Source organism: Candoia aspera, chromosome 4, assembly GCF_035149785.1.
Source record: "Candoia aspera isolate rCanAsp1 chromosome 4, rCanAsp1.hap2, whole genome shotgun sequence".
NCBI lineage: Eukaryota > Metazoa > Chordata > Lepidosauria > Squamata > Boidae > Candoia > Candoia aspera.
The window spans coordinates 66,799,865-66,871,953 of NC_086156.1; the positions used below are offsets into that span (position 1 = coordinate 66,799,865).

The window sequence follows — 72,089 nt, forward strand, 5'->3', positions numbered from 1 at the left end:
GGGTTTTCCCACGCTTCTTCAGTTTGTTAGGATTTTCTGTCTAATGTAGCAGTAATAAAACACTAGAGACCTATTCCTCGTCTCAGCGTGGTTCCTGACTGTTAGGACATCAGACTATTGCAATGCACTCTACATGGGGCTACCCTTCAAGAGTATCTAGAAGGTTCAACTGGTCCAGAATGCGGTAGCACAGGTAGTTATCGGTGCCTCAAGATCGGCACATGTGACACCACTCCTGTGCGAGCTGCACTGGGTGCCGGTTTGCTTCTGGGTCCAATTCAAGGTGTTGGTTATCACCTTTAAAGCCCTACATGGCATGGGACCAGGGTACCTGAGGGACCGTCTCATCCACATTACATCGTCCCGTCATACCCGGTCATGCAGAGAGGGCATGCTATGGAGCCCATTGGCAAAGGAATTCTATCTAGCTGTTTCCAGGAGGTGAGCCTTCTCTGCAGTGGTGCCCACCCTTTGGAACATTCTGCCCCCAGAGGTGAGGCAGGCACCTTTGCTCCCGGCCTTCTGGAAGAATTTAAAAACCTGGTTCTGCCGCCTTGCTTGTGATGGGAAGGGCAACAGCTCTTCCTGGGGGTGGCTAGTGCTGTAGTGCCCTCCCCATTGAATGAAAATTTTTCACCACAAGGATCTTATATTTATTTATTGATAATGATGCTTTGCATCGTAATTTATGTTTTATGGTTTTAATTTGTTTATTTTGTTTGTAAACCACCCAGAGTCACCCTTTGGGGGGAGACGGGTGGTGACAGAAATTTGAAATATAAATAAATAAATAAAAATATTTTTTTCTGCCATGTTCAACAGGTTGATTTAATTATTTGACTGACTGACTGAAATCCTATGTTTCTACTCTGATGAATATTCACAGCTCAGACCTAGTTATCTGAAACCACTTACTATGAAGTGAACCTGTATATCCAGTAAGAACTGGGAGAGAAACTCTGCTGAAGGTCCTGTTCCAGGAAGAGTTCCACCTACAGGAAGCCTGTAGCAGGACCTTCTCAATGGTGGTACCCCTCTTATGGGCAGCTTGGCCTCATATAAACTAATGAGTTTAAGTTAAGAGGTAGAAACTTTACTGGGAGAGAACAACCTGGGATATTAGATGATTTTTGGTGTCTACCCTTGTTGGTCAGTGTCATTATAATGTGTACTGCTTACTACTGTTACGTTGCTTTTAGTCTTCTGCTGTTTCTGAGTATGCCTCTCTGTAGCATACACAGAGTCATACAACACAGAAATCAGGTAGTGGTCTTGAATGTGCCATTTAGGGAATGTAAATCCCATCTTTGGGAAAGGGAAATAGTAGATTCTGGGATGATTGAGAGCAGATTTTTCAACCATTGGCACAAAAAATGAATGGTCACTACAACATTTATCTGTGTAAGGCAGATAATCATGTCTTGTGAATAGTGATTGTAAGCTAGAAGGATCATGTTGGATCAGGTAATCTTAGTAGGTTTAGAATTATAAAATCCCAGTCAAATGTTTGAGGCACTGAGACTCACCCATGGGCTCCAGAATGGAATAGAATGCCCACACAACCCCCTTTAGCAAATAATTCAGGCCGAGCTGGTTTAAAGTCAACTGATGCCTAAGCACAGCCCAACAATGGTGCCCCTTGACAGAAGCAAAACTCTCACACCATGAGATGGAAACAGATGTGATATCTGGCACACCTTCAAATGAAACTTTTAAAATTTAGTCACTCACCATGCAAAGAAAACTTTTTTTGACAATGCAGGTTAAAGTAGAACATGGCAGATAAGGACAATTCGACTAAAGTTGAGTGTGGCAGCGAAAGCTAGGACAAAAAACTCTGCAGTGTCCCCTTACCTTGGTGCCCTAAACACATGCTTATTTTGCTTAATGATTAACCCAGGGCTGAACTCAGGTCTCCCTTGCCTCAGGAAAGATTTTATGTACCAATAAATTTACTTCATTTTCCTTTTATTTGTGTTTAGTCTTGGAAGCATTTGAACTGGGTGGAAATGATTTCCTGTCCTTGGCATGTTCCTGGAGTACAGCAGTATGGAAATATTAAGAATGAATGAATGAATGGTAATACATGTTGGCTATCAAAATTTAAATTTAAAAAAGGATAGCCAAAAGTTAAAAACATGAGTTAAAGATAGCATTAAAATAATCAACAATTTAAAATCTGACAAAAGAGATGTGTCTTTAAATTTCTAAATTTAAAGAGAGAGAGGGCCAGGAACATGTGCAAAAAGACTATATTCCATATTCTGGTAACAGTGCAGGATGTAACCAAAGGGTGGAGAACTGATGTCAGTCGTCAAGTCCAGTCATCTCTTGCAACACTTCTGTCTTCCTTGGATTTAATTTCAGTTTGTTCTCTCTCATCCATATTTTTCTGTTTACCAAGAACTCTTGGCCACTAGATGAACATATTTTATACAAACTAGATTTCTCTACAAATGCAGCTGTTTCCTCAGCGAGTTGACTAGATAATTATAAAGCAACATAAGCAAACTCATTGATTTCTAGCTGAAGTCAGGTGGAGAATTAAATATATATAATATTTGGAGGAGATGGAGGTGAATAGAGCTGTGTATCCCTTCATATGCTAGCATTGTCTAGATGAATTTCACCACCTAGATGAGGATGTGGCCCAGTTATGGACTAATATACATGCATATGAAGAAAGCTGAACCTATGTCCACTTTCTGAATTGGAGCATGTATTAATGATATCTAATAAACCTGCAAAAGAAAAATGCTATATATTTAGGAATGTTAATGCATGCTGTTTGCAAAAGTAATATTTTTATGTAAGACAACATTCATACAATTTCCAGAAGAAGTAGGGAAACAATATGACTGAATTGATTGACTTCATAGTTTCTGTGTCAAATCAACTCTCAATAAGAAAAAAAACCCCTTGGATTATACATAATATATGTGCAAAATTTACATGAACTAAGCATTATAACTCCCTCAAATTCAAATTCCAAACACTATGTATTTCATAATCTATTCATACCTCATTACTGCAAACAATCTCACCTTATTTCTGGTGCTCATTAAACAAAACATAACTTTCAGGACATGGAAAAATTTGCATTTTCCAATCTTAATCTCATTTTCACTCTTTAAGTGTTAAACCTACCATATCAATGGTTAAATGTTAAACCTACCATCCAAATGTTAAACCAAATGTTAAATCTACCATCTCAATGTAGATATCAGAAGTAAATTACAGCACATTCAGGGAGCTTTCTCCCATATGTGTGCATTAGATTCTGTTCTTAATTTTCTTAACCATGGAAGTTTCAAAAGTAGTTATAGAAATAAAGCAAAAAAAAAAAAAAGGCTACCTCTAACTAAGGCTTATACAGAGTCAGACAATTGGTGTGTTCAGTAGAAGTGGCTTTATAAGATTTCAGACTGAAAGTCAGGAGTGAGTGGAGCTCCAAAGGGGTGCTTTGCTTCTGTGAAGCATGGAAGAAATCAGTACTTGAAGAATAGCCGTGAAGCAAAACAGCTTCTCTCTTTTAAGGAGTCGACCAGCTCATCTTGACTGTGCATGCACAGAAGCCATTTTGAGATGAGACAGCTGGTTGAAGCATACTGCCCTTGATTCACTGCTTTGTGAAATGGAGTGTGTCACCTTTGCTGCACAAAGCAAAGCATCAGAGAGGAATCTGGCATCAAGGCTGTCCCACCAACTAGAGCTTTTCATATATCTGAAATACCTTGGCCTTGATAGTTCAATTTCTAAAAAAGCATGCATATGCATGAATATAAAAACAATGCTCTACTAAGTCTCTCTTGAAGGGCTGAATGAATCTTATTACCATGCTTCCAATTGACACAGGATAGTTACAAACCATTTTGGTGTACATTCATAATATAAAGGGAATCATAGCTTTTCTCCACCAATGTGTAATAGATCTCTTCAGGTAGAGTTGGTGCTTCTTTCGAGCCCACTGTGCCATCTGTATTGACATTAGTAGCGCAAAAACACCAACTAAAAAAAGAACGAGAAATTGCTGATCAACTGGGGCATTGCCAGAAAAGATATTTCCTCCCACCCCCACCCTCACTATCCACACAGGGGTTTTTTTTTAGGATTGGAGAAGGGTTTTACTGCACCACAGCATAGGTGCAGGGACAAGAGTCCTAAAAGGAATCTAAGCATTTTCGGAAGTAGGTTGATAAGCTTTTGTTTATTAGTAGCTTCCATGTTTGTGGTTTAAACTGTGCCTGGGTTGACAGACAATGCTATAGCATCTGCCTTATTTGTCACTCAGGCCAGACAGTAGGAAAAAACAAAACAAAACTGTGGCCTTTTGTATGTTCTTGAACTACAAGTCCTGCTGGCTCAACAAGCATAACCAACAGTCAGGAAAATTGGAAGTGATAGTTCAGAAACATCTCAAGGGTTACCTATTCTCCACCACACTCTGGCATAAATACAGGGTACTGTCTGTCTGTTTATCCATCAGTCCAACCCATTATCGATCAATCTAACCAGTTATTACCCCTAAAGCCAGGCAGAAAGTAAGCATAGCCTGTCTGTTCCCAGATGAGAATGTCAGACTCAAACTCATGTCAGAGTTCCTTCCTGGACAGGTCAAGATCTGGACAATTTGTCCAGACAGTTACTGGGAGTCACACTGACTCAATGGCATCTAATTTCTTGGAATAGAAAAAAATGTAGAAAACAGTCCTATTTCCATGATTTATTGGGGAGTTTTAATAGAGCAGAATGAAATAAACTTACTTTTGAACATTGCCCTCAACTTTAGGTTGTGCAATGCTAAGATTCTCACTTGAGGAACTAGACAAGGACAGAAACAGCTAGACAAAAAGGGGTGGTACATAAGCAGCAGATAGGCTGCAAGTAAGAAGTTATATAATTGTTCAGTTATTTCAAGAGTCTATTACCATGTGTTGATACTTTTCCTTCTTCCTCCCAAATGGGAGGAAGCCTTGTGCTTCTGGACGTGTTCTCTGTATTGGTTTTTTGTTAAAAACTCATAAGCACTTTTATTTCTACCGTTATAATGGAATCTTTAGAGATCAAAAGTGACAGGCTTTGAGTCATGCATCTTCAGGGTGATGATAGTAATATGTTTACAAGATGTGCCAACTCCTCTTAGTCCCATACATTAGAACCAGAGGAACAATATACATCTCCAAAGAAGAGATCTGAAACAACTATATGCCAAACCTTAACAAAGACTCCTATCTTTTTACACATCTTTATATTAATTTTGGATTCTGAAAGTCATCTAAGCACGTTGAACATCATCTATTTAAAAGTAATGCTTCCTCAAGTTCCCTCATTTCAATGGAAGAAACCTTTATTGAAATGTTCCTCACTGGCTGGATCAAAAAATTATTAATGGAGGGAAATCAAATTAAATAGTTCACACACTGCAAAGCAAAGGATTAGCCTTTAATATCGTATTTTACAAGATATGCTCTTGGCTTTCCTAAGGCAAACTTCATCTTTGGAAGGCTACTTCATTTTCTGGTAATTGGCCCTTGTGTTAACAACCATGGCAACCTTTTCATGAATAAGCAATTCTTTTTTGGCAGCCATTTTAAAGCCATTTCCATCATGTGCTCCCAAAATTCCAAGTATGGCCCTGTCCAGAAAGGCTGACTAACTCCAAAAAAAATGTTATTGCATTAAGAGAATAAAAGAAATAACTCCTAAACTGATATTTTTTCTGCATAGTTCTTTGGAAGGTGAGGTGAATCAGCTGATACAAAGTTCCTACCTATACCAATAATATGCGTTCTTACCTGGCAGAGTCTGTGTCATCACTGTAAAGCTCAACCAAGAGCCAATCTATTGTATAAAAAAAAGAAGAAAACCTTCACCACATGGCAATAAAAGTAACTCCAATAGAAGAGAATTAGAATTAGTACCTCCCTTGTTCTATTCTGACTGAATTGCAATTGTCAACTGGGCTCACATCAGTGCTAGCCGTACCATTTCCCTTGGTACCATCTAGTGAGCAGAAGGCAAAAAGACCACAAAGAGAACAGAAGTGGACTCTTATAAGGCTCACTGTTAATGGAGCAGTTCCAGAAAGCTGAAGGAGGAGAGTATGTGAAAAGAAGGTTCAGTCAGTTGAGAAAACTGATTGGCATATTGCTGGGACTGTAAGTTGACTGGGTAGGCAAAACATGAACATTATCACTGCATTAACCACATTTTCATAAAATAAACCCATTTTAAAAGTCAAGACTTTTTCAAACACAGCTTCTCTGGAAGACATGAGTAAACTTCTAGATGAAAGTGGAGTTCGCAGAAAGATCCCTGCAGAGCTAATTTGAAACTATGAAGGTGCTTATATCTAACAGAAAAGCCTTGCAAGAATTTATACTCTGATTTCAGTTGCATTAGCTTTTAAGGGAGGGAGGGAGGGAGGATACCTCATATGTATAATTTGGACAGGAAACGAATGTAAAAATCCATGTGAAAGGATTGAGTGTTGGACTTGGAAAAGATACTTTATTTCCTGTAGGGAAAAAGAAAAAGGCAAATATTAATTATAACAAGTTCAGGAATTAGGAGAGATTTATTTTATTCCATTGTATGAATATCTATTTGTTATTTCATTTTTTTATAGCACAGGAATTAAGAGGCAAGACAGGGAAAAAATTCTGGTGGGTGTAGTTTTCTTGCTGAAGCCAAAAAGTCTAAGTATTGGCTAGGTCAAGAAGTCAATCCTTTGTCTTCCAAACTGATATGCTAATAGTTACTATGTTAACTAATTGTCAGTAGCCTAGATGAAGGTCAATCATCTGTTTTGCTATTCAGATTCAGCTAAGTCCAGCTTGAAAGCTTATCTCCCTGCATGGAGAGAGACAGAACTGTAAAAATGCTTTTACTCTCTGTTTTGTAAATACAGTTTATAGTTGTTGAAGTTGCTGGCGTGATTATTTGATCTCTCTCAATGGCAAAGCTCTTCTGAAATTCTGCTCTTGATCCTCAGGATCACACAACAACACTATTTTCATTCACAGATTTTTTCACTGTAAGTTTATTTTGTGCTCAGGTTTTCATATTAGACATGCAATTCAATTCAACTGTTCTTTAACTATTGTAGTTCCAATAGCTTTGATGAACATTTACAATATTCTCCTCCATATTACAAGTTTATATCAGGATTCCAGGAAAGAAACTGTATTCATTCAAAGTGTTTAAGTTTGCTCTATCAGGATTGAAATTTGTAAATTTGTAAATTTGGACCTCTGTAAAGTAGCAATATTACCATAAGAAATAATAAAATTATTGTAGCATCCTAGATCGAAGTCCTCTGGACATTCTAGAGCAGCTTTCCTTGCATAGTACCATCCAATTTGTGTCTTGCTGGTATGATGGGAATTGGAGTCCAACACATTTAAAGAGCACAACATTTGGGAATTCTGCACCAGAGATTTACTATAAGAATCCTCATGCTTCAATGAGTCAATGGTGTCATCTGGTCTTACATAATAAAGTTTACCATAATGCAAAGATAGTTTTTGGTCATGGTATTTTTCACTGTGACTTTGTTAGAAATATACTGGTTTCATTTTGGAACACAGACTAGAATACAGCATTCAGTCTACATCAGCTAATGCATCTTAGACTGGAATTGCTTTTTCTAAGGTTTTTCAAAGAATAACACAGTAATTCTGCCCATCCTCAACATTCCAGAAATCTGATTATTATGTTCTATCAAGTGGTATCCTAATGACCACACAGATAAATTTTCTCCATGATTCAGAAATGTACATAATATGTATTTACAACAATGTCCACTCAGCATTTTCAGAACACAGTGATTCTGCAATCAGTCCTTGCATGGAAACTTAACTTTCAGAAGTGTAAGACTTAACTTCTGTTGGCTTCCAAGAGTTAAAAAAAAGTGTTTATTGCCATAGAGGTAATAGGTAGACAGATTTATAGATAAGACTCAAGAAGATTAGGAACTACAAAAGAGCATTCTCAATTGGCAGGCCTCCCGCCAACATTAACAGAACCTTAACCAAGATTCTAGAACACCAGAAAGAAACATTGCCCTTACCCAATTCTCTGTTTACATGCAGGTAGTTTGTGGTATTCAAACCCATTTCCCGAACAGCAAGAATAATGCTATGAAAAATATCAAAACTGAGGAACTAAAAAATACACTACAAACCTGACTGATTTTGATGAACCAAAGCCACATTGATAAAATGGTTCCCAGCTTCACATACCTGCAAAACATTTCAAATATTTTTTTTCTTAGACTTTGTACAGTTGGACACTGTAACTTTGTAATCATATATTAGCTGGTGAACCTAATAAATTCAGGTTAACGAAAAGTAGGAGATCCCCATTTACATTCCCACACTGTGCAAGAATATGAATATCAAGAAAAGGAAATATGCTGCTCACAAAATGTAAAAGACCTTGTAACACTAACAATATGAACTGTGTACTCTAGGCTTTCTTCACTAGTAATTTATGGAGTCCTCACTGCTGTTCTCATTAGAGACATACTGCCATTATAGCTATCAATGGCTAGTATGCCTGGCCCCAGGGTTCACTAGCATTTAGCAATAAATATGTAGAGGGTTCACACCTTCATTTAAATCAACAAAAGGTCCTAACACTATCATTTACAACCATTGTAAAGCTATATATTTCTCTCTTTAAAAAGTGGGGTGGGGGAGAAGAGAAGATGGACTGAACAATGAGAAAACAAGCTAATGTTGCAAATGGAAGACAGTGACACCTTGGCCTTTGGTAAAATTCTATTAAGGATGGAGACACAGTGATTTCAAAACAAAAGTCTCATTTGAAAGCACCTTGACCTATGCAGTTAGGTCACATGTTGTGACTTATAAAGATAAATGCAAGTAATTAGCTAAGCATTGTTTGCTGTCTATTGCATGCCCTGCAATTACCCTGAGTTCTCCTAAGCTAGCAAATTAAAACTTCTTAACCTTAAGAAGCTGCAGATGATAAAGAAACTCCTTGCATGCTGTACTATTTTTCTTGGTTTAAAAAGCTAAAAACTAAAAACATTATCTTTAAATCCTTAGCATTAAATATTTTACTATTGCATTTATAGTAATAACATCTGATTGTAATTCAACAATATATTTTTGCAGAATTTTTGGTATGTCCATAAATTATGTGACCAATTATTATGGTTTGGATATCAACATTAGAAGGACAGCTTTTTAAGTTCCAATTCAGAAACAAATTCAAGTAATGCAAAACAAGGAGCCTTCAGAAGGGAGCCTTAAAAAATCCTCCTCAAGTGAATTAGTGGCATTTCCCTCCAAGTCTGCTAGGCCTCAGCAACAGGACATTCATGTTACTATCAAATCTTTCTGCAAGGTTAAGATCTATAGAGAATCACCTTTAGTTATCCCTTGTTCATCTAACTGAGGCTGAAATCTTGAATACCTTTTCCCAAGACATATGCCAATAGTCCATGAAACTGTCATATATTCAACTAGCACTTTGGGAAGAATAAAGACATTTTATATAGACTAGATATTTTCCATACTCATATTTATTCTCCAGCTGCTTGCCCATACATACCAGAAACCCAAAGGTAGCCAAAGCAACTTGCTTGTTTCCAAATGCTGGAAAACACAATGAAATCATACAGGTTTAGATGACTGTAGATCAACTAGAATGTTTCTCTTGAATATGTGATGCATTGGGTTTTGTCTATCTGGAAACCCCGTTCTTTGACATCTAGATGACTTGTACATCAGACTGTTCTCAGAAGCTTTGAACTCAAATTCAGTTACTCCTTTTCTACATACTTAACTCATAATATTTAACTCAACATATTTCCACATATTTAACCCCACGAAAGGGGAACAAAAATACTGATCTACCTTACATACATAATTATTATATTTCTACAGATTTCCCACAGTTTATTGGATTAGTTCATCTCAGATATACCATTCTGGAGTAAACAGATTAATGTATTAGATGTCTGGTGGGAAGGGTCCCCAAAGATGGACTCCAGATTAGATCAGTTCAGTGAGAGCAGCCATGTTTCTCCTATGCCAATGCATCTGGAATTATGTTACAATATTCTATGGCTTCAATATCAAAGGCATTGTGTGGTATCATGACTTCAGATCAGAGGAAAAATTCTGCTGTTGCTTTCCCACATTAGGAATATCAGATGGAGGGAAAGTAGGGGATTAGGGATGCTCAGCTAGCAAATCTTTACCTATATATATATATATATATATATATATATATATATATATATATATATTCACTGTAAAAGTTTTTTTTAAAAAAAATGCCAGTGCAAAAGTAGTTTATGGACTTTTCCAACTCCCCATTTTTAAAATCATTCCCAGCCATAACAATGTGCCAAAAAATGTTATCTATATCTATTATTTCAGCATATCCCTCTGTTCTACTTACATGGAGGAGTATACTGTGGGTGGTTGATGTAGTAAGCAAACCAAGAAGTAAATCCCCAGTAAAAAGCACAGCCCTAAAATGGAAAACACGATAAATATAGATAATACATACATACATACACATGAACTACTGCTTTCATCGTTTTTTTTTTTTGGCAAAAAAAAAGACATGCATAAATACCTCACATGAATCTAAAAAACATACCAGGTTGAAGGTCTTCTACAGAGAGTTTGCCTGTACTGTTTGCTGAATCAAGCTCCTTCTTTTAACTATCATATCAGAAAGAACACCACAGGAACAAAATAAAGATCAGATAGTTCCTGATCCTCCCTCAGAATTTTTCCCCCATAGGGCTGCTGCATCTTTATGAGGGAACTCTAAAAATTACAGAAGAGCTCCATTTTCTGTCCAAGAGTGTATATCCCAAATTAAACTCAGTTGGACTTTCTTATTTGGTAAGATTGCTATTAAGTAAAGAACTCAGAGATGTATTATCTTTCTGAGGCAAGCAAATAATGTAGATATTATCTCATATTCACCTCCAATGGAGACATTACATTTAATAAATTGTTATTGCCTCCTTCCTCTCCTCCTATTCCACCACTGCTGCTGCTTTACCTATTTGTCCAAAATCTCTTAGTTCCACTCTCAGGGATACTTTCTCTATTACATTTCAACCGATCTTGTCAAAAGGGCAAAGGTCCAACTTGGATCTGAACCAAAACACATGATTCTCCTGCGATGAGATAGCTCTGCAAAATACAGTATTTCTCCATATCCCCATACAGCCACTGGAAACTTTCAACAGAAGGTGCCTTTCTTTCCTGGCTTCATGGCTAGATCTGGTTCATTTCCAAAACTTAAAGTTAACCTTGATTTTTTCTTCCCTACCTTTCAAAGAAAATAAATGATCATCTCTACCAAAAATTCCTAAGAATCAAAGCATATAGATGGCTATTTTTCAAATGAGAGCAGCATAGAACTATCCAATATTTAGGATATTGAAGGATTGTATAGAGTAAAATGCATTTGATGTTTGAAATTTGATTACGATTAAATGGGCACTTCTGTTTTTCTCTGATAAAATATTTATACAGCATTAGAAATGTGGTTGAAAAGGCTCTGGCATGTTTGAGGCAAGCTGCAGTAAGTTGGATTTTCTTTTTTTTCTTTTTAATTGGGTTGGTTCAAGCCCAGCTGCAGTTGCCGTTGGCAGAGTCAGTGTATTAAGCATAAGTCAGGAAGATTTTTTTTTTTCTTCCCTGCTTCCAAGTCTCAGATAGAAGTCACTGTGACAAGGGAAACACTTTAAGTGCATAGTGGACCCCAGGAAGAATAGTTGGGGAAAGTAATAAACAATGCATAGGCATAAGATTAAAATATTTTGGGGGAACATTAAGGATATAGTCCCTGGACTTCTCTTGGGTAGGTATTTCACCCATCCAGTTCATTTGGCTTATATTCTTGTATCTTACAGCATCGGGCCCTTCATCACTTCATCACCCGCTCTTCCTAAGTAGGACAAAAGTGCAAACACTGAGATGATGATAATGAAAGAGAATCTTTTGTTTTTATCAAAATCAACTGTCTCCCACAGCTTCTTTGGTGAAGTAGAATTTATATATATCCTGCCAAGAGCTACTGATAGCAAGATGCTTTTAGAAAGATTTTTTCCCCAGTTAATAATAGTTAGCAAATGGCAAGAACTATGATTTTTCATTAGTTACCAACATTTAGCTATTACTAAGCACCACAGGTTACTCACAGAAAAAAATTGCTCTTAGCAGTTGCCCAGTGGTTCTCCCTCCTCAGCCTTCTAACTTTCCCAAAGTTTTAAAGGTCATTCTAAAACTGAAATACAAGTGTTACGTATCTGATGGCATCAGCTTAATCAAATACAATTTTTAGAAGACTAATCAGCCAAATGGATGACATTTTTTATTATTCTTTCACACCTCATGTCAATAGTGTAATGTAGAACACGCATAGTAACTCACAAGGGACATTCTTTCTATGTAAGGGGAGTCAAGTAATTAGCAAGAGTAATCTGTATATTTTTGTTAAGCAGATGGAACTGTATTTCTCCTCCTCTCCTGAGACTAAGGCAATATTGCTTCAGGGAATGCTGAGCTCAGGATTCTTGAAAACAAAGCAAGTCTTTTGAATGCTGAGCTAAGATTAAGAAAATCAGGATATGTATATAAGTTTGTATCTATCTATCTATCTATCCATCCATCCATCTATCTATCCATCCATCTACCCATCCATCCATCTATCCATCTATCTATTATCTATCTATCTGTCTGTCTGTCTGTCTTGTATCTGTTCATCTATTATATGTATACACTGCAGGCAATTAAGTTCTCAGGATAGTTTGCTGGCTGCCATTACATACGACTTGCACCAGCCATTCTCTCTTAGCCTAACTTAAGTTGCAGGGTTTGTTGTGATGATAAAACAAGTGTAAGAATATAATATACCTCATGAATAACTTGGAAACCAGGACAGAAATAGGCTAATAATACCTTATTTATGGTTGTTCATTTCTATAGTATAGAACTTTAGTATAGTTTATGCATGTTAATCACCTTGATCATATTTTTCAGGGGTGTATGTCCTTCTGAAATCTTGTGCACAAAGAGGGTCTCCAGAAGATGCCTGATATAATGTAAACTGTGACAGATGCAGGCCAAACTGCAGAAATGATCGAGAACAGGAAACAAAGATTAAAAAAAAATATCTGATGCTATTCAGGCAGTCATGCTCAAATCTTATCTACTGTAGCAAAGAAACTAAGCAACTTGCTCTCTCCAAGATCAATTTGTTAAGTAGCCTAAAGCAAATCATGCTAACTTTGAAAAGTGGAGATTGTTATAATACTGACATTTTTTCATTAATAAGGTCATGAAGATGAAACATTTTGAATACACTAAAAAAATAAGTAATTTTGAAGTATTGTTATTAAATGAAGAAACTTTAGCCAACATAAAGATACTTCAACTAACTTGTAGTTAAAGTTACTAAAAGTTGCTGAAAGTATTTTATTGCATCTGCTTTTTATTATATTCATATGCATTCATAGATGGAGATAGTAGTTCCAGAGAAGACATGCACTGGAAATGTTTCGCCTTTGGGGGTCTGCAACAGTCAAAGTACATATGCATGATTTGAATTAACATTAAGACCATATAATTTTATCATTTAAAAAATCCAGTACAATTCTGCTAATTGCTACCTAGATTGCTGAAATCTACAATTTCAAAAATACAGGGGAACAGTATAGCAAACATAGCTTTTTAAGAGAGTAGAGTATGGAAAAAGACAACCATATTAATCTTATCTTTCATCTTACTCAAAATGTGTACGTACACACATAACATTTCCCAAATAAATTGCTTCAAAATTAAGATAACTATTTAGATTTTATTTTTATTTATTTATGAGTTTATATACCTCTTTGGTAAAGGCTACTCTAAGAGTGTTCTAAAACAATAGTCACAGCCAAGGCCATAATAATAGTAGTGAGGTCATTCATTCATTTGGGGTTCACTATCATCAGTATGCTGATGATACCCAGCATTGTACCTCAATTCTGGGCTGCACAGGTGAAGCTGTCAGTGTATTGTCCCAGTCTCTAGAGGTGCTCGGGCCTGGATGGAGTCGTTCAATCCTGACAAGACTAAGTGGCTACGGCTGTTTAGCTCCCCGAGGTCAGGGACATTTTCATTATTGACCTTGGGTAGCACTTCCCCATTTGAGACTAGTACACAACTTGGGCAGTCCTTCTGGACCCACAGTATTGCTCAAAGAGCAGGTGGCAGCTGTGTCCAGGAGGGTCTTTGCATCGGTTCATCTTGTGTATCAGTTGTGCCCTTTCCTTGACTGGGAGACACTTCACACAGTTACGTACACCTTGGTCTCCTCAGAAAAAGATTATTGCAATGTGCTCTACATGGGGCTGCCCTTGAAGACCATCCAGAAGCTACAGCTGGTTCAAAATGTAGCAGTGAGAGCAGTAATGGGTGTTTCTCAGTAGGCCCATATATCACCACTACTTCACAAGCTGCACTGGTTGCTAGCTGGCTTTGGAGTGCAATTCAAGATGCTGGTCATTACCTATAAAGCCCCTCATGGCATGAAGCCCTGGCTGGCTGATCTCCAATTGTTTAGCTGGATAGCTGGAGATCACCTATCTCCAATTGTTTCTGCCTGCCTGGTATGTGCTAGCAGAGTGGGTATACTCCACGTCCTCTCTACTAAATGTTGTCAACTTGCAGGACCAAGGAAGTGCGCCTTTTCTGTTGCACCCCCCTGCCATCTGGAACAGCATCCCCCCAGAGATAGAGAGAGCACCCTTTCTCATGGGGTTCCAGAAAACCCTTAAGACCTGGCTCTGGTCCCAGGCCTGGGGTTAATGTGTTTGTGGGGCCTTATGGTGATTTTCTGCTATGGTTATAGTTGTTTTAGTCCAGGCTGTCTTTACTGGACTAGTAAAGTGTTGTTTTATATTTTTTTAAGTGTCTTTGCTATTTTCGATTTTGTAAGCCACCCAGAGTCTGTTGGAGTAGGCAGCTTTAACAAATTTCAATTAATTAAACAATAATAATAACAACAACAACAATAATATACAATAACAAATACAATTTGAAATTTTGCTAAAAATTGGGAGCTCTACAGCACTTAAGTTCCAAAGGCTTTTCGGAATAGCCAAGAGTTTATGAGCTTCTGAAAAAACAGGGAAGTAGGAGCTACCTTTGCTTTGGGGAGCAATTTTTTTCAAAGGGATAGATAGATAGATAGATAGATAGATAGATAGATAGATAGATAGATAGATAGATAGATTTTCTTATGCTGAGCAAAATATTTTCTGAACAAATAGAAACTTTTTCACATTCATGAAGGATCAAGTAACAGTAGGCTGAGTTCAAAAGTAACAGGAGCATATGCATGGAACAGTGTACTCACACACACACATATCTACAACTCTAAATAGTTGTAAAACTATTTTGGGGATTGAGGAAATAAACTGGTGATAAGATGGTGACATCATAGACCTCTGCCAATAGCTGCCAATAGGAGCAAGGGCACTGGGTTTATATTCATAGTTCACTACAGGAGAGGAATTTTAGCTGTTTTTAAGGAGGTCTGAAATTATGTTCCAAAGAGTCTAACAAAATCTGGTATACAGTTGTTTTTCTCTTTGTATGCGCACACATTTTTTAGGCATATAAATAAATCTTAAATGTAACCTTTCTTACTCACTGAACCACAGGATGGCGTAAACTTCTTGCACTTTCTTTTGCATCGTAAATACTTGAGAGACGAAGATAAAACAGCAAATAGATTAGAAGAGGACCTGTATATTCAGTTAGGAAAACCTGAAAAAAACAAGAAGGAACAGAGAAAGATTGGTTAACAAAATGAGAACAGTAAGATAAAGGCTATATTCCTGGGAAGTGTTTTTATAGCTCTTTCAGCAAAAGGCAAAAAGTCATGACTTAGCACACATTTAACTTGGTTTGCTCTAGTCCTTGAGACAGCACAAAGTAGGCCAACCTAAATTTGCTCTTTCACTGTACCCAGACTCTACTTTGTCCCAGTCATAAGGCCAGCAAATGTGACTTTACTAACAGCTTACTGTGGGACAAATTAAAGCACAAGGATTGATGGAGTGATCCACCAACTGCTCTCCTCAATATCAGCTGGTGCTATGGCACAGAGAGAAGGTAAGTTAAGACAGCTGACTAGAATGACATGGTAGCTATCTGTTAGAACCTTTACAATTTGCTTTAGAGAAGTCCTGATCTGCCAGTTAGAGGGATCATCCCTCAGTGGATGCCAAATTTACTGTGAACTCCTGAATACTGTCAGAAAGCCTCAATACAACATACCCTCTCTGGTGGATTATATATCCCTCTCATCTGAGAGTTTTTTAGTAGATGCAGTGCAGGAGTCAGTCATGGTCTCTATTCAGTTGTTATCTTGGATATACTCCTGCCCTTCAATTAATGCCAGAAGATTAAGATAAACAGTCTGAGCTTCCCGATGAGGCATCACAAAAATATTGTTCTGGAGCTGTTCCTAAGTATGTAGCCCCTTCAGACAGACAGGGGACAGAAACCCAAGTAAGCCTACATGTGTTCCAGCCCAGAATTTTGCACATAACTTTCTGGCCTGAGAAGTCAAAGAGACATGCAAACAGACAATAAAGATGTAGATTTGCTCCTCCAAGTCAGGATTCCAGCAAATTCATGACCAATAGGCCATAGAATTACCCTTTTATGCCATTGTTATACATTAATCCCTATTTACCACCACTGTGTTTTCATTCACATTTTTTGACAAAATAAAACCAGGGAACGCAACACATCAATATATCTAGAACTGTCTAGAATTACATCCTCTTACTTATGTAGTTATGTTATGTAGTTATGTTGGATAGCCTATATCCCAGAATGATGACATAGGATGCAACATGGAGTTTTTGCACATTTCAGCTGTTGGCATCCAGATACAGAGCCCATGTCAATACTACGTCCTAGGTCCTCAATTCACCTATAACATATGGAGATGGCTAACTGTTTACCTATGGATGGAGTACGGCCGGGAATTAGGGTTAGATTTACATGCCCTGAAACTGGCAGACAAACATCTTTCTGTCTTGCTCTATGATGATCATGCTGTCATCCTGTAACTAATCCAGACTGGCCTCAGGATAGCTCTTAAAATCCACAGATGGCACATAGATAATCACAACCTGGAACAACTTATAAAGCTGTATATCTCTCAGAGTGGTTTTTCAAGGTTCTAGACAGAAAATTGCTCACACTAACTATTCCTCCTCAGTGGCCTCAAAACAAGAGCTGCAGCAATAATAAGATTCCACTGAAAGCTAGGAGGGAATTTCATTCTAGCAGCTATTAAACAGCTTGTGAAATCAGTCACTTAGTAATTATAATTAGGACATTGGCATAATTAGGTCATTCCAACTATGACCCCTTGAAATAAAGCTCAATCAGGTTTTTAAAGATCTTTTTTTTCAATCTTCCAGATGTGTCCAACGCAATACAAGACTACAAGTCAGCCAAAACTGAGGCCAAATTCTGGCTAATTATTCTGAAAACCAGGCTAAGGCTTATCTAGGTATCAACTAAGTTGCTGCTATAATATCATCTGGCAACTTTACGTATACAAAGTGGAACAGCACCTCAAGCAAATTAGATTTCTGTGGCCTCTCACCCGGATATTTATTATCCCTGGGACTAAATAAAGCTAAAGAGGTCATTAAACAGAGAATCTGGGACATAGCATTACAGAATGACTTGGGTCAACTTAAGTCAAACTTCAAAGATGTATTGACCCCTCAGAGATTTCCCGACACTTAGTCCAGCAGCTCATCTCTGTTTAAGTATCCCAAATATTGTTGGGAATTCTCCAGAGCCCAATTTAGTGCTCTAGCTTCAGCTCTTTTAGAAGCCAAGTTTGAATCAATTTAATATATTCTGCCATACGGTCAGTGTTACTCTGATTCTTGGTTTAATTCAGGCTTTAATAAGAAATTTTCCACATCATTCAGATAAATTTTACTTTTAATTCCTTTTAGCTGACAGCAGTAGTTTTCAACCTTTTTCATCTCATGGCACACATCTCCTATGCAAGACTTCTGGGTCACAAACCCAGAATTCCATGACATTACAGGCTGCTGGGACTTGGGAACAGAAATGGAGGCAGTCCATCCCTGGTGATGTCATAGAGGCAGAGTTCTGGCTGCACAGCTGCGCCCCACCTTCCTGTGGCTCACTGATGTGGCACACCTTCAGAACTTTTGTGGCACCTTCAGAAGTTTTGTGCCTTGGAGCAGCAGTTGAAACTCTTTGCTCTAAACTCACATTTTAGTTGTCAAATTTTGCTTTGTAGCAACAAGCTATGATTGTAATTCTGTAACACTTATTGAAAGGAGGTATTTGAAGTGAAAGTTGGTTTGTGTAAATTTCTATTAATATTACTACTACTGTAATTTTATTTTTGCTTTGAAAACCAGTGTTTTGACTGTATTTTGGTCTAAAACTGTAACAACATTTGACTGGATTTGACAAATGGCTAGAGTGACAGGTGTAAATCTCTGTCAGAACCTTTAAAATTTGTTTCAGAGAGGCTGACTACATTCTCTAGTGATATAGAGAGAACTTGTTATTGCTAGACAGAGATCTTAGTACTTAAAGAAGAGCAACATCAGGATTTCTACAGAAAGTACCTCCAAGGCCCTTGGCCAAAAGGTATTCTGGAGCAATGTTCCTGGTATTGGTGTCCTATCAGTCCAGCTGCACAGGCCAAGATGGCCATGGAAGGAGATCAGCAGCAAGCAGAGAGGAGGGGTTTTGTATGCATAAACCAAAGGCAGGCATAGGAATAGGACAGATCCCAGACCCTGCCGCAGTCCCCGCCAAAGTGATAAGTACTGTGCAAACAGCAAGGCTGGGGTGGGGAGAAGATGGAAAACACTGCTGCTCTATTAGAGCAGAGAAACTTTAAGTTAGCTGGCCTGGTAGGGGATAAGAAGCAGGCTGCAGAGCAGTAAGTGAGGTATCCTCAAAGCTCTTTCAAGCAAAAGCTAATAAGAAATGACTTAAGATAAATGACACCTACTATTAAAAGGGTTACTAATAATATACTGTATGCCAGATGTTTACACTGTGCTGACTAAATGCTATCCATTACTATTATTTTTAACTGTAATTTTACCTCAGTATTATATCTTCAATCAGCAAATAGTTTTGTTGCTTTGAATGTCTGATAGCAAATACTTGCCTTCTTGTTTCTAAAATAATTTTGATTCTTGATGGTGGCATTCTCTTTAAGGAGCTAATGGAGTTGCCCTGAGCATTATCGAACAAGTGTTTGTTACCAAGGAAAGTCTACTTATAATGGTTTGTGCTTTGAGTTTTGTTGTTGTTTTGGGGGTGTGGGGGTGTGTGAAGAATCTTAAGAGTTGTAGTGTGCAAAATTCCTTCCTTCCAACTTTTCCTTCAAATTAATTCCTCTGTGGAAATACACAAGTCAGTAAAAATCCTTTCTGTTTTTCTATCCACATTAGTTGGGAAGTTTGCTGAGTTTTAAAGCTGATTTTTGAAAAGGAAAAATCCATCAAAATATTCTTAAGAATTAAGTTTCCAAACATCTAACATGGGGATGTTCCCTATGTACATATCTTCCCCTAATTTACATAGTTCTAACAGCATAAATTGCCACACATACCCGTTATAATGTACATTGATTTGTATTTGCCTTTCTCCAATTCAGTCTTCTGTAGCATAAATGTTAAAATGTAATGACCACTGTTAGCATGCAACATTCAGACATGTATCTTATGTATGCTTTTTTCTTTCCTTTTTCTTTTTGCAGATTAAGGAAAGGTACTGTTCAGTGAGACTTAGTTGGCTGCTGCCCTCTGTGCCACTGTCAGCTGTGGTAGGCGTCAAATGCCCAAATTTGCTATTAACTAAATCCTTGCTGAAATTTCTCTGGTGATAAACTAGTAAGAGTGTGAAAATTAGCTAAGATCTGGTTCAGATTTGAAATATGATAGAGACAAGATTCAATTCAAAATCTGGATTTGAGATTTTGAGGCAGCAAAATTCAGTTTGAAGCAATTTGAGAGTAAAAACTACATAAAGTTTCTGCAATCATTTATGATGGGGAAGCATCAAAATGACTGCAAAGGCTTTAATCATTTTCTTTTTCTTTTAATTTTAACAGAATGGGATGAAAATAGTAGAGATGCTGGACTGTTTACAGACCTTAATTCTGCATTTTCAGCTGAATATTTTCAAGACTTTTGCCACAGTAAAATTCTGAAATATTGTCCCCTGTACCTCTTTTAAAGCAAAGATAGAAAAGTTGAGAATAGAAAAGCACAACATTTTCCAAATTGTCAAACAAAGAATCTATAGGGAAATAGCATGAAGCCAATGCAGAAAGTGTCTTACTCTTACTTTATGTAGATAAAAGAGCCAGTTTGGTCTAGTGGTCAAGGCAATGGGCTAGAATCCAGGAGACTGTGAGTTCTAGTCCCACCTTAGGCATGAAAGCCAGCTGGGTGACCTTGGGCCAGTCCCTCTCTCTCAGCCCAACCCAAATCAATTGATTATTACCTATACATGAGGATTGCCACAATCAAATATTTAGATTCAAATCTCGGAACCCACCATGGAAACCTGGACAGCAATTAGTCAGAAAAGACTTCGATATTGAGAAAGCATGGCACCAGGAGTTCTAACCCAGATCTGTTTAATTTAGTGTCTGATCCAGCACAACACCCTTATTGCTTTGATCTCCCAAAGAAAAACTGGACTGGACCTAATCGGATTTTAACTAATCATGGCAGGTGCGGATATTGGAAACATACAGTAAATGGTGGCTGGTTAATAATCCTAACTGTGACTGTGGGAACATCCTGCAAACTTTACATCACATCGCAATGGAATGTTCCCTCAGGAGGTTTCCTGGCTCCCTGCAAGAACTACATCATCTCGAGGGTACTCCTGTCCAATGGCTAAACGATGTAGATATCTGGCCATAGGCTTAGTTACTTTAGTAACTGCTCATACATGACTTAATTTATTCATAATTTTATTCGTCATTTGTACTGCGTGTTTTTAAAATAATTTATTGTCCCAATGTCCTATATTTTATACACTTTTATATATTGTTTAGCAATTTTTATGCAACAATGCTGCATTCTGCTATGCCATACGAAATAAATAAATAAACCTCACAGGGTTGTTGTTGCGGGGAAAATAGGAGGAGGAGGGCATATTAGGCATGTTCGCCACCTTGAGTTATTTATAAAAATAATAAAGGCGGGATAGAAAATAAAATAAAAACAAATAAAAACAAAAACTTTGAAAAACTATTTAAAAAGTGCTTACTAAAGATCAAAAAGATCACCATCCTGCTTCTCCTGGCATCAACATGTTCTGTGTTGCTTGTGCAACAATATTAAAAAAAGGTTTGAAGTGTATTTATTTTTTATTGCTTACATAATATTTCATGACAGAAAGTAAAAGTTTGTATTATAATAGTCTAATAGCAATACCAGTATTTATTTATATACTAAGTAAGTATTTATAAGTAATTTATTTATATACTAAGTAAGTCTGTCTAATCATCAAATGCCTCAAATTCTGACTCAGTCCCACTTGCATGCAGTGAAGAAATCTGACCTTCTCTTTTTTTCTCTCTCTCCCTTCAAGTGAACCTGCTTAACAAATCATGGAACCACAGAGTTGGAAGGTACCACAAGGATCTTCAAAACTCTAGCTAAAGAGTGAGAAACACCACATCAGAACAGCACGACCTTGTGGGCTCTCATAGACAAGTGACACATCAAAAAGCTGATCAGACAATTTAGTCCCTACATTCAGCCTGGTGCATCTGTAGAAGGAAAACTGCATCAATGTTTGAGACTGTATAAAGACAGTAAATCTGTCAAATTTCTGAATCACTTTTAAATCTCTACAAAGCAATATGAGGGCAGCTGATTTGGACAACAAGAAAGCAGCTACAGTAATCTTGGCTCTAGGCAATCACAGAATACATCTATTTGGAAGTTAATGAATGAAAACAGTGGTGCAGCTTTGCAGCCTGTGAACAACATGCTGAAATTAACAGAAAAGATTAGGTATGGCTCTAATTTTCTAATGTTTTATTTTTAATTTAGCAAAATTTGGCAGTGTCACTGACTCTAAAGTTTTTAACTATACAACTAATTTACTATAGTGGCAAATTATAATTAACATTTCTGCTGGCATCTGGTAGAGGAGAAGAAGAGTACCTTGTTGCTATTTTTTCAAAGAGAAAAATATCTGCAGTTTATCTTATCTAATACTCTGGACTTTGTTTCCTAACTGTTGAAACTGAAGCATGATCGATATTCACAAAAGAGGCCAAATCTAGCTGATACAAAATGTACTGAATGTTAAATATACTTCTGTATGCCATCTATTTATATATGACAGAAAGATAGAAGGGGGACAGGAATGTGTCTCTTAATTCTTGATTCCATGAATACCAGAGATAATATTCGGTTCAGGCCACAAGCTTCATATGCCTGGATCATTCATTCAGATTCATCATACAGTGATGGTAATGACTCAGCATTTCTGGTTAGCAGTAAGAAACAAATTGGGGCCAACGGCTTTTGTGTTTCCAGAACTGGGGAAAGCTTCCTCCTGAATGAGACACCTAATACACCTTTCAGAACAAATGTGTAGAACTGCTGAAAGTTCAATGCATTTGAGACCATGGCTTAACAACAGATCTGGTCTAATGTTTACACTGTCTAGCTTCTTCCCCATATTCAACTTTTTGAAACATCCTAAGGAAATTCTGGAAAACCTGAAACCATATACCTACTTTTCTGTCATTTTAATTGATCCTAGTAAAAAAAGTAGTTATCTAGAATGGTCCATTCTTCATTTATCATATTCTATAGGCCACCTGAGGCTATTTGATGTTACAGGTAGTCCTTGCTTAAAGGCCACAACAGAATTCCAGTTGCTAAGTGAAGTGGTCATTAAGCAAATCTGACCCAATTTTACAAACTTTTTTGTGGAAGCCGTTAAGTGAATCACCACAGGTGTTAAGCGAACCATATGGTCGTTAAGTGAATCACACAGTTCCCCATTGATTTTGCTTGCCAGAAGCTGGCTGGGAAGGTAGAAAATGGCAATCATATGACCACAGGACACTGTAACGGTCATAAATGTGAACCGGTTGCCAAGTGCCCAAATTGTGCTCATGTGACTGCAGGGACTCTGGAATGGTCATAAGTGTGTGGACTGGTTGTAAGTCATTTTTTCCAGCACCATCGTAGGTCCAGACCATCACTAAATGAATGGTTGTTAAGTGAGGACTACCTGTACTGTTAGTGGCAGTTTGGTTTTAAACTTGATAACCTATAAAAAATAAAAACCACCTCTTGGTGACCTGGCTAGAATGCTTCTGTAAACAAAGATTTATTTTCTTAATTTCTTCTTCATCTTGTCATTATATATAATGTATGATATTGGGGAGCCAATAGAACCTTTCACAGATTAGTAATTTTTGTGGCCATTAAAAAGATTAATTCAAGCCCCTGCAATAAACTGCATTTTCACATGGTACCATCTAATATGGCAGTTCAAAAACATGCAAATGTGAGTAGATTAATAGGTACCGCTTCAGCGGGCAGGTAACGGCGTTCCATGTAGTCATGCCGGCCACATGACCACGGAACTGTCTACGGACAAACACCGGCTCTTCGGCTTTGAAACGGAGATGAGTACTGCCCCCTAGAGTCGGACACGACTGGACTTCCTGTCAAGGGAAACCTTTACCTTTACTATCATACAGGTATGTGCCATCTCCTACAATGCTGTTTTTAACTTAAAAACCAGAGTTCATGCCTAATCTCACCAGTGGATTTTTTGAGAATCATTTGGCAAGTTTGTTCACCTTTCAGTTTGAAAATTACAGCAATTCTCATTTTTAAGCTCATTTGACATGTTAGGGTTTTGGGGTTTTGCCTTTTGTTTTGCTTATTCTGTATGTAATATACAAGTTGACATGGTGACTATAATTCTTTTTGAATTCCTTTCATATTTTGTCATTTATTTTAAAGCTGGTTTCTTTAGTATTTCTATTGCCATTTGAATGTTCAAAGAGGCCCATAAAATATTATTTTCTAATAAACTGCTCAATAACCCACAAGTAAGGTCAGAATATTGCAGATGGAGAGGTTGAAGAGGAAATAGTTTGCCTATTTAGTTCATGGTGAAAGTGATGTTTGAATTGGGATTTCTGATTTGTACATCCAATTTTTTTAGCCATTAGAGGTTAATTGCTGAAGTCTACTTCTTGAAGGATCTTGTGACAAGCCTGTTCCAATATATTAAAAATTCTCTCACAGTCAGGTAAAGTTCTAAATAACTGTTTCTCAACCTTGGAAACTTTAAGATGGGTGGATTTCAACCACCAGAATTCCCCAGCCAGCATGCTGGGGAAGTGAGACTATTTAAGCTTAAATAGTGAGACTACTTAAGGGGACCCTTGTTGTTGTTTATTCGTTTAGTCGCTTCCTACTCTTCTTGACTTCATGGACCAGCCCACACCAGAGCTTCCTGTCGGTCGTCAACACCCCCAGCTCCCCCAGGGACGAGTCCGTCACCTCTAGAATATCATCCATCCATCTTGCCCTTGGTCGGCCCCTCTTCCTTTTGCCTTCCACACTCCCTAGCATCAGCACCTTCTCCAGGGTGTCCTGTCTTCTCATTGTGTGGCCAAAGTATTTCAGTTTTGCCTTTAATATCGTTCCCTCAAGTGAGCAGTCTGGCTTAATTTCCTGGAGGATGGACTGGTTTGATCTTCTTGCAGTCCAAGGCACTCTCAGAATTTTCCTCCAACACCACAGTTCCAAAGCATCTATCTTCCTTCTCTCAGCCTTCCTTATGGTCCAGCTCTCACAGCCATATGTTACTACGGGGAAAAAACATTGCTTTAACTATGCGGACCTTTGTTCTCTGCTCAACTATTTTATTGAGATTTGTCATTGCTCTTCTCCCAAGGATTAAGCATCTTCTGATTTCCTGACTGCAGTCAGCATCTGCAGTAATCTTCGCACCTAGAAATACAAAGTCTTTCACTGCTTCTACATTTTCTCCCTCTATTTGCCAGTTATCAATCAAGCTGGTTGCCATAATCTTGGTTTTTTTGAGGTTTAGCTGCAAGCCAGCTTTTGCACTTTCTTCTTTCACCTTGATCATAAGGCTCCTCAGTTCCTCTTCGCTTTCAGCCATCAAAGTGGTATCATCTGCATATCTGAGATTGTTAATGTTTCTTCCAGCAATTCTAACTCCAGCCTTGGATTCCTCAAGCCCAGCATGTCGCATGATGTGTTCTGCATACAAGTTGAATATGTAGGGTGAGAGTATACAGCCCTGCCATACTCCTTTCCCAATCTTAAACCAGTCTGTTGTTCCGTGGTCTGTTCTTACTGTTGCTACTTGGTCGTTATACAGATTCTTCAGGAGGCAGACAAGATGACTTGGTATCCCCATACCGCTAAGAACTTGCCAAAGTTTGTTATGGTCCACACAGTCAAAGGCTTGAGAATAGTCAATAAAACAGAAATAGATGTTTTTCTGAAACTCCCTGGCTTTTTCCATGATCCAGCGGATATTGGCAATTTGGTCCCTAGTTCCTCTGCCTTTTCTAAACCCAGCTTGTACATCTGGCAATTCTCGCTCCATGAATTACTGAAGTCTACCTTGCAGGATCTTGAGCATTACCTTACTGGCATGTGAAATGAGTGCCACTGTTCGATAGTTTGAACATTCTTTAGTGTTCCCCTTTTTTGGTATGGGGATATAAGTTGATTTTTTCCAATCTGATGGCCATTCCTGTGTTTTCCAAATTTGCTGGCATATAGCATGCATCACCTTGACAGCATCATCTTGCAAGATTTTGAACAGTTCAGCTGGGATGCCGTCATCTCCTGTTGCCTTGTTATTAGCAATGCTTCTTAAGGCCCATTCAACCTCACTCTTCAGGATGTCTGGCTCTAGCTCACTGACCACACCGTCAAAGCTATCCCCGATATTGTTATCCTTCCTATACAGGTCTTCTGTATATTCTTGCCACCTTTTCTTGATCTCTTCTTCTTCTGTTAGGTCCTTGCCATCTTTGTTTTTGATCATACCCATTTTTGCCTGGAATTTACCTCCAATGTTTCTAATTTTCTGGAAGAGGTCTCTTGTCCTTCCTATTTTATTGTCTTCTTCCACTTCCGCGCATTGCTTGTTTAAAAATAATTCCTTATCTCTTCTGGCTAACCTCTGGAATTTTGTATTTAATTGGGCATATCTCCCCCTATCACTGTTGCCTTTTGCTTTCCTTCTTTCTTGAGCTACTTCTAGTGTCTCAGCAGACAGCCATTTTGCCTTCTTGGTTTTCTCTTTCTTTGGGATGTATTTTGTTGCCGCCTCCTGAACAATGCTGCCAACTTCTGTCCAGAGTTCTTCCGGGACCCTATCTACTAAGTCCAGTCCCTTAAATCTATTCTTCACCTCCACTGCATATTCCTTAGGAATATTAGTGAGCTCATATCTAGCTGATCTGTGGGTCTTCCCTAATCTCTTTAGTCTGATCCTAAATTGTGCAAGAAGAAGTTCGTGATCTGAACTACAGTCAGCTCCAGGCCTTGTTTTTACCAACTGTACAGATGTCCACCACCTTTGGCTGCAAAGGATGTAGTCAATCTGATTTCGGTGTTGTCCATCTGGGGAAGTCCATGTATAAAGCCGTCTCTTAGGTTGTTGGAAGAGAGTGTTTGTTATGCAGAGTGAATTGTCTTGGCAAAATTCTATCAGCCTATGTCCTTCTTCGTTTTGTTCTCCCAGGCCATGCTTACCTGTAATTCCAGGTGTCATTTGACTGCCCTTAGCATTCCAGTCTCCTGTGATGAAAATAACATCTCTTTTAGGCGTGTTGTCCAGTACGTGCTGCAGATCCTCATAGAACTGCTCTACTTCAGCTTCTTCAGCATCTGTGGTTGGGGCTTATATTTGGATCACTGTGATGTTAGATGGCTTGCCCTGAATTCGAATTGAGATCATTCTATCGTTTTTTGGATTGTATCCAAGCACTGCTTTAGCCACTTGACTATTAATTATGAAGGCTACTCCATTTCTTCTGTGGTCCTCTTGTCCACAGTAGTAGATCTGGTGGTCATTTGATGTGAAGTGGCCCATTCCAGTCCATTTCAGTTCACTGATGCCCAAAATGTCTATCTTTAATCTTGACATCTCACCAATAACCACATCCAATTTGCCTGGCTCATAGATCTTACATTCCAGGTTCCAATGGTGTGTTGATCCTTAAAACATCGGATTCGCCATTCACCACCAGCACCGTCGGCCGCTAGCCGTCCTTTCGGCTTTGAGCTAGCTGCGTCATCACGTCTGGGGCTAGTTGAGCTCATCCTCTGTTCCTCCCCAGTAGCATTTTGACCATCTTCCGACCTGGGGGTCTCATCTTCCGATGGTATACCGACATATCTCTGGTTGTACTGATCCATTTAGTTTTCATGGCAAGAATACTGGGGTGGGTTGCCATTACCTTCCCCAGGGATCGCATTTAGTCTGACCTCTCTGTCACGACCTTCCCGTCTTGGGTGGCCCTTCACGGTTTAGCTGATGCCATCACTGAGGTGCTCAAGCTCCAGCACCATGACAAGGTAATGATCCTTTGCTGACGAAGGGGACCCTTAAAAAGCCTTAAAAGAGCCTTGTGTGGTGCAGAGTGGTAGGCAACAGTATTGCAACCGAAAACTCTCCCCACGACCCGAGTTCGATCCCAGTGGAAGCTGGATTCTCTCTCGGGTAACCGGCTCAGGTCAACTCAGCCTTCCATCCTTCCGAGGTTGGTAAAATGAGCACCCAGCTTGCTGGGGAGGGTGACGACTGGGGAAGGCAATGGCAAACCACCCCGCTATAGTCTGTCAAGAAAACGTCGCGAAAGTGGCATCCCCCCAAAGGGTCAGACATGACTCGGTGCTTGCACAGGGGACCTTTCACCTTTCACACTTAAGGGGAGGCTGTCCCTCAGTTGGTTCCTAGGGCCATTGTTTTTCTGTATTCCTTGGCTTTAGCTTCTAAGCTAAAGTGCATCTTTTAGTGACAAACCAATCTGGATTTAGTAGGCCAGAATGTACAACCAAACATGCAAGCAAATAAATTGCGTGCCTCAACCAATTTAACAAAAGAAGAACCAAGCAGCTATGAGCTGTTTTAGAACTGGACTATATGGCTATGCATATCTGTACTTCTAGAAAAGTTATACTTACTGTTGTCCAGCTGACTTGCTGTCCCATGTCTGTGAAATACAGTGTAATGATAGAAGATGCTGCAAGACTCTTTACGTTAACAGAGTCTTTTAAATAGGGTCCATCTGTAAAAACAAAGAAGTAAGAACAGGGGACACATAATTTCATCTTGCACAATATTTCTCTGTTAACATATCTGAGCAGGAAGAAAGGTTATTTCTGCTAAAAAAAAAGCCTAAGAAATGAAATACCGTGTTTGCTATTCTATGATACCAGTGAAATTGTCAAATGATATATGTACCAGCAGTCCCTAAACCACTGCTGAATGCAAGCAGGGGGATATAGTAATTCTGCATCAGGGACAGAATATTTACTTGGGTGCCTTATAACAGCTACAATATTTTCTGAGTGTGTTTCTGGAGAGTACAAATGTAACCTGAGCAAAAACTGGTGCAGCAATTCTTTGCAACTTTAACGGAAGGAAGGGTTATTAAATGAAAGGGATGGTGGGGTTGTAGGGGAGCGTTGGCCAAGCAAAGCCTATGGACTTCCTAGTTTAGTTTAGTACATACCATCAGGCAGAGCATCAGAGAGCAAGTGTACTGGGAAGACAAAGGCACCAAGGGAAAGTCAGAGAGATAAAGGCAAGACCCAGAGGAAATTCCTAACTTGTTATCTATACTGTCACTGACCTTTGTTGTCAGTAGGCTGAGAGGTGCTACAGAGTCAGTGCAACTGAAGTCACCCTTGTAACAATTTTTATGTGGGTAGTATTCACTCTGAGGAACTAGCCCAAATTTTCCTCCCTTCTCTCTCTGGACATGGCTTTTCGTGTGTATATATGGCAAAGGGCTTGTTGAACTATGAGTGACCCATACCAAACTCATGCTGTCAGTGTGGGTTTCCCCAACTCTTGCTTATCTTATGCTCTGTAATACTTTCTGTCTGACTGCTTTCTTTTCCTAACTTGAGTGTGGTTAGTTATATGTACCTCTTCTCCCAGGAAACATTTTCACGTAATTCCCAGTTTGTCTATTTTGAATTTCAGCATGGGTTAGGTAGATATTACATAAGAAATTGTGCAGGGCTACTTGGCTAACTTGCCTAAACCTGAAAAATGCTGACCCAGAAGTGTCATGTTCCACATTAGTACATATGGGCTAGGAGGAAATGACCCAGCGTAAACATGGAACATGCTTATATACATAATTTATATCAGTAAGAAGGATAAGCACCCTCTTTGTTGGGCCTGGCTTGCATTTATGGAACATTTTGACAAAGCATGGAGAGTGAAGAAGTGATCTCCATCAGATCGTCTGAATGGAATCAGAATCCTTTATATGTTCCTTCACATCTCTCCCCACTATCAAAAGAATTTGAAGTTCCCATGGAAAGTCCAAGGGGCAATCTCAATCCTTTTTCAACATTCTACTTGACCATCCCTTAATTAAAAGAGGCAGAGATAACTGTTGTATAAAATCTTGTTAATAATTAGTGAAAAGCATAGCAATAGAATTGCAACCTCAAAAAAAAAAATTTCCTGATTCATAATTAATTAGGCAACTGAGGACATGGGACCATTTTTGTGATGGTGGTGGTGGAGAATATAAGTATCAAGGAAGGAACACTTAATGATGTGCTCTCATTTCCTGGAACACTTTCACAACTGTTTCAGTGAACAGAAACATTTCAATGCTTTTTGGAGTTGCAATTTCTGTACTTTGGCATGGCCACTTCTATAGAATAGATATTTATGTACTTAGAGTTTTCAACAGAAAATACATACACTGAAATCTATAGGTAGTAATGTAGGGATGAATTATTTCTGTCAGGGAAAAGAGACTTTAAAACATTTTGATAGGAAAATAAATACTTACTGCGTTCTAGTCGCAGGCCTATCCGAGATGGGTACCATTGTGGACCTGTTTTCAAATAAGTGAAAAACGTATTTTACTCCCAGGCCTTTTTTAAAGGAAAACAGTATGATTCCTATTACTTTGCCATGTCAGTCTGAAGTCTGTTCTGTATATTGCAAGATCCTGTGTGCGGATTAATAAGAACATTCAAAAGCAATGGTTTTGTTTCAATTATATTTTGAATGCACCTATTACAATCATCAGTGTCATTCTTCAGTAAATTAAGTCCCATTGATTTCATTGGGTCAGCTTGAAATACTGCTAAGTTATGGTCCATGACAGCTTCTTACTATCTACAGTGTGACAGGACATTTGAATAATCAACAAATTATTATTGCTTATTATTTTATGAAGAATCCAGAAATTTAGATTCTGCTTTGGAGACCAGCTACTAACTGACCTTTGCTGTTTTGATGTCCTTACAAATTGTTGTTAGTGCTGTACAGAAAATTGAGATGGAAGCAATTCATGAAAGGGATAATAATCTTTCTGTTGTGGATAATTTGAACCATGTCAACACATTTAAAACTATTAATTTGAATTAATATCAGATGTATAAAATGATTTGCTTTTAAATAGTTATCATGGTGAATTACACCCCCCCAAAAAATCACCCTAACATTTAGCCAGTTTCATTAATCAAAGAAATTATATCTCTTTGGTAATCATGAAAAATTAAGATAAAAATGTACATCAGTGTCCAAACATAATGTTAAAATATGCTGCCTCAGAGCTTCTTTGGAATTCTAAAAGTCTAACCAAAATTCAAAGTGTTCCAAGTCTCACATTTTGGGAGCTGCTCCAAAGGACATGGAGTGCCGTAGTACATGCAATAAAGAATGTATTGGTTGCTAAGTTTGCAACACCTCACTACTGCACAGAAAGAACACAGCCCCCAGCTAGCTCTGGAGAATGTGCATCAAAAGCTGAAACATTGCTGGAATGGTCTTTTGCTAGTGGTGTCACCAGGACGAGTTAAAAGAACAGAATGAAGAAAGCAGCATTGCACCTTCACAGTGCAGACCTCATTCCACAAAAGATGGAGCTTTCAGAATGATGACTATGTTTTTTTTTAACATTCTATTGTTTGCCTACCTGCCAGACCTCTTAACTACTTCAGTGTGCTGTTGTTGTTGTTGTTGTTGTTGTTGTTGTTTAGAGACAGGAGAATAGGAACAGGCCAGTGTCTGGGCTGGTAGTTACTAGTGGATCTGGAAAAAAATTACTTCCAACTTTTTGGAAATCCCATAGTTTTGAATTAAACTTGATTCAGAGTTAATAAATGCTAGGGTCTGTTTGCATCACTATTCTCCTGTATATAACATACAAACTCAGTCAGTTCTTGATGAGCGCTAGAGAAAAGTGATGACTATACCTATTAGATAGAGATGATTTTGGGGTGGATGGAAGCTGAATATTGCTAGAATTCTTAAAATAATATTAACTCAAAAATGTTGGACCTTATATTTCATACTATCTCAAAAACATACAAACTGAAGTTTAATGAGAGATGAAAGGACCTCAGCACAATCTCCAGGACAGAAGCTTTAAGATCCATGTTTCATGTCAACCAAAGCAGATACATTCTCTGCAAGTAAAATAGCTTGATAAATGTTAAGTCCTGGTTGGGCAGTCTAGAAATAGCAAAGGTCATAATAAATGTCCTTTAAGATGGATGAGGATCTAGCATCTGAGAAGTCTCAAGAACACTTCTGAATTACTGCAAAACAGATAATGATATCACTTGGCAACCCTATATTTCTTTGTTATACAGATTGGAAAATGTTCCTGGAAATAAGCTAAACCATCTGAAGCACTTTTTCCTTCTGATTGTTTAAGCACAAACCTAGCAGCTTAATGAAGCAAGTTTTGAGTTCATTGATTTTAACATGGAAGCTCTGAATGAAATCAGTCGGATTGAGATATATTTCACTGACTGAATTGTCCTTGTTCACTTGCAGTGGTGAAATTGACTGATATTCATAAGAAATCAATAAATATGAGAGGTTTAATAAGGAAGAAATCCTTAGATCCATATATGAAAGCAAAGGGGAAACAATTGGTGATTCATCGTAAAAAACAATGGATTTATTGGCTAGCTTCACACTTTGCACTAACATATTTTGTCTGGCTTGGCTTTTATAAGCTTTTGTAGTTTATACACCATGGAATAGCACTGAGTGTGAATTCTGCCACTGAGATTCTTTTTATTAATATTAAAATCATTGATATGTATACAATGAATGCTTACAATCCTAATTGGCAGGTTAATTAATTAAAGCTTGGCAGGTGCTAATTTAGATTGGCAGGACTAGGAATTAAAGGAACAAGTCTTTTTATACTAAAGCTGTCCTGAATTTTAATCCACTGTTGTAACAGTGAATGAGAAAACATACTAAGAATGTATTTCCTAGTAACAATGAATGCACTTCTTCCATAAAATTCAAAAAAATGATTTTTACCATTAATTCAAAGCACCTGAAATATGGTAATTTCACATGCTGGATCAGGAGATCAGCCTATCTAGCCTAGTTGCAATTCTTCATGGTGGCAGACATTTTCCAGAGATTCAGGCAGAGGCCCTTTCCAGCCTGAGGTCTTCCACTGGAACTGTCAGTGACTAAACATGGGACTTGGGGGTTGCAAAGCCTGGACTCTAAACTCTGTGCCATCCCCAAAGCTGCATTTTCTGTAAGAGCTCATAAACAAAATGCACAACTGCATTTAACACGAACTGGGAAAATAATTAGTTCATTTGGCTAAGGCAATATGGCTGGCTGGGGAATTCTGGGAGTTGAAGTCCACACATCTTGCCAAGTTTGAGAAACACTGGTCTAAGGGAAAACTGTTAATCAACTAACTTTTCATTGGCTAACATAAATATCATTTACAGTCTGTCCTAATGCTTATGCAAGAAAAAGCTCAGGGCAGATGCCAGGAAGGATGGATAACACTGTGAGGCAGGCAAGGCTGCAAGCGTCAATTCTGGTCAATCAGGGCAGCAAGTCTCCTGGACCAATACATGGAATTATGGTCTTCTACAACATCCTTCTTTTAAAAGAAGGATTATCAGCACACTCCTCAAACATGATGGCAAACATATAGGTCAAGTAATGTATCTGTCCATATATCAGTTCAGGGACTATTAAATAAAATTCATCTTTTTGTGGAAAATAATGAATTTTAATTTTGGTCTTCCTCTTTCTACCTCTGACATGAGCTTCAAGTTAGCTAACAGAGACATGCTGCACTAGTCACATGCATGAAGTGGAGGGAGCAGCTGAGCATTTTAATTCTGCAATCTCACACCATTGGATTCTTCAGTCTCTGGCTATTATTATAATTACCAATGGTGTAGCCTCAGTAGTCTAAGCAGAGATGTACTAACCACGGACATGGAATGTGCACAATTTAAACAGGAAGGAGATAGAAAATGGTGGAAGGAGAAATAGAAGTAGATAAGTATGAAAGAATGCAAGGTGACAGCAAACAAAGAGTTCTCCATGCTGCAACGTTTTTGGAAGGAGCTGTTTCTTATTAACAGATAGAACTATGTCCAGGCTAGGTATCATATGTGGAGAGGTGAGTACATTTAGAATACAAACATCATATTATCCATAATATTGGGATAGCAGTTGCACACAGTTTATTTTCAACACTGCTGACTACCCTATTTTTTCCTGATTAATTAAAAGTGCACAGTTCCACCACCACTGATAGCCAGTAAATAATTAACTCATTATCTTTACACTAGCACTTTCTGAACCATGCTCAGTCTGCCAATATTCTATCTATAAAGCTTCCTCAGAACTCTCCGATGAATTTATTCCAAACAAATAGTAAGATACTTACATATTTTATGAAACTTATGTTTTACATCAAGAAGTGTTGACGATGGTGGCATCTGAAAAGAATGGGGGGAAAGGTAAGTAATTTGCATGCTTTGCATATGCATACACACCTGTGTGCATGTCATATATATATATACACACACATACATACATACACACATACATACATACACACACACACACAGTCAAAATATTGAATGTTTAGGCATCCAGAATCCAGACAGGAGCTGCACAAGATCAGTTCAAAAGCCCATTTAGTTCAATTTGAGTGGTTTCATACTCAGCAGGCAAAACTGGCCAATCTATAACACTTTAAGGGTCTATGTCTTTCAGTTACAAATATTTAAATATTTGTTAGATATTCTGTTGGGGCTAATTGATTAGACTGCACGAGCTTTATTATTTTAGAATCAAGATGTCCATTTTTTCATAATGTTTTCATCTTCTTCCTAATATCATTCTGCTATGTCCATTTAATTATGTTTAGTGTTTTATTAAAATGCCACTTAGGCTCCAATCACAATGAATACAGCCATATGCCTGAGACACAATGAAATCTAAATGATCCCAACACAGAAAAAACTCTGCTTTGATTTTATGTTGGTTCAGGCATTAAACTCAGGAAGTATTTCAGTACTACTTGCTTCCAGAAGGTCTTGAGATAAAGGAGAAATGGACAAATAAATTAAGCATTGGCATTTGTGACATCACATGAGTGTCAACACTGTAGCCCCTTAAAAGGGCAAATGTATGAACACAATATTCATATAGTATTTTCTATAATAAATAAATATTCTGTGTACAATTAAATAGTTGTTACAATACAGGGCCAAAGCAGATCTTACTTTAAGCACAGCTAGTAATCCGGATCTAGATCTTAGCATAGGAGAAGGGGAACTTTAACCCTTGGCCTTCTGCTGTAGAATGTATTAAGATCCTTGCTTGGAAAGTATTTGATCCACTGATCAGTATGTTGGAGTTACTGTCAATTTTTTTACAACTATATATGGCCATATAGCTTCCATGTCTAATGGATATATGCTTTTCACAGATCTATGCGGGAGTAAATGTGAAATAACCCTGCTGAGCTTCCAAATACTATAGATAAACTGGTCTTCCAGAAAAATGAGAGACATATCATCCTTGCTTTCTCATCTATTCAACACAAATCATTTGAATAGCATAAAAAACTGTCAATAGACATTACTCTCACTCATGCCTGTAGGCGTTATAAAAGAAAATGAGCATCTTTTAAAAATATTTTAAGTCACAAGATTTACTTGAGATAATGAATTAATTTTCCCACAGAAGTTATCTAGGCAAACCATCCTGTCAAATGCTGCGAACTGGAGGTAGTAGTTCTAAGTGTTTTACACATTTGCTGCTGTAAGGATTTATAACACTTCTAAACATTCTAAAGTGTAGTGCAAATTTGCTTTTCTGTCTCAAAAATATTACAGCATAATTTATGGGATTTTTTTTATAAACATGGATATGATTTTTCAGAAACTCAACTATATTCTAAAAGTCAAATTTGAAATAATGTTGCTATGAGAACAGAAAATGTTAAACAGAGTTAGAATAAAATATTAGCACTGAATAGCGAAGAAGTAATATTAAGCAAATATTACTTATTTAAAAGTATTGCCAAAACACTGTAGGTACTGTATGTCAAAATCTAGGGGGAAGGTCTTTTGCTCCGTCTCTGCAGAGAGCTCCTGCAGATGACATCTTGTGACATTTAATTTTGGGGGGGTGGGGGACAAACTACCTGTATGAACAAGAGACTTCATTTGGTGAGCTAATAGGGATCCTACAGCAAAGTTTCTGCCACTCTCAAAAGCAAGGCCGTACAGTCATATTTATTTGATTCATAGCCCTGTCTAAAACTCACAGGGGCACATCATTAAAGTGGAGTTTTCCTCAAAGCTATAGGGGATAGAGTCTGCCTTATTTAATGTAGAAGTTAAACAAAAGCTGCAATATAAATATCACCTATTGGCACTCTTTGATTCTTTTTGATGAATCAGAGAACAAATCAGAAACATTTGCAATTTCAGAGGAGAAAAATACACTAAGCCACTGCAATGACTAAAAATAAATATTTTTTTTCAGACAGCAAAATACTATTTAAAAAAAAAAAGACACGTACTCTGCAATGTGCTGCTAAAAGCAGACCTAAACTTACCTTATCCACTACACAGATCTGCTTCTTGCTGTGGGCATCAAGAATCTCCACTTCAACGTAAGTGATTTTTGAATGTCTAAGGACTGGCAGTGGTCTTAGATGGCCAGCAGAAAGTACAAGCTGGGACAAGTTGAAGAAACTTCTCATGCCATTATGAGGTGCAGGCAATGCAGATCCAGGGATGGCAAGGTCTTTCTTGTGCTCAAGAGTGCTGAGCTTACGTCTCCTGTACATGGCTGGGAAGAAATACAAGGGCCTGTCATGTCAACACTGGACACCTACAACGGGTGATCTGTTGTCCCTGCATCAGTTAAATACAAACACCGGCTGATGAAAGGTCAAGTGGCATTCCATTTAGAGAGTCTAAGTTTATATAGCAGGATTGGAAACAATGGCTTTCTAATCCATTACTATATTTAGCTGGCTATTGTGATATTGTGTACTACTGTTTTTATTTTAAACATGGTGTTTGAAACAACACACCCTGCTCAGTTTCTTATCTTGCTCCCTAATTATTACAATCCAGTTCTTTAAAAAAAAAGTCCAAGAGCTATAAAGGAATCAGAACTGATATGCAATGGAATGCCATTATTATCTATAGAAGCTGGGTATACAAATAAGTCCAGTTATAAAAATACAAGTCAAATGTCATTCGCATGGGAATTGTTCCTTAATAAAGAGCATGTCTATACTAAGCTTGTGATGCCAATCAATTAACCAGTCAAATACTGTCAAATGTCTGCCAAATATTGAAGCTAAAAATATGCTTGTGTAGGTAGATGACCTTACATTCAATTGCATCATGTTGTTATCCGATACCAAAAGCAAAAAAGAGTGAACTCCTCCACATTGTAGGAGTCAAAGTACACACACACTTCATAAACACTCTGTTCAAACTTCAGTACAGAGGGTGTTGCATCTCTGGCCTGGGATGACCCAGCATGAAAAATGTAGCAGCGGTCCTTCCATTTGTTGGCATCAAGGCTTGAATGAATTCACTTTTCAGAGTAGAATACATAGATTCACATGTGTCATATAATGACATCAGGGACATACAATATTCTAAATAAATCATGGTTCCATCATTGCAAGTTCATACTGAAGACATCATATCTTTACAACAATTAACAAAAGAAGTCAACCTTGACTGGGATAAACAGTAACATTCTGCATAAATGCATAATACTTAAAATGATACTTTGGGTCCCCACACCTAGAGTAAGTTTCAGGGATAGGCAAAATGTTCTAGGCATGGTCCCTGCCCAGACTAAAGCATGCATATTTCATACATTCTTGATTATATATAGGCTGACCATATTTCCTTGAGACAAAAATGGGACATTGGGATGGCAAAATGGGACAGGGTTAAAAACAGGACATTGGGATGGCAAAACGGGGCAGGGCTGGGTGACAGGCTGGATCAGCAGGCAGGAACTTCTCCAGTTTTCTCAGGCTGGGAATCTTCAGATTCCTTTGTGAGAGGCAAGGCTGGGCTGGAGACTCTAGTGAACAGTTGTTCCCGACAAGCCATTCCTCCTCTGGCTATGCTTTTACATCATTTCAAGGCAGGAACCAATCAGCTCGCCCTTTGATCACTACCTATCAGCTGATCCTGTCATGAGTGAGGATGGCGAGCAGGGGGCTCCCATCCAGGCTGTAAAGCGCATACGTAGTACTGAGGAATTAGGTGGCCATTCAAAGAGACACAGATCGGGCCTGCCTTAGTCTTTGGGGTTTATATGTCTGGGTTTTCCCAAGCTTCTTCAGTTTGTTAGGATTCTCTGTTATGTAGCAGTAATAAAACACTAGAGACCTATTCCTTGTCTCAGCGTGGTTCCTGGCTGTTAGGACAGATCCTGTTTTTTTTCTTTTTAGGTTTCCCACCAGGTTGAACTCTGCGGCTTTTTTCCCGCTGTTTCTGCTGAGCTCCCCCTCCTTCCACTCAAAGTCAGACTGCATTCTGACAGGTTCACAGGAACTTTCAAAGTAAGATTTTTAAGAAAACAGGACAAAATGGACATTTATATTAAAATAACGGGACGGTCCGGAAATGTTAAAAAAATGGAACTGTCCCATTCAAAATGGGACGTATGGTCAGCCTAATTATATATCAATCAGAATTATATATCTTGATATGGAATAAAATCCGAGTCACTTGATGAGATGGGCAGCTATAGAAATTGAATGAATGAATGAATGAATGAATGAATGAATAAATAAATAAATAAATATAATGAATGAATAAATAAAATGCTATTGTTCCAGGCAGAAGTGGAGATGGTAAGTGTGGGAAAAAGCCAAGGCTGAAGGGCTTCCTTGGTGATGGTGTGTGCTCATAACACTAATGGTAATGAAGAAAGCAGTGAAAGATTGAAAGGGAAGGGATAGCCTCTTCCATGCTTATTGTGGTGTGGGGAAGACTGTGCCTCCTCCCTGCATGTGCAACACCACCACTTCCCCATTTTGCAATGTGGATCTCAGCAGTGGCAGCAGGGGATACAGAGAAGGAAAGGTGCTAGAAAGATTGGGAGCATGTGGGCCAGTAGTTTATATCGTTCTAGGAGCTGCAGAAAGGAATTGCTGCCCAGAGCATGCAAAGCAGGCATGGCAACACCATGGTGAAAAAGGGAAAGGGACAAAAGGGGACATGCTCATAAACCTTGTTTTATTCACCTGTAAAATCCTTCTGGGTTCTGTTTCTGCTACACCATGTCCACCTTAAATGTTCTGACAGTTTGTTCAAAACAAGATACATTTTCTGTTTTGTGCACACCCCTAATAAATTTATTGCATATTCAACTTGAATGGGCTTGTATTTAAAACTGATCTTCCATGAGATTCTAAAACATAAATGAATGTTCTGCATGTTGTTATTCTGCAGTCAGCACATTCATGTGTGTACCCTGATAAGCAGTAGTAGTAAAATTCTTCCTACCAATAGAAATATAACAACTACAGTTTTCAAATCAATCATTTCTCAGACTTTGAGATTCTTCAAGGTGTATCCCTAGTCTCTATGTTTTTGATTGGATCATGTAACTTTCATAATAAATATTGTCCTTTTCGTATCAGTGCCTATATACTCTTAATAGATTTGGTTCTATGTACACCTGTATACTTTGTTAACTGTGGACCCAAGTGAATGAGCTGGGGATTTCCTACCAAGCATCTCATTTCTTTCCATTTTATTATATACTCACAAAAAAGTGTGAGGTAGGCGTGAAGGACAGAAAGAACATGTATGTGTGACCAATCTCAGCAATAAGATCCAAAAGTGGGTTTTCCCCGCTTTCAAGCTCAACATTCTTTTTCCATGCCTACCCTGACTCTTCCTGCAGCAATGATAAAATGGGGAAATCCACATCATGTGGTAGTGCAGTAGAGCTCAGCTGATACAGGTTAAAAGAGGATGTTCTAGTAACTGATGTTGAAAATATTCTTTTGGCTTTCATGAAACTGTTAGAAAAAATTAGGACCTAACACAATATCCAATGAAATGGCTGTTCCACTTTCACCATTCAGGAATGCAGAGCACTTGTAGAGTCACTGTGGGTCCATTTTGAACATTGTGTGGAATGTTATTTAATGGAAGCCTAATTCTTTCACTTCTCCTCTCTTTACATATTTCATTCAATAATATAATTTTCTTCCAGTATAAATTGATCTGAAATGATCAGAATTTGTAATCCTTCTTGTCAAGTCATACCAGTAGCTAAGAAATCAACAGAGTCTTCACTAGCCTCCTGATTAACACCACAGATTCTTTTCTTTTTCTTTTTAGGACAAATAGTGTTCTGCTTTTAATCACCAGCACTTCTGACAACTAAAAATCTTTGTCATTCACTGTTCCTGTCAGTGGGAGATCACCTATCACTACGTCTTGTGTACATTCCAAGCTTCTCCTTAGAAGCAAGAGGCTTCTTTCTGTACCTTGATAAGGGAACTCTCAATAAATGCAAACTTCTGATGCTGGTAAATAAATCTGTAAACACTGAATCTAGGCTTAAATGTGCATCACTCCTTAGTTAAAGCACCTTGAGGCATATTTAGGACCACAATAAATGTCAGCTGTGCTGATCTCAGGGTAAGACAAATAGAATTCTGATAATTAAAAAAGTGAGCCCAAAAAACAGTATGACTAGTATATTGGCTGGGAATTCTAGGACCTGAAGTCTGTGCATCTTAAAATTGCTGAGGTTGAGAAACACTGCAATAGAGTTATCATGTGTGGGCTACAAAGATCCAGTCAACAATTAGGGAAGGGAGGAAAGAGTTAAGAGATTTCTGTATATCTTTTCTGCTATCTAGTAGTCATCTGTATTTTTCTAACCCAGGTCTGGTAGCCCTGAGCTGATGTACCTAGAAGGGATTTCGGGTCCCCCCCCCCCAAGCAATAGCCCTTTGTCAAGACAAGTCAGTGATGAAAAGAAGGGAACTTTCAAAAGCAATTTCATATCTAGAATGCGAAGACTGTTCTTGAAAGAAAAAAGATCAAAAATTTCATACTTACGATCAAGCCCATCATATTATTGTTTAAATAATAGTAACATAAAAGGAATTTCTTTTACATTTTTACATTTGAAAATAATAGCTTTTCCTCAATTCATTGTTTTTAGCAATAGTATCAATAAACTTCCTGTCCATGTTTGTTTTTTGCCTTCCTGTCCATGTTTGTTAGCTTCCCAGTGGCAAATGGCCACTGAGCTACATTAGCTTTTGGTTTCATCCAGCAAGGCTAACTTATTTTCTTATGCTTTTCTGAGTGCCTTACTGAAGGAACTCTGTAGAGCATGGACATTATTGTTCTGGTTAGACTCAGTCAGCCAGTAGAATTCAATTAGAATCTTTATTTACAAGCAAACTATTTACAGTAGCAATGTCCTTTATTAAAAATTAGTTCAAACCCAAGCAGGCAATGGTGGAGTGCTGGGCAAAACCATGTGGCTAGGATCAAGTGAAAACTGTGGCCAGGTGACAGGACAGGGCTTGGCAAGAACTGAAGGCAAGGCGACCAGAACAGATGCACTTGGAGTTCGTGGACAGGCAGCAGCACAGGACTTGACTAACGAAGGCAGCAAGGCTACTGGATAGGACTCGACTGGAGACGGCGGCAAGACTGCAAGGCAAAACTCGGCTAGGGATCACAATGAGGCAGCAAGACTCGGCTCGACTGTGCTCTGTGGTGGCATGGCAAGACCCGACTCAGCTGGACTTCTGGGCAAGGTGGCAAGGCTTGACTCAGCTGGGCTTCTGGGCAAGGCGAGACTCGACTCAGCTGGGCTTCTGGGCAAGGCTGCGAGAGTTGACTCGGCTAGAATTCTGGGCAAGACAGCAAGGCAAGGCGTGACGGGACTTTGATGCGAGGCAGCCAGGTGGAATTCGGAAGGCTGGGAAGGCTCTGGTTCTGTAGCGGCTACAGAGCAAGGCTCCAAGGATGATTCTGGCTTGTCTCTAGAAGAAGCTGTTAGCTCAGTGGAACGTTTGTCTCTGGTGATCCGATCCATGCGGCTGGCTCCTGTTTTCCTCCAATCAGCTGCTCAGAACTTTCCCGCTCTGCTGAGTCACCCTGAGTTTCGGTTTCCTCGTTTTGCTCAGCATAAGTTTTGGTTTCCCCCTCCTCAACCTCAGAGTCAGACTCAAACCTTACAATTGTATCAGGAGGCCTTGTAGGTGTAGGGAAAACACTCACCAAGAAGACCATAACAAAAAGACCCTTTTCCAGAAATGTGAAATAATATCTAGACATTTTGAATGATGGTGCAAATAAAGGCATGTTTCTGAGGGAAAAAAATGGATTTATTTTCCAGCATGAAATGACCCAACAGAAGGACACAGAGATATTGGTTATATACTGGACAATATTGGCATCATCAAGGTGAGCACTCCTTATTTGTATGTACATTCTTGTTACTACTTCATTGCTATCCACCCCTAATAATTGTTGATTGTATGTGCAATAGAAATTGTAATTACCAAAAATAATGCCTTTGTTGATTTCAGTGGGAATCAATCAAAACAAAGACAAGTGCAGCTTTGAAAGTTTAGCATCAGAAGTTTTTGAAGTAGAATTTAAATATTGAGAAGAAGTATTAAAAATCACTAATTCTCTATCATTCCCCTCCATTTGGCACATGGGAGGTGGGCAGGCATTTAAGTACTGTAGAGCTTATTGAAGGTGCATTTAGCACTGCTTGTCTGGGAGTGGTGTTGCATACTCCATCTTTCTTAAATAAGAGGCAATATTTCAGTAGAGCACCTTGCAAATCATCTGATGGGAGGGAGAGAACATTTGAGGCCAAATCCTTCAGACAGGGCATCAAATGTCATTGTTAGCTCAGATTTCAGAAGAACAAGGAGATGACTTTTGAGTCCTTCACAGCATAGTGAAGGACTCAAGCATATACACAAATGTGAATATACAGGATATCAATGGACAATGAAGTTCCACAACAGCATATCCACATGCTGAATACTGAAATATACCAAAAGTGAACTAAAGACAGGATGCATCAGTCAGTGGTGAATGTGCCAAAATAGAGCTTTTGAAAAACAAAGGGAGGTACTGGTATGCTCAAGGAAATTCCAAGGATTATATATATATAAAATATAATATATAATATAATATATATAAATATAGAAGAACCACCACTGTGGTTGCCGAATTGATGGGATTGAAAATTGGAATTGGGAGGTAGGAAAGAGAGACAATGTATACAGTAGTATTAACTACCTGGGGGAAAAAAAGGTAGTTTGGTTGGCTGAAACACTGAGCAAAACAATCCTCACTGGACTTTGTTTTTTTTTTCCCCCTTGGAAGTCCCATCCTCAAAGGATGTTGGATCATCTGTGGAAGCAAAAGAAAAACAAACATAACAGATTCAGAAAACAAATCTATATCTACAAACTGAAGCATTCAAATAACTCCAAATTCTCATTCCTGTCTCATGCCATCAAGCAGTTATACAACCGAATATACATTTTGCTAATCTGGTATTGAGGGCAGATAGATTCCAATTAAGAAAAAGGATTTTAACACCCATATAAGTGAAATTAATCTGATAATTGTAATTTTGTTGTTTATACAAAGATGCAATTATACAGCAAGGGTTTCTGAGATTTGTAATTACTGCCCTCTCCATATTGTGGCTCTTGGTTGTTGTTGTTTTTTATGCAAAGCCTACAAATTAAAAAAATAGTGCATGATTAATGTCTTAACTGTAAGACTGGCAGATTGCAATCTTATTGTTGAATTATCAAATTTGGACCATTCTCTTCTCCTTTAATGCAATCTAAATGACTCCAATCTCTTTTAGCTTTTTAAATGACTTTGGAAGTGAGGTGTGGTAGGAGACTGAAACTTCAGGGAACAATTTCCCCTCTAGAAGTAAATATAAATATTGCATAGGAAGTGGCGCATATTTAGAGGGAGAGGATCTTGAACTATAGAAACCATAGAAACACTGAATAACCATTCAGACCATCAGATCCACCCCCCTGAGAGATGCCTGTGTAGCTTCTGCCTGAACTTATGTTGTAAACAGGAGCCAACAAACTCTCTGCATAATTGGTTCCACTGTCAAATTGGTCCTACTCTTAAGCTTTTTCTAACCTTTGGTCAGTCTTTCTCTAACTGAAACCTATTATTCCAGAGTGGAATAACTGATCTTGACTGTCTGTGTAACATTCTCTCAGGTATCTAAAGAATAATATTGTACCTCTCTTCAGTCCTGTCTTCTCAAGGGTAAACATTCTGAAATCCTTCAATCTATTTTCACAGGATTCAGTTTCTAAACTCTGATCATCGTTGTTCCCTTCTCTTTAGCCTGTTCCAATTCATCTGAATCCTTCTGAAGGTATGGTGGCAGAACTTGACACAATACTTCGTAATGTCTTCTAGGGTATTAGCTGTCCCACACATTTTTGTGACATCTCCAGTTTTACTAAGCATTTCGTCCATCTCTCTGTCCAAGATATTAATTTTAAAAATGAAGAGAACAGGACTTAGAACTGTATCTTGTAATACTTTATTTGATATCCCATTCAGATCTAATGAGGAACCATTGATGAGCACATTTTGAGTACTGTTTTCAAGTCAATTTAATTACATGTCATCCAATCCACACGTCTAGCTTTCTGACCAGAATATCATCTGGTATGTTGTTAGATGTTTTGCTGAAATCAAAATACATTATGTCTACAACATTCCTATCATCCATTAGAATATTGCCCAATTTTAAAAAATGCAATAATATTATTTTGGCAAGACGTGTTATTTTAAAAAGCCACACTGACTTTGGGTAACTACCATATTGTTTTCAAGGTGCTTACATACTGAGCTGCTCTAGAATTTCCCAAGTATTGCTGTCAGACTGACTATAGTTTTTAGGATCCTCCCTATTCCCCTTTTTGAAGATAGGGACATTTGCTCTCCTTCAGTCATCTGGCACTTTATCAGTTCTCTAGGATATCTCAAAGATAATATATAGAGTTTGTCATTTGGATATCATTTCCCTTGGGCTGGTTAATGACCACAATAAAGTTATTTACTTCTTACATAAATTTTCAGCCAAATCATTCACTAATTACTTCAGGATCCTAAAATGCAATTCATTTGACTTTGAAGATTTAAACTCTCAGAATAAACAGATACAGTACTCCACGACCATAATTTCCATCATTCTCAAATTCTTCTTACGACTTTCTATATGTATCCTTTTCTGTTTTCAGATCTTCATTAAGGATCTCTCCACATTGGCTTATTTTGTGGCTTCATTTTTTTTCCTTGGAAGTGTTTCCAAATCTATTTTTATTTTCTTCTTTTTTATGAAACTCCCATCCATTTGAGTTCCTTTTCCCATTTACTTCTCCTGCCATGCAATTTACCTAATCATTGCTTTGAGTTTATTAAAATCAGTTTTTTGTTGTTTTCTACATCCAAGAGGCATGTTCAATTACATTCTGCTTAGCACGTGGGGCCACAACTATCCTTATCCCACAATACAGAGGTTTAGCGTTGCAGTTCCTATGCTAACCATGCATTGTAGAAGACATTCAAGAGCTTCTTATCAGAGCAGCTTCAGTATTCTAATTCTTTCCTAAGGGCTATGTGAAATGAAAACCACAGATCTTTATTCCAGTGAAATGGGCTGTATACAATAAACAGTGTAAATTTGGTGTGCTTGCCAGCTGAACAGAAGATTGCAAGTAATGCAACTTTATAAGAGAGCCCCACTTTATTCAAAATGTTTGTGAGATACTGAGCTGGAAAGTAAGGAATGTTTCCTATATCATGTTTTCAGAAGCAGTTATAATGAAGCAAATGTATGGGAGAATTAAAAACAACTGACAACTGACATTGTTGCTTCTGACCAGCTTTCTTTCTTAATCTGTAGCCACTTTTATCAGCTGACTTGAATATTTACAAGTACATTTAGGGTTAGGGTTTATCTCAAAAGTTTTGCATTTTTTTTAAAAAAAATTGCCAGTAGCAATTCTAGGTAACCTAGAAGCACCAGCCTAAGTATATCAAGTAAGCGTGGTGATCATCTCTTGCTGCCATAATGGACAAGAGATCTCTTAAGTGAACGTGCTGGGTATTTGACAAGTTAAGATCAGCCATAGCTGCAGTGAAAACTGAAAACTTGGCAGGAGATAGATGTCATCTAGTGTGACCAACAGAGACAACTTGTTTCTTGACACATTTGGGTGACTGGATGTCACTCATCACCTCTACAGCTCAGACTGAAATTGAAGAAGTTTCTGCTTTGCACATAGCTTGCCAGTGTATTTGAGATGAACAGCCTGCATAAATCTGTTCAGTATAACCCTTGAAATTATACAGAGAAAGAGAGTGTGTGAATGAATTACAAACACATCTTGGATGAAAATAAATGACACTTCTGCAACAAAGCTGTGAGCATATTGGAACTGGTGCTTGCTTTAGCTATGTGGTATGAATGTGAATTAGACATATGTTCTGCAAAGTGTCCAAGAAGTGATCAGGTGCTCAAACAATTGGTTCTTTTAGATTCAGAGACAATAAGCACTCCGGTGGATAAAGAGAGCTTAAGCTTTATTATAAACTTAAGCAAACAAATTTAAACAGAAACACAGTTTAACCAGAAACACAGTTTAGGCAGATTAAACAAAAGCATAAAAAGCATACCATAAAGAAAGAGAAATCATACAAACCAAGCCAATTGAAACCCTCTCCCCTTAAGCTGTCAGGAGCCTCTTGACCAAGACAGCAGAGATACCTCAGGATGGCTTAAGTTCCACAGCATCCAGTGCTAAGGTCTGTGCAGAAGCTCCTGAACTCAAAAATTTAAAAAAAAATAAAAATCTAAGGGTTTTATCAAAGTCTGGCCCTAAAACCTCATGACCCTGTTTCCATGATATCGAGGCTGCATGGCCCGACCTTGACTGGGATTGTTCCCAGGGTCTGGAGCACCTGTTGCCAAGAGCCTGGGAGGCTACACAGATAAGATAGTGCTTAACAAAAACAATCTGGGGATTTTCTCTTATCTTCCCCCCCCTCCAAACAAAGATAAAAAACAAGCCAGCTAAACATTACCATAATTCAAAATAAACTCTAATCTTCGTCTGAGGGAGAAAAACAAAATATGTCACTTAAACTCCTCAAAATAACAATGGTCTTCTGCATTGCCACTACAACATACTAAATAACAATATAACAAATTATTCAATGATCCAATTTGATATAAACATATAGCCTTACTTTCTTAATTTATTTCTTTTCCATTTCAGGAAATTGAAGCCAAGAATTGGGATTGAAGAGGTAATAGCAAAAAGAGACAAAGCACTGAAAGCCCAACATTTGACTCCCAAATGCTTATGATATCAAATCAAAATTATAATAAAAATTTAATATCAATTATGATATCAATCAAAACTGTTTTGATTGCCATTCCATTTTTAATTACCTGTTGATGATATAAGATAAGATAGATAAATAAGAAACTTTTATTGTCATTTCACTATACATCAAACTGTACATTAAAATAAAATATTGTTGCATTGGTTCAAGCAATAAAATAACACCATAATTGCTACAATATGTAATATACATTCTTTACCCATTCTGCATGTGTTGCTATTTTAGTTTATTTTTAACTATATTATATTTTGTCATGCCACATGATTTCTTAGCTGACTTCGGGGTAGATTATTGTGTTATTTAAATTTATATCCCATCTTTTTTTCTAATAAATTGAAATTTATTTCTTTATTTATTACTCATATTTAGCCACCGCCCATCTCCCCCAGAAGAGGGACTCTGGGTGGTTTACAATAAAATGGTCCTATATAGTTCTTCTTCCGACATATTATCTTTGTAACATCCACCAGTGGCTTGGTGAGCATCATGTTGATCCTGAGTGGCTTTCCAGGCCACACTGGGCCATTGTAACGATTGCCTATTCTAAAACACTCTCAGACTCATGAGCAGGAATTCAAAGATAGCTGATTTATTAAAGAATAGTATGCAGGATCACAAAGAAAGCTGAGAATGATAAAAGCACGCCAAACGCAAACTAAAAACCCTTGGTGCAAATGAGATCCCTCCCCCCTTAGAATCTTCCCAAGTTCACAATCCCAGGTGCTCCTAACGGCTTCTGATGGTCTGCAGGAAAAGTCCTTGAACAGAGCACATAACCCAAACACATTCCATTGTAATGAACATAGATACAGAGCTTGGTACAAGGTTTCACAGCAGCTCCGTCCCTAACAGAAACGCGTGTCAGCACCATGGCATGTGAAACGTTACGATGTACAGTGCACACTGAAACAGTGAACATGACAGCCATAAATCCAGATCTGGAGTATTTGCCCTCTGACTTAGAGTTCCCGAAATCACAACCACCTATCCTGGTTGGTTGGTTGGTTGGTTTTTATTGAAAACTGAGCTAAGCATCTACTTTTTCAATTTTCCTATCTTCCTTTGGGGATATCAAGATACTTGTTAGAAAGAAAAAAGAAGAGCAATATAACCACCAGAATGGATGGTCATGTTTCCACACTGGTATGCTCCCAAAATGTTCAGCCAGCATTATAAGCCTGGGCAATCAGAAGTTTGCCAGCTGCATGTATAATTTGTGGTCTAAATCACCATAGAGAAATGCAGTTTGAATGTTATAGTGATGAACTGACATTCCTTTGAGTGCAGCAATTTTTAACAGTAATCTAATTGATTCACCTTTAGTAACTGGTGCAAAAGTCATGTCAAAGTCTAAATCTTTCCTTTGAGTGAACCCTTCTGCAACCAACCTTGCTTTATATTTTTGGATTTTGCCAAGAGCATCCCTTTTCAGTTTGAAAACCCACCTACAACCTAAACAGCGTTCCTTGGGAGGTAGATTTACCAGTTTCCATGTTTTATTTTCTTTCAAGGATGCTAATTCTTGTTGCATGGCAGATGTCAATTCTGTGCAATCTCAGATGGTAAAGCATTCACTTGCTCTAAGGACTCAGGTTCTGTGAATATGTGAAAAGCCTTTACTGATTCAGCCTGAAATTAAATGAAGTGAAATGAAATGATGGAGAAACACCTATATTACTCCTCTGAGACCTGCGAGGTAATACAGGGCTTAAGTTTTGACTCCTATCACTTTCTTGAGAAGCATCTGTCTCATCAGATAGATCTTCAGTTTGCTTTTCTGGTTTACTGTCTTCACTAGGCAAAAGATCAGTATCAGCAAGTCCTTGCTCTCCTCTTGTTGTTATATTAACTGGAGAGCTAGAATTTAATCTCCCCCAGTTTTGCTCAGCAAAAGAAGCGCTGTTGCTAATTATTAATTTCTCTCCCACTATGAACCTGTAGTTCCTTTGGCTTTGTTCATAGCCAACAAAAATGGCTTTCTTTGTTGTGGGGCCTCCTTCTCTGCTGTTTTGGAATATGAACCCATGCAGTGCCACCAAACACTCTAAGATGGTTTACCTTTGGTTTCACACCATAAAACAAATGGAATGGAGTGTCCTGAATCACAGAGTTATACAATCTGTTTTGTACATAACAGGCAGTACATATTGCCTCTCCCCAATACTTCAAAGATAAATGTGAATCTTTAAGCATGCATTCCATTGCATTTTGCAAGGTTCTGCCCTTTCTTTCAGCAACACCATTTTGCTGAGGGGTGTAAGGGTTAGAAAGAATTTGTTCTATCCCCTTTTCTGCTAGGAACCTTTTGAATTTGTGAGAAAGGTATTCTCCTCCTCTATCACATTGGAGTGCAGATACAGGCCTAGGGAATTTTCCATTTGCCCATGTCACAAAACTTTTAAATTTCTCACATGCCTCATCTTTATGTTTTAAGATGTAGATAAATGTGTATCTTGAGAAATCATCAATGATGGTCATTGCATACCTTGCTTGTCCAAGACTTGGAGCAAAAGGACCAATAATGTCAGAGTGTACAATTTCCAAAGGTCTAGTTGTAACTCTGTCACTGTGCTTACTCACAGGAGCTTTTAGTGTTTTGCATTCTTTGCAAACTACACAGTCTAAGTATTTATCACAGGGTTTTATCTTTAGGTCAGCACACAGCTGTGGCATTTGTGCTATATACTTGAAATTAGCATGACCAAATCTCCTGTGCATCAGGTGTACACATTGGTCATGATATGGAGTGTTGCCAACTGCAGCCTTGCAGCTTGGCTTCCTTGCATTTTGCACAATGTACAAGGAGTCTTTTAATATACCAGCAGCACACAATTTTCCATGTTTACGTATCTCACAACCATTTTTCTTAAATGTTATGACATACCCTGTTGCAGCCAATTGTGCCACAGATAAAAGGTTTGATTGTAAATTTGGCACATACAACACACCTTTCACAGTTTCTCCCAAGCAGGATAAATACAAGTCACCTTGTCCCATAATTTTGGTCACAGACCCATCAGCCAAAGATACACTTTGTCTTTCAGTTTTAGACAGTGACACAAAAGAGCTTTTACAATTACATAAATGACAATTGGCCCCAGAATCTAACACCCATACATCAGAATTACCCTTCTCAGCAACCTGTGCAATTTGGCTTGCCTGAAGAGCCTTCTTCTGTGTTGCCCTTGTGTTCTTCTTCTCTGTCTTTCTACTCTTGGGTCTCAAGGCACAGTCTTTCTGCAAATGTCCAGCTGAACCACAGGTGAAGCATCGCTGGCTGGCTAGCGCTGTGGCCTCAGCTTCCTTTCCCTTCTTTTCTGGTATTGCAGCTTTCCAGAAGAGATGGGGGGGGGATCTTTCCTCTCTCTTCTCCCATTCAGTGAGTAAGTGCTGTGTAACATAGAATGGGGTGAGATCTGCTTCAGGCATAGCCTCCAGGGTACAAATCAGTGTGTCCCACATTTCATTCAGTAAGGACAGGAGGATATAGGATTTTATGAGAGGTGTAAATTCCATTCCTCTCTCCAGCAACTCAACAAACAGCTGCTGAATATAATGCAGGTGCTCAGGGAGGCTATCTCCTTCTGCAAGGTAGGCTTTGTACAGCTTTTTTGTCAGGGTAACTTTACTCCCTGCTGTTGCCTTTACATACAAGTCTCTCAAAGCGTCCCAAAGTTGCTTTGCAGATTGCATGCCTCGCACGTGGACTAGCTGATTGTCCTCAACTCCCAGGATAATGGTGGCTCTAGCCCGCTCATTCTGTCTCAGCCATTCAGCACTGGGATTTTGGGGGGTTTGCTCACCAATTGGCAGCCACAGATTCTCTCTGCGAAGATACATCTCCATCTTCAGGGCCCAATTCAAATAGTTGGTCTCTGATAGGCGCTCCAGAGGCATCGCTGAGGGCTGGGAGGTAGCCATGGCTTCTTCCTTCTTTTGCAAGTCACCTCAGCTGGCTTCTTTGTCCTGTAGACCAGCAGTTGCTGGAAAATCTCCAGGTGGCTCCAAAGAAAATCTTCACAGGTCTTTGCTACCTGCCTTTAAATTGTGCATGAGGTGTGGAGCTGATCTCTCTATTCTCTCTGGGTTTTACTGGGCTGTTTACTGGGCCCATAACCTGTTGGCAGATTGCTAGGAAAGCCTTTAGCCCAGGAGAGATCAGAAAAGTCACACACCAAGCATTTCTATAAAAATAATTTTATTTACAGAAAACAAAACATCTTTAAAGGCTTCTGCATCCTTACAGGCTCTCAGTGAGAGCAGCTTGACTCTCTATATGCCTACACAGAAGCAAAACAGAAACTAAAACAAGTCCAGGCAAGTTCTTTCCCCCAGGTGCAAAAATTAACATTCGAAAAGGAGACAGTTGAATTCAACCTCTTCACCTGGCCAAAATGATTAGTTACCAGAGTAACCTTAATCTGTAGTAGAAAACATTAACACTCCCCTTTTTATACTACAGAATAAGATGCAAACCAAATTGCTTTGTTAACTCTTTGTGTCTTGGTACAGCAAGAGGTTTGGTTAAAATATCAGCAATCATGTCCTTTGATTCACAATATTTCAACATTATTTCTCCTTTGCTTATCATATCTTTGATATATTGATATCTAATATCGATACGTTTTGTCCTATTTTTGCAGGCTTCAGATTTTGCCATAGCAATGCAAGCTTGATTATCCTCATAAACAGTTATAGGCTGGTTCACTTCCATGCCTATGTCTTTTAACAAATGTTTAAACCATATAACCTCATTACAGGTTTGTGCTAGAGAATAAAACTCTGCTTCTGCAGTGGAAAGAGCAACAAGTGTTTGTTTTCTAGAATGCCAGCCTAAGCTAGATCCAGCAAATTGAATTAAAATCCCAGAAGTGAATTTCCTGTCATTGACATCTGCTCCCCAGTCAGAATCAGCAAAAGCCTGCAATTTCTCAGTTCCAGAGGCATTTAGCTTCAGGAATAATTCTTTGTTCCTTGCAAATACCTCATTAACCTCTTCAATGCTGCTTTTCCAGTAGATGTAGGCTTCTCTACCTGTCTACTTAAAATGGCCACAGAATTTGAGATATCTGGGCGAGAGTGATTTGCAACGTACAGTAAACTTCCAATTGCAGATCTATATTTCTCTGCCTCAGTTAATTGAGTTTCTCCTATATCTTTCTGAAAATCTGTTATCATCGCAGTAGAGACTGGTTTACATTGCATATTAAAATCCTCTAGGAGCTTTTGAATTTTACTACGTTGGTTTAACAGAAAGCTACCATCCTTCTCCCTGTGTATTTCCAAACCTAGGTAATTTGTTACAATTCCAAGGCTTTTTATTATGAAATGGCTTTTCATGCAGGCTTCAAAATCAAGCCTTTGTTTTTCTGTTGGTGTGAACAGCAGCAAATCATCAACATAAATGCACAGATACATACAGCCTTGTTTGTCTTTCTTCATATATACACATGGATCTGCTTTTCCTTTTTCAAAACCAAAAATCTGCAGTTTTTCACCTAATTTTTGGTTCCAGGATCTAGCAGCTTGTTTTAACCCATAGATTGACTTCTGCAGTTCACAGACTAGATTCTCCCCTTTTTCATAGCCAGGGGTTGCTGCATGTATAATTTGTGGTGTAAATCACCATAGAGAAATGCAGTTTGAATGTCATAGTGGTGAACTGACATTCCTTTGAGTGCAGCAATTTTTAACAGTAATCTAATTGAGTTTAATCTCCCCCAGTTTTGTTCAGCAAAAGAAGCACTTTTGCTAATTATCAATTTCTCTCCCATTATGAACCTGTAGCTCCTTTGGCTTTGTTCATAGCCAACAAAGATGGCTTTCTTTGTTGTGGGGCCTCCTTTCCTTCTCTGTTGTTTTGGAATATGAACCCATGCAGTGCTATCAAACACTCTGAGATGGTTTATCTTTGATTTCACACCATAAAACAAGTGAAATGGAGTGTCCTGAATCACAGAGTTATACAATCTGTTTTGTACAGAACAGGCAGTGGTTATTCCTTCTGCCCAATATTTAAATGATAACCTGGAATCTTTAAGCATGCATTCCATTGATTCTTGCAGTGTTCTGCCCTTTCTTTCAGCAACACCATTTTGCTGAGGGGTCTAAGGGTTAGTAAGAATTTGTTCTATCCCCTTTTTTGCTAAGAACCTTTTGAATTTGTGAGAAAGGTACTCTCCTCCTCTATCACATTGGAGTGCAGATACAGGCTCTAGCCCATTCATCCTGCCTAAGCCATTCAGCACTGGGATTTTGGGGGGTTTCCTCACCAATTGGCATCCAAAGATTTTCTCTGCGAAGATACATTTCCATCTTCAGGGCCCAATTCAGGTAGTTGGTCTCTGATAGGTGCTCAACAGGCATCACTGAGGGCTGGGTGGTAGCCATGGCTTCTTCCTTCTTTTGCAAGTCACCTCAGCTGGCTTCATTGTTCTGTAGACTGGCAGTGGCTGGAAAATCTCCAGGCGGCTCCAAAGAAAATCTTCACAGGTCTTTGTTTCCTGCCTTTAAAATGTGCATGAGGTGTGGGGCTGATCTCTCTGCTCTCTCTGGGGTTTCCCTGGGCTGCTTACTGGGCCTATAACCTGTGGCAGAGTGCGGGAAAGTGTTTGGCCCAAGAGATCAGAAAAATCACACACCAGGCATTTCTATAAAAATAAATTTATTTACAGAAAGCACAAAAACATTTACAGGCTTGTGCATTCACATGCCCTCAGAGAGGACTGGGAAGAGAGGCTGGGTAGAAAAGGAAAATGAAACTAACAAGCCCAGGCAACCTGCCCTCCAGGCAAATCAGGAGCTTTTACCTTATATGGTAATGCATTTTCACACCCAAAACTAAGGATACTTAAGTTTGACCTTCCGACTCTGCCAGAGTGATTTGTTACCATAGTAACCTTAATGGCTTGCTCCTTGCAAAAAAACAATCAAATGCCAACAGGATCCAGCATCCAGCTGCTGTTTTCAGCCATAATGTCTCCCGCTTTCTATGGGAAGTCAGTTTACCATTTCCTCACTAGAAGCCTCCCAAAGGTTAGTAACTCTTGAGAGGTTAGAGAAATACAGCTATTGCCTGGCATCTACTATACATGTCAATAAGGAGGGTGCCTGTCAGGCTTCCCTGGAGAGGTAATTCCAAAGATAAGAAACCACAATGGAAAAGACTCTCCCTCAGAACAGATACAAATCCAGGTTGTCAAGGAGAATACAAAATAAAATCAAGAGAACAACTGATGGCAGAGGGACATAATTGGGAATGGTTTTCCTATTTATAGTTATCAGAAAGATTCAAAGTAGACAAAAGAATTTATGGTATTGAATATTCTAAGACAGACTTTGAAATGGAATTTTGTACAAATGATGAACATGTGATTGCTAAAATGTATAAACTTTTATTGAAATTTGAAACAGAAAAAGAAGTGAAAGAATATATGATAAAGTGGGGTAAAATTTTTGGTTATAATATACAGATGGAACAATGGGAAAATATGTGGTTGAAAGGACTGAAATGTACATTACAGTATGTTATAATCTTAAAGAGAACTTTTATAAAATGATGTACTGAAAGTTCTAGTACTAAAGTACTAAAAAGACCAGATCTTTGTGGGAATGTTGATTGTTTGACATCAAAGGAAAAGACAATTGGTGGAATTTACAAAACTACAGAAGGACAGATTGGATGAAATCCTTAAGGGCGTAGAAAAGGGGAAAGCGGTGGGGGGAAAGGGGAGAAGCTTGCCTTTTACTTTCATTTTTGTAATTAATTTACTTTTACTTTTGGATTATAAATAAAATAACGGCAACCACCAGAAAAGCTGCAAAATATGATGAGGGAAGGAGAGGATTGTTGGAGCAACCAACAGAAAAGAGAATTACTCCAGAAATAGTACAAAAGATGCTTGAAGACATGGGGAAGCAGGTATCTGAATCTGTCAAATCTGTTAAAAGTGAGCTGGTTGCTTTTGAAGTGAGAATGGAAGAAAGGTTTGTAAAAATGAAAGAGGAGATGAAAGAAGAAGTTACAAAAAAAATTGAAGAATCTGTGGGACAACTTACAGGAGGAGTTAAACAAATTAATGACAAAGTAGAAATTTTAGAAAGTAAAACATGGTGAAGATGATGGAACTAGCAGAGATGGCAAAATTAACTTGTTTGCTTAGAGAGAGATCAACTATTACATGTATTAGTGACTGGTTTGATAATTAGAAAGGGTGGCTTATGGAAGAAGGAAATTATGATGTAACCTTAGAGAAAGATGGTAAATATAAATGCATTTATAACCACTGTCAAAAAGATCGGAAGCCACTTCTTTATAATCTTTTCTTCTTTTTTCTTTCTTTTTCTTTTTCTATTTGTATTTCTTTTTCTATTTTCTTTCTTACTGTATTTATTCACTATTTTTATTTTCTTTGTTTCTTTTCTAATATTGGTATTGCTTTTATTTTATTAAAAATTTTTCAATAAAATTATATAAAGAAAAGACTCAGACAATGGTTTCAATGAATGGGTAGATTAAAGCAGAAGAGTGTGGTTCAACAAGTATTTGAAAACTAAGTGGTCTGGTTTTCAAGGTACGGAGAACAGCTAATATTATTGCTATATGTGGTCAGTACATAGAACATTTGTTCAATCATTCAAATGTGAAATTAGGTCATTATAATATTAAACACTACAAGGATGATTAGATACTTTTTCATTAAGTAATTGCCAAGACTGAAACAAAGTAAATAAAACAGAGTCCACTTGGCAAGAAATTAATGAGATGGTTTTAGAGAAACTTCATTTTCAGAATTCACTGTATGTGATAACAATTGCAACAAGCTGACTTAACCACTGAATTCTTTCAGTACTTCATCCCAGATTAGTAGCTCTCTGGGCAGCCCAAGTAGAAACATTCATTGAAGAGGCACAAATTCATGACCTTTCCTCTTAGAATTAGGAGTTGTGCTGTGTTAATCTTTAAGATAATAAATACAGAATGCAGCTAAGTTTCTGAGCAGAGTACTGTCCATATAGTGCACCTGTTCTGAAAGATCTGGCTGTCAGTCTAGTAACAAGCCAAATTCACTGTTAATAATAGCACGCAAAGTCCAAGTCACCTTAAAGAATATCCCCAGTCATCTCCACACTCAAGAATCTGTAATCATGTAGGGGAGGTCCAGTCTCTCTATAGAATGGCTTGCTGCTGTTGATATGGAAAGCATATTGTGATTGCTGTGGCAAATGAGACCATGATGCTGGTGGTTTGAAAATGTATCTCCAAGCTGTCTAGCTGCCCCATCCCCAGAATAAGACAGCAACCAGAATAAGCCTTTTAAAGAGGTTTTTGGTATGAAAGCTATGCTATGAAATACAGCAGGATTTTTGAAACTCTGTTCCATAGAATCCTTAGGTTCCACAAGAACTTGATGGGATTCTATGAGAAACTAAGGGAAAGAAAGAAGGAAGAAGGAGGAAAGGAGGAAAAAAATAACTCAAAAGCAGCCAAATTTTTATTACTATAGCTTTGCCTCCTGATCAGGGGTTGTGGGATATTATTAGTGTTAGTATTATTGACAGGTTCCACAGCCTGAAAAAGTTTGAAAAGCCCTTAAATAGATTATTCTGATAGTGAAAACTTTCAAACTGAAAACAGCACAAGCTTCAGTAATCATTCCATTTTACATTATGCTAACAGTAAGAAATGAAATGAGTAAAGAAATACTAATATTAGATTATTAATTTAGATCTCCAAATCAAGCAGGCCTCAAAAGACCTAGGTCACTGGGGTTTCCATTATTGTAGGCCCTAATTCTCTAAAAGAAACAACAAGACATTTATGAGTTACTATTTTGTGTAACTAGACTCAATAACTAGCAAGGACTTCTCTATTCCTTTATCAGTACATTTCTAAGAGTCAGACTGAAGCCAATTTAGTGGCCTGCTAGAACCACTGAAATGGAACAGAGCTTATAATGTAGCTGAGGAGCTGGCACAGAAAAAGAAAATTATCTTAGATAGTTTCAGTGAGCATGTCAGAGAAACACAGGTTATGGATCTTACACATTCAGCCCTCCCAAGCATAAAGAATCACACACTTAGACAGATTAGGTTAAGATAAGAATTTCTTACTGACTTTATTGTTGCTTCTGTTACATCCATCTTGGTGGAAAAGATGAAGTTCCTTTGTTCTTTTCTTTCTAAATACTTAGTTTTGCCCTAAACTCTCAGCCCTACAGCTGCCAAGAGCTGCATGGAAGAAAGGGGCAGAATCCTTCATCAAGGCCCAAGCACATGGCCCTGATGAAGAGAACAGCATCCATGCTGCCTGCTTGATCAGTGGAAGAAGGAGGAAAGAGTGAGAAGAAGTGGGAGTGGCAACAAACAGCTTCCTCAGAGTTGCATTTTGGGACAACTCAATTTACATGCTAATTCACATGCTAATGAGGCATGCTGGATTTGCCAGGACTTCCAACACTCTATTCCTTTATCAGTGCATTTCTAAGAGTCAGACCATAGTAACCCTTCTTGGAAAATATGTACATGCAGTATTTTGACTTTGAAAAGAGGTAGAAGAGTCAGCAAAATCCTAGTCTGATCAGAAGAAAATGAGAAAGCCAGAGGAAACATTTGATCCAGGGAAGGATACATTTTGCATACTGATTGGAAAGAGCTATACTAAACCTGTAAAATGCATGACCCACCAAAAGTAATACATTCAACACAGGCCAGATATTTTCTTGGCATTGCTGCCTATCTGGGTCTGCAATCACAACTGGCTTGTCTTTTCTTAGGGTTAGCAATGTGCTAGATCCCACTAGCACATTGCTAGGATCACACTAGCAATGTGATCCTATAGAGGTCAACCTACAAATAAGTTTGATTGGTATCAACAGGGCTAACTCTCAAGCCATATTTACCCTCTAAGGGAATAAGATTTGCTATTTTAATTAATCAAGGCTCTGTTTTACTGCAAGCATGCTCATATTATTCTGTGCAAGTTTGGATATCTAATCTAGAGACTATATTACAAGCCAATGCACTATTATCTGCATCCTACCAACTGTGAGGTACATGCTTGTACTGACATTCCCTCAAGATGTACAAAATTAGATGACACTTGCAAAGATAGTTCTCCCATCTGGAGAAATAAACCATGCCAGATTTCAGGCATATGGGTAGAAAAGCAAGAAAGGGATATAATTTCATCCATTCCCTATTGTTTGGTGGACAATGCTCATGAAAATACTTGATACTGTATATGTGTCATTTGGCAGGAAACCAAATATAAAGGAAGAGTTGGTTGCTTTTTCCCCCCCCCTATTCAGAGGTTTTACAAAACTCCTTCCAATTTTTTTCTTTCCAAGCAAATTTTAAAAAGGAGAGAATCTATAACTGTTTCTTTTGAACAGAATTAAATGACATCCTCCTGCTTTACAAAAGAAGAAAAAGAATGCAGCATGCTGTTGTTCTTTTTTTTTTACTTTTTATTTTTCTATCTTCATATAGTGCTCAGAAATGCTGAATCCTGCATAAAGTTTCTTGATGGTTCTGATTCAACTGATTCAATTCAGGTTACTTTGTTGAGCAAGCCATTATTTTAAGTTATAGGGAAGACTTTTCCAGTAAAGGTCTTAGAACTGTGTACTTTCAGCAAGCAGGAACACATCCTGCACATCAGGAGGTATTGATCACGTCCTTTAACTATGGGGCCTGTCCCAACGTGGCTTATTTATATAGGCCGGGATGGGCAAAAGTCAAGCAAGCGAGCACTTCCCACATGTTCAAAGTCTACAAACTGAGAAGAAGCTGTATAAATAAGACGACTGGTTGCCAAGGTCCAGTCTTACTCATCCATTTCCCTTTGCAGGGATTAAATCAATATACAAGCCTTCAAGCAAGAATAATTTAATGAAACATTCATCTCAAAATATAGTGGCTGCATATTTTGCCTGGTTTCCTTGAACATGGGTGCCAAATCAACAGCTGAGATGAACTTCACCAATTGGCTGTGGTCAAAGGAAACCAAGCTAGGTACATGCATGTTATCTCTCCTTCTAACTTCTCCTCTAGCCTCAGTAATGCATACAACTTCACTGCAGACTCTTCAAGCACAGTTTGATAGTTGCCAAAGCCTTTCCCAGGAAGAATAGCTATAACTACCTTCTATGATCAAGTCCTGGCTTGATGGAGTAAATATAACACATCCACCAAATCATAAGATATGGCAACTGTCATGATTCTGGGTGGGGGACATTTAAGATACTGAGGTACAGAGACAGAATATTCTGTTCAAATTTGAACATGATGTAGCTGGCCAGATGCACTAGTGGCCATGTTGCTTAACATCTTGCAGTAACAAATGGGGGATAGTTCTTGGCCATTTTCCCTGCTATTTTTGATTGAGGTTTCATTAACTTGAAGCTTATTATGCAGGAGAAAAACTCTTTTAATACAGGTGCCTTAAATAAAAAAGAAAACTTAATAATGAAGCTCAAATAGTGTTCTTCCTTCTCTTAACCAGTCTGAAATTGCAAAAGCCTTTTAGAAACACTAGATGGCAATGTTGGTATATGGCAACATTTTGATCTTTAAGTGAGAAACAGGCAGTTTAATTAACAGAGCAACAACAGCGAGCTTCGATGCAGCTTCATAATGTGACTGGCCTGTATTGCAGAATGAAACCTTACTCCAATTTTCATTCCATCCACTGTGCCCAGCAAAATTATGACCAAAGCTTCTCCATATATGCCCCCTTGGCTTAAATGGCATATTGATTGGTTTCATATATTGTGCTAAACCATGGTTCCCTTAATCATAATTTCTTCATAAAACCAAAACTGGTTCAGTTCACATAATGCTGTAGGCCATAAGTAATGGTTTATAAACCATCATGATAAGCTTCAAGCTTCATACTAAGTCAAAACTACGCAAGGAACTTTTCAGTTTAGCTCAGTCTGTGAAACCAGCCATTTTAGCAGAAAAAAAATTCACTGACACAGTGATTTGTAAAATTTTCTGGACAGCTCAGATCAAGGACTCCCCATTTCTATTTCTGTTCTGAAGGTGAAAATTTATTTGCTACCCATACTGTTTCTCACTCATAAGTAGCAAATCTAACAAATTATTCCATATTCAATTTCAAATTCTTTCCATCCTCTTTAAGAAGGTATTTGTATGTTTTGTTAAAGTTGTTTTCTAAAAGAACATGAATAGAAAACTGGTGGTTTGAAATACGAATTTGAATCGGCAATTCCTTTTGGACTTTCCATCGCAAGCCAACAGGAATTACAAAGCTAAATCAACTACTAGTGTTATGTACTGCCACAAATATTGATAAGGATTTTAATCAGAAATTATGAACACCCTTACTTTGCCATTTCACTGAACAGAGATTACAACAAAACCAAGAGACAGTGAGTTCTGTTCCTCCCTTAGTCATAAAAGCCTGTTTGTATAATTCTCTGCCCTTAGCCATATTGGTTGGGAATTCTTGGAGTTCCTACTTCAGTTCATCTTTCCCCAGGCTATGAAAAGATGGTGTAAAGACTTCAAGAGTCCTCAGTTTCAAAGGTGTATCATAATGGAGAAAGCATTACACTAATAGCATGATCCAGCCAAAGGAAAACACTTTCAAGCCCTTTTGATGTCCCTGAGAGAAAACAAAATTCTATGTCAACTTATCTAGTTAAACCAAGGTAGCTTGAAAATGCTCATATTTTGCTCCTTGTGTAGTTTTCTGGAAGCACACTTTCATTTGGATCACCAATCCTCATTCTGAAATATATCTATCTATCTATCTATCTATCTATCTAATCGTAAGAGCTATAATAATCCATACCCATTACTGAACATTTTAAACATTCTGTATTAAATAATGACTGTTTACTAATTAGAAGAGGCTACCCTAGAAAGAATAGGTTGAAGAAAGACTCTACTAGAAAAGGAAAAAGGAACTAAGGAATGTATGGACAGTTTACAAATGTGGTATTGGGATGGGGAAATGGTTGTAAGTTTGATGAAAATGGGATAGAATAGAATTGCACAAAATAAAGGAGAACCTTGTTAGAAGACATATGAAAGGACTGTACCAGCTTTGCCACATTCCATGCCTTAACAGTGCTGTACTTCGCCCAAAGTTATCAGGGAATCTAAAGTGTCCATTTATTCTTAGCAGATTCCAACAGTTACATAAATCTCGTACTGCAGCTCAGCTCCATTGTGCAAGTAAGCTCCTTCACAATTATGAATTGTCTATAACATTTTTGTTTCTACAACCTGACTGCTTGCTTTTTGAGACCCTTATCACAGCTCCTTTGATGGAAAATGCAAAAAACCCTTATTAAAAAGCATCCAAAGAAAACAGTATTTCCAGTAAAGATGACCATGCAGGGAATGGAAGTGTTTTCCTGAATGTCAAAAGCAATAAATATTCTGGGATGCAGCACTTGGAATTTATTCTTAGGGTTAAATGAATCTACTGGGTTCAAGAATATTCAAATACCTTTTTATTTCTGTTTTAACTTTATTTGTTAAAAGCAGACTCCTATGTTCAATAAGCATTATTGTTTATTTACTAGTGAAAGAGTAGGAAACTTTACATCTGTTATCTTAAAAGCAGGCATTGATTTCATTCATGTATTTGTTTTATTTGTACCTGCCACGATCAGAAAGACTCTTAATGGATCACAATATAAGCATCCAACAATATAACATCCATGGTACAGTAAATTGCAGAAACCTTCTATAGACTTAAACACTATGATGGCATCACTTCAGTCTCCAAAACTCTTTGTAACAGTTCAGTTTTTGAAAACATATAGAAACCAACCATTTTGTGCCAAGTGAGTTTCTGGGGGCACCTCCATATACCAGGGTGCACCAACAGAGAAGCAATGCCTGCGAGCCTTGCCTTCCCTTACTTCACCAAAATGGGGAACTAATAGCAGTTTATCCTGGGATTTCCAGATTCAGAGAAATTAATCCAGCTGGGAAAGACAGTCCTGCAAGTACCCTGTTGCCAATCCATGTAGGGCAATCTATATACTACTAAAACTCTCAGTGTTTGCCTGTTTATAACCTTAAATTGGGCATCAAAGGGCAACTATTTTTGAATCAACATGCTTCAAATGGGCTAATTTAAAGAATGTGTCCAAAATCTAGGACCCATTACTCTGGTGGGATTGAAATTTGGCAAAGTTGTGGCTGCTTCAGCACCACCATGCCTTCCGACTACACTTCCCAGAAACCCATAGGTTGCATGTGCAAAGGAAGATGGGGGGGGCATATCCCTGCCCTCTTTCCCACCTTCCTCTGGCCCCTGCACCCAATTGGCTGGTGGCAAGGCCCAATGGGTGAGAGGCAATTGCTACTTCGGAACCAAGGCTGAAATTTGACTTTCTTAATGGTGGTGGGTGGTCAGGGAAGGATGAGGGAGCAACTCGGATGCCTGCTGGTGAGGTAGGGCTGGCTGGGGACACTGGCAGTTAACGGATAAGCCCTCTTTCCTCCCTGGATGGAGGGGGCCCTTGGGGACATGCCAGGATAGGGAGCGGGGGTGCAGTTTTCCTCACAGTCCATGGCTCCCTATGTTTCCCCTCCTACCAGCAGTGTGGCAGGCAGTTCTGCAGGTCAGCCAAGGAGGAGGAGAAGCTCCCTATGTTCCCCCTCCTACCAGCAGTGTGGCAGGCAGTTCTGCAGGTCAGCCAAGGAGGAGGAGAAGTGATTTCCAACACTCCTGCCAGCTTTCCACAAGCAAAGTCAATGGGGAAGCTGGCAGTCACTCCCACTCCCACTGTTTTTTTTTTTGCCTGCGTGTAGTCATTCTGTTTCTCTGTTTAGGTAAGAAAATATCTCTGAAAGAATGACCCAACGGGTCATGGGTTGTTAAAGCCAGCACATAGAATTGAACGTGGAAGCTCGTAGGAGACAGTAAGGGCTCACCATACTCATATGACATGCCCCTGCTCATTTATACCAAACATCATCCAAGCCTTTATCTTCTAGACTAACTGTAACTTCTGGGTGATCTTCAGAGGCAGTCCCATGTGCAGCACATTGCAGTAGTCCAGGTAAGGGGTGATGAAGGCATGAGTTACTGTTGCAAGGTTCTCCTGCTTTAGGTAATGCTGCAACTCCCTTAAGTCCTGACCAAGGATCTTGGTGATCCTGTTTGCTTTTTATTCCAGTCCTGGAGGTAGTAATCCACTCCAAGAAGTCTAACACTGCTGCAGTATCCCATACCAGCCATCAAATGAATCACCACACATCCAGGAGACCTCATTCTCCATAGGTCTCCACTCATGCTGCCATACTGGTCCTGTCCCTACTGTCCACAGCCCCAGCACTACAAATAGAATCACCTGCTCAGCTTGCAAAATTCCTTATTTACTGTTCTTCCACACTGACATCTTCTTTTCCTCCTCTCTTTTCAACATCAGCCATCCAGTTCCATTCATGCTGTCAGCCATCTAGTCCTGACAACACTTCATCCTCAATCTTCTACCCTCCACATCCCGAGTTTCAAGTTTTTATACATGCTGAACTGGCTTAATGTTTCCCAGAGAGACTGAAATCTTCCTGCTGCAGTTTTGGCTGTAAATCTTTCTTGGAATCCATTGAACTGCCAGTCTTGTTTTCAGTAGATAACTTCTCTTTCTCTTCTCTCTTCTCTCTTTCTCTTTCCTTTTTTATTCTTTTATTCTTTTTTCTTTCAGTTGCTACCTTTTATTTCAACAGCACTTAACAGCTGGGCCTTTTGCCACCAGATTCAACTCTGAGTTTTAGCTCTTTTTCAGGCAGACTCTCTCAGAAGTAACATCCTTGAATCTCTGTCAGGGAAGTTCCACATGAGATGACTTCTGCTCCTTAATCCCTCCCTTTGTGTAGCTCAATAAAAAACCAAAAGTTCAGACATGGGGATGATAAAAGCATCCTGAGGGACTAGGAGAGGTATCAAGGCACAGCCCACCATGGCAGTTACATTGATGGAATCAATGCAATAGTTTACTAGTTTTGCTTAATACTATATTTGGACCTCTACTGCAAGAAATTATTTGAGCTGTAATTGGGCAGACTGTGGAATTCCCAACACTGCAGAAAAAGAGGAATCACCATCCCTCTAGGGTAAAAATAAACAATTAGTATTTTTTCCCATTACATAGAGCAGTGTTTCTCAACCTTGGCAACTTTAAGGGGAGTGAACTTCAACTCCCAGAATTCCCCAACCAGCATGGCTGGCTGAGGAATTCTGGGAGTTGAAGTCCATGCCTCTTAAAGTTGCCGAAGTTGAGAAACACTGGCATGTAGCAAGCTTGCATGGGGTAGAGATTCCAAAGAACAGAAATGGAAAAAGGAAGGAATTAAAGCCTCTTTTCCTATGCAGCAGACTCTATCTTTACCTGTCTCCTCTCATTTGCTGGCTGGTTATTTAAAAACCAACTTGCAAGGTAAACTGCAACAGAAGTTATATCTAGTTCCATTTTGTTCTGGCTGAATTAATGAACGTGCGTGTGCGTGTGTGGGTACTGCATATAGCAACTCTATAATGCTATTGTTTTGAGTATCTGCAGTTTGATCTTTCTCTCACTGGTTTCATTCTGCTCTCCTGGGAATGCAAACAAGTCAATAAACAAATAACCTATCCTACTAGACATATCTTTACTAGAAGACTGATATTCAGAAGTCCTGCAATTTGCAGCAGTTTCTGCAAGGGCAACTTCTCAGTCCAAGGACCCATGACCCCTTATGGTTAAATGCTGCAGAAGAATGCAGTTAGGACAGCTACATTATTCTGTTAAATGCCATGCAACTGTGTATTTCACCTAATACAGGACGGGGTACTTTAAGTAGTTTATACATAGATTTGTAAATATAGCATATAATAATGCTTCTATGTCAAGGTTGACATGAGATGAGTTTACAACTTTGTAAGCATATCCTTAATTACATGTTTGTATAAAGATGTTTCAAATAGTTCATAGTTGCTTTGTTCCACCTTGCTAATTAAAACCTAGACTAGAAGAGGGACATGCGGGAGTAAATTGCCTAGCAAATAGGTATTGCCTATTTAACATGCAAAGCATTGTTTGGCAAGCACAAATTACCAACATCCTTTACACTGCAAAGCTGCCTTCGGCTTACTGGGTTTTTACCATTCCCCAGAGGGTCACAGGCAGCTGGGGGCGAGGGTGCCTCAGCCAGCACACAGAGGGTCTTTTGCGGTATGGCAGCAAGGAATATACATTGAGTGAAACCTACTACTTCTCTTCTCTAGAAGAGACTCCTACCTATCATATGGTGCTAAGGTATATCTATAGCATAATGTAGAAGCTCCTACTTATAAAATCTTTAAAAAGAAATACCTAAAACAATGATAGTAGGTTTTCAAATATGCTGCTGTTATGCCTGGGAGAGCCTCATTATACACATTACATGAGCCAAAATACATTTATAACTGCTGGAGCCTTTAAGAAAAGAATTACAGCTATCATAGTCCATCATCCCTCATCAGTGTTTTGTTTTTTCCTGGAGGGAAGGAAAGCAAGAAGAGGGAAGATGAACAGTGTTGTTTTGAAAAGCTGTCCCAAGTAAAAATTATTCAGTTTGGATTACTTCAGTAATTAGCCAAGTTATTTTTCCATTATTTTCTCAGCCTTGTGGAGCTGGTCCACAAGGCTCTTTAACTGTTTTTTTTTAAAATTTTGATTTTAAATGTGTTTTTATTGTAAACTCCCAAGATACTTAGTTTTCAGTGGTACATCAAGTTTAAAATAAAATATAGTTCTGTTTGCCTGTTTTCCTCCTTGACTTTCATCACTGTAAGTAATATTCTGCCCCCATCCCATTCTGGCTGTACTGAATGGGGTATGCATGTGTATGTTAGTATTTTGAGACAGTGGTACCGAGAAGAGCACCAATTAGTAGCCACTTGGGGGCAAGCATGGCCATCAGCCTCTAATGGTGTCCACACATGCTTGCCCCCAAGTAGCACCAAAATGAAACAAGCTCTGAAAGAATTTAGCATTAAGTCTATTCCAAAGAATAAAGAATTCCTGCTTCCTTTTTTAAAAATAATTTTATTGAACATAATTAAACAGCTTAAATCTAATACAAACTAAAAAAAAAGAAAAGAGTAAAAAAATAGAAAGTGTAGAAAAGAAGAAAAATAAAAATAGAAAAGAAAGAAAAAAATAAGAATATAGTAAAGAAAAGGAAAAGTAATATATAAAGAAATTACTTTCCCCTTCATCACAACAAGTATAAACAATTTTAGTAACTTATTACCTTATCTTAAAATACAACAAATGATCTCTTCTTCCCATATCCCATCTCTTATCTATAAACAAATCCTTAGATCCTTGTCCTTCAGTCCTGGTCAGCAAAGTCCATTAATGGTTACCAGAGATAACAACATATCTATTTTAACCTTGATCAAATAAACCAACTTTATATTCCTCTATTTTTACTTTTAACAATTTTGATCTTTAGTCCCTTCAAACAATGTCCTAGAATTTGATTTTTTTTAATTTCTTCTTTGTCCCTTCTACCATAATTCTTCAAAACTTTAATAGGTTGCTTTTGTAAATCCAATATAGGAAAGTTATCCAGGTCACTGTTTTAGTTCGTTATTTGTATATCCCTTTTAATTATTAAGACATCAGCCAGTTTCATTTGTCTATCCAGTATAGCATCTTTTCCATATCATTCTTGTAGCCTGTCATTTTTAAATCCACTTTCAAATCAGTCTCAGCCTTGTTAAGTAAAACTCATTCCTCTTCCATAACATCTTTTAAACACAATGTCTATAGAGGCAGACACACTCAAAATTAACATCTGGGTCCATTGTTCACAAATATCCTTCAATACACCCAATGTTAAAGTATTTTGCTCCATTCTGTATTTGTAAGTCAAATTTAAGTGTTCTTATTTAATTGTAATCTTTAGTTCCTTCTGGTTCCCTCCAGTGTCCAACCTTCAAAGTCCCATCCTATCATGTTTTTTTTAAGAATTCAAAACAACAGCTGTTTCCCATGGGAAGGATTCTTTTAATTAATTTCAAAATCTTATTTCAAATCCATCTTAGTTCATTTATAACTTTCCAAAATCAACATTATAATTACCGTTTTTAAAAAGATGTTTTGTCCTTCCTTTATTATTTTTATAAATAAATCAAGGTGGTGAACATACCTAACACTCCTTCCTCCTATTTGCCCCACAACAACCCTGTGAGTTGAGTTTGCCTGAGAGAGGGTGACTCTTTGTGATGGAGCTTGGAGATGAGGGAGTAGAGAGTGCATTCCAGGCTGATAAACCTTCCCACAGCTTGCATAGTTTGGAGAGGGGGGGGGGAGAACGTTAGACTAGCACCCCCCTAGGTTCCCAAGAGTATTTTTCCCTTTAGCTCAGTTAAGGAACCTTAATCTGGCAAGATTCTGTATATGGTAGAAACAATAAAGTGAACTAGAGTTGCAATTCCAACTCAGCATGGTTTCTTTGCCAATTCCCCTGACACCCTTTTGCTGTTTATTCTAAAAAAAAAAAAGAATATTCTTTAAGTCTTTAAACTTGTAGTTAAAACTTCTTTCACTAAGGACTGAAGGAAACTCACCTGGTGCTATAAAACCTGTCTGTCATGAGTAAGGATGGCGAGCAGGGGGCTCCCATCCAGACTGTAAAGCGCATGCGTAGCACTGAGGAATTAGGTAGCCATTCCAAGAGACACAGATCGGGCCCGCCTTAACCTTTGGGGTTTATATGTCTGGGTTTTTCCCACGCTTCTTCAGTTTGTTAGGATTTTCCTGCTATGTAGCAGCAATAAAACACTAGAGACCTGTTCCTTGTCTCAGCGTGGTTCCTGGCTGTTAGGACACTGTCACCCCAAAGGTTCTTAATAGTTGAAAAGTAGTTAACAAACAATTCCTGAAAGTGATTAAGAAATGAGGCTCAGTGAACCTTGTATACATAAAGGCTACATTACAGCTGTGAGCTTGATTGAAATCCCTCAACTCCCAGCCACTCAACTCACAACTTGACCCCAAAATCCTCAGTTCCTGCAGTCTACTCACAACGAGCAGCTGTCTGGAGTACAAGTGATCTCACGAGCTCTCTTTTTTCCAGAAAAACCTTGCCAGCCATAATTCACTGTCTGGCCACCAATCTCCACTACAGTGCCATCCCTGCTCCTTCAGGGATGTCTAGTTCACCATGAATCCTCACTGGAAGTGCTAGAATTCCTGCTTTCTGTAAGATCTTTAAAGGCAAATAGTAGTAGATTCCTGAAATTTGAGCAGATTCTTTGATTGAGCTGTTCCATTAACTATCTAAACAAAGACAACTAAATTCTAGAGAAACGCTGGTGACTTGATAGCCAAGGAAAAATTCAAAGGGAATATTTGAAGTCTATGCAGTAAGTTTATGCTTCTCCAACTAATTAGGCCTGCTGAGATTATGAGGCAATAGACAATTTCTAGGTCACAGTAAGTTTAGAGGCCTCTTTTTAAAACCAATTACAATATAAAGTTTAGCTGAATTGTTTTACAGTTCAGTGATTTCTAGTGCAGGTTATCTATTTAAGTTTATTATGGCTATACAGAGAGTGTATAAAAACAGCAGGGGAAAACATGTCATGGATATTAGAATCCCTTGCTCATGTGTTCTGGAGCAGCCCTTTGACTATCTAGGCACAAAGGATGGAGTAGGCTCTGCCCCTGATCGATTGATGGGATTGAGGTGGGGGGGGATGCCAGAAGTTAGCATACAGCTGTGCACTTGGGATCTTCATTTATTCTTTAAATTAATGTTGTTAAATCAGGCTGCAAAGCCTAATGCTCCATGTGTGTTCTCTGTACACTGGAAACTAATTCTTAAAATTAGGTATTTTTCTGATGGCACTTTGAAGTTTTTCCTCTATCACTTCAAAATTAAACAATAAACACAAGGGTAATTTGAAGCCATGGATCCACTTCATTTGTGTTTCCCTTGCATAGGCATAGTCTCCCTCTCCCTCTCCCTCTCCCTCTCCCTCTCTCTCTCTCTCTCTCTTGTATTCAATTTGTAGCATGCAGCTTCTTCACAAAATAAAACACAATGTGAGAAGTCACAGTTAGGGAAGATAATAATATCCAACTTGTATGGTGTGATCTTATTTTGAATTGGGGAGGCAGATATAAATACAGTTCCATATGTATGTCACACCTTGTCATGTTCACCGTTTCAATGTGCATTGTACATCGTAACGTTTCGCATGTCAAGTTGTTGCTGACGCGTGTTCTGTTTGGGAGGGACTGTGCGGACTCCTTCTGCTGGGTTTGTTATCTGTCTTCAGGGGAATGGAATGTGTTTGGGTCATCTCCTGTGTTCAAGGTTTTCTTCCCAGGAGATCAGCAGAACTCGTTACCAGCACCTGTGGTGGGGAATTTGAAACGGCTGGGCGAGGGGAGGGTTTATGTTTGTACTGAGGGTTTTTAGTTTGTATTTGGCGCGCTTTTGCTCATTCTCAGCTTTCTCTGTATTTGCATACTATTCTTTAATAAACCAGATATTCTTAAGCTCCTGCTTGTGAGTCTGAGTCTGTTAGGATAGGCAATCATTACACCCCTTTAAACAACACTATCAATACTTAATTGATACTAAGTGCTTTCATTCATCATTTCCTATTGTGGCCAAATATCACAGAATCCACATCTGTCCTATATCTTAATGGCTAACATTTATTAGTCAAACAGTCATTTGCAAATATCATAATGATATGCATGTTGTTTAAGTATGAAGGTATTTTGCTTACTTCTCCCCAGTTATTAAAAAACATTGAACAATGACTATAATCCTAATAAATTTGCAAGTTATACTGATCGTGTAGTTACATCTTGTGATAGAACATTGAAGTTTAGAAAATGTATTGACCATATAATCCATATGTCAGTGTGCAACACCATTGTAATAATAATGGTTTAGAAGTGAGGGAAATTAAGAGTATGATAGGGAGGATCAGACAGATGGCCAGCCAGATTCACATTTTTACTTCTCCAAGGTAAGATTACCCATTTCCCCATTCAAAGTTTCAACAGGGAAAAAATGTCCCAGACACATTAGTGCAGAACTAGGTCGCTATCCAGCATAAGCTAATTCCTTTACATTGGGACATATAAAAGTACACTCACTCACTGATTCAATAAATCAGTTAAATTAATTTAGTGAATGGTGGGATTACCCTGGATAAAGCCTTATTGTGGTAAACTGGAAAAAACAGGCCTGATATTAAAAGATGATTGATGATGATGATGATGATGATGATGATGATGATGATGATGGATGGATGGATATCAGCCTACATAGGAGCCCATCTGCTAGACTATTACATGCATAACAGTAGCCTGTTGCTTGGATCTCTGTTGCATCTTGAAATGAGATGCTCCATTCCTGATTGAAGTTACAGGTTCCAGGCAGCCCAGCAGAATCCTTCAGTTGTTGTTTCTCATTTATTCATCTTCATCATATATGAATGTGAACCTTTCTCTAAGAATTCAGAGCTTCCTTGGAGGCAGAGAAATTCTCTTTACATGATACAAGACAAATAATGAAAGACAGTCACAGAAGGTGCTCAGTGCACTATCCCCTAATTTCAATTGATCAAGAGGAACAAATGGATGTCTCTTGTATCATTCTTTCCAATATAGGCGCAATGGAGTGGCTGAGGTAACTTACATGATCAAACATTTGGATGATCAGACTGAATTTTCATTTGATCTCCTCTGGTAGTATTTATGGGTTTCTGATAACATTCCTTTCTTTCTTGAAATATGAAAAGACTTAAGACTGAGGCTGGGGAGGTCAAGAGTTCCACTCTGGGAGCTTTGATGAAATGTTCCTATTATGCCAGCAATTCTGGGCTGCTAGCACAACCTAGGAAAGCATTCACATAACAAAGTAGCAAATTATATTTTAACTATGAAAACTCTGTTTGAAGTTTGGTGAGAGAACTAGCATAAGACTCTGCAGGTACATGAATTGCATGCTGTCATTGTATATATGCATTGTCTCTGTAGAAGTGCAATTTCAGTCATTAAATATTTCAGGTTCATTGTGTGCTGATTGTGGCAGATAGCATGGTAGCCCTGCCTTCAAAGCCCTAGTGGATAGGAACATGTATTTACCAATCAATTTATTTGTATTACATAGATATTACGTTGTCTTGCTTCCTGCTGTTATGTAATCTATCTGAATTTTCATGCCACTAAGCTATAATAATACATCTACCTGTTTTCCTACTGCTCGCTATGTACTCAAATCATGTTCAGTGCTGCACCACATCTAATCTACAATATTCAACATTACTCACCCTTTGCAGAGATTGATCTGATGTTTAACCTTCAAAAAAAGATTAATCTAATTAAACATATACCTAAAAATACATTGTAATGTCCCAGCAACAAGACAATGTCTTACAACGGACTTATATTTTACCTGGCTGCCTTGAACATGGGTACCAGATCAATGATTGAGAAGAGTTTAGTCAACTGGGCATTAGAAGGCAGGGAGAAAGTTATTTCCTCACCATCATTGTTCCAGCATTTCTATCCCTGACTCAGCAAGATTAAACAAAAGAAAAGCTCAAAACCATGACTCAACTGAGGTTGTCCCTGGGTAGTTTGAGAAGCAAAACCCAAATCTTTGAGATAGCTACCTTCCAAATGGACGGGAAGTGAAGTCTGGAGTTATAGTCTTGGCCACTATGATATTTTTTATTGAAGTGCTGGTAGGAATTGAGGAAACATGTGTTGAATGAGTTAATGAACAGACAATGAAAGGTTAAGTTGTGCTAGAGTTGGAACCTGATAAGGAATGAATGTATAAAGCTACATAAAGGTACAAGATGTGTCAAGGATAAATATCAGGGGTTAGACAATTTTGGGAATATTTCTGTGATAACTTTCTTGTAATCCCTACAGTCATGGGAAAT

General features: G+C 38.3%; 1 protein-coding gene across 1 annotated transcript; it reads right to left on the reverse strand.

The window, feature by feature from the left end:
* Nucleotides 1-1,076: 1,076 nt before the first annotated feature.
* Nucleotides 1,077-36,598, reverse strand: TECRL (trans-2,3-enoyl-CoA reductase like). The gene is made up of 12 exons (XM_063300333.1): nt 36,253-36,598; nt 34,066-34,117; nt 30,175-30,219; nt 28,319-28,422; nt 15,700-15,815; nt 13,026-13,131; nt 10,438-10,510; nt 9,583-9,626; nt 8,186-8,243; nt 6,432-6,517; nt 5,796-5,841; nt 1,077-4,008 (listed from the first exon to the last, which is right to left on the reverse strand). The coding sequence occupies exons 1-12, from the start codon at nt 36,484-36,486 to the stop codon at nt 3,884-3,886; spliced, it is 1,089 nt and encodes a 362-aa protein (XP_063156403.1). The 5' UTR covers nt 36,487-36,598; the 3' UTR covers nt 1,077-3,883.
* Between the last annotated feature and the right edge of the window lie 35,491 nt (nt 36,599-72,089).

What these genes read in the sequence shown, in the direction of transcription:
- TECRL (XM_063300333.1), bottom strand. Translation starts at nt 36,486, where the DNA reads ATGTACAGGAGACGTAAGCTCAGCACTCTTGAGCACAAGAAAGACCTT. An exon ending in TTACGCCATCCTGTGGTTCA is followed by an intron (nt 13,132 to 15,699) that starts GTGAGTAAGAAA and finishes TCATTTCTGCAG; the next exon opens with TTTGGCCTGCATCTGTCACA. An exon ending in GGTTCATCAAAATCAGTCAG is followed by an intron (nt 6,518 to 8,185) that starts GTTTGTAGTGTA and finishes TTTTCCCTACAG; the next exon opens with GAAATAAAGTATCTTTTCCA.